Raw genomic sequence first — 72,089 nt, 5'->3', positions numbered from 1 at the left:
TTTTACAACACCATTTTATTTTAGGCACCACATCTCATTTGAAGTCATTTTGAGGGGTCTATATGATAGAAAATACCCAAGTGTGACACCATTCTAAAAGCTGCACCCCTCAAGGTTCTCAAAACCACATTCAAGAAGTTTATTAACCCTTCAGGTGTTTCACAGGAATTTTTGGAATGTTTAAATAAAAATTAACATTTAACTTTTTTTCCACAAAAAAATTTACTTCAGCTCCAATTTGTTTTATTTTGCCAAGAGTTACAGGAGAAAATGGACCCCAAACCTTGTTGTACAATTTGTCCTGAGTACGCCGATACCCCATAAGTGGAGGTAAACCACTGTTTGGGCGCATGACAGAGCTTGGAAGCGAAGGAGCGCCATTTGACTTTTTAATGCAAAATTGACTGGAATTGAGATGGGACGCCATGTTGCGTTCGGAGAGCCACTGATGTGCCTAAACATTGAAACCCCCCACAAGTGACACCATTTTGGAAAGTAGACCCCCTAAGGAACTTATCTAGAGGTGTGGTGAGCACTTTGACCCACCAAGTGCTTCACAGAAGTTTATAATGCAGAACCGTAAAAATAAAAAATATTTTTTTTTCACAAAAATTATCTTTTCGCCCCCAATTTTTTATTTTCCCAATGGTAAGAGAAGAAATTGGAACCAAAAAGTTGTTGCACAATTTGTCCTGAGTACTCTGATACCCCATATGTGGGGGTAAACCACTGTTTGGGCGCATGGGAGACCTCGGAAGGGAAGGAGCGCCGTTTGACCTTTCAATGCAAAATTGATAGGAATTGAGATGGGACGCCATATTGCGTTTGAAGAGCCACTGATGTGCCTAAACATTGAAACCCCACCACAAGTGACACCATTTTGGAAAGTAGACCCCCTAAGGAACTTATCTAGAGGTGTGGTGAGCACTATGACCCATCAAGTGCTTCACAGAAGTTTATAATGCAGAACCGTAAAAATAAAAAATAATTTTTGTGAAAAAAAATGATCTTTTCGCCCCCGATTTTTTATTTTCCCAATGGTAAGAGAAGAAATTGGAACCAAAAAGTTGTTGTACAATTTGTCCTGAGTACGCTGATACCCCATATGTGGGGGTAAACCACTGTTTGGGCGCATGGGAGCGCTCGGAAGGGAAGGAGCGCCGTTTGACTTTTCAATGCAAAATTCACAGGAATTGAGATGAGACGCCATGTTGCGTTTGGAGAGCCACTGATGTGCCTAAATATTGAAACCCCCCACAAGTGACACCATTTTGGAAAGTAGACCCCCTAAGGAACTTATCTAGATGTGTGGTGAGCACTTTGACCCACCAAGAGCTTCACAGAAGTTTATAATGCAGAGCCGTAAAAATAAAACAAAAATTTTTTCCCACAAATATTATTTTTTAGCCCCCAGTTTTGTATTTTCCCAAGGGTAACAGGAGAAATTGGACCCCAAAATTTGTTGTGCAATTTGTCCTGAGTGCGCTGATACCCCATATGTGGGGGGAACCACCGTTTGGGCGCATGGGAAGGCTCGGAAGGGAAGGAGCGCCATTTGAAATACAGACTTAGATGGAATGGTCTGCAGGCGTCATATTGCGTTTGCAGAGCCCCTAATGTACGTAAACAGTAGAAACCCCCCACAAGTGACCCCATATTGGAAACTAGATCCCCAAAGGAACTTATCTAGATGTGTTGTGAGAACTTTGAGCCCCCAAGTGTTTCACTACAGTTTATAACGCAGAGCCGTGAAAATTAAAAAATCTTTTTTTTCCCCACAAAACTTATTTTTTAGCCCCCAGTTTTGTATTTTCCCAAGGGTAACAGGAGAAATTGGACCCCAAAAGTTGTTGTCCAATTTGTCCTGAGTACGCTGATACCCCATATGTTGGGGTAAACTCCTGTTTGGGCACACGGGAGAGCTCGGAAGGGAAGGAGCACTGTTTTACTTTTTCAACGCAAAATTGGCTGGAATTGAGTTCGGACGCCATGTCGTGTTTGGAGAGCCCCTGATGTGTCTAAACAGTGGAAACCCCCCAATTATAACTGAAACCCTAACCCAAACACACCCCTAACCCTAATTCCAACGGTAACCCTAACCACACCTCTAACCCAGACACACCCCTAATCCTAATCCCAACCGCAAATGTAATCCAAACCCTAACCCTAACTGTAGCCCCAACCCTAACTGTAGCCTTAACCATAACTGTAGCCTTAACCCTAACTGTAGCCTTAACCCTAACTGTAGCCTTAACCCTAGCCCTAGTCCTAACCCTAGCCCTAACCCTAGCCCTAACCCTACCCTTAACCCTAGCCCTAACCCTAGCCCTAACCCTAGCCCTAACCCTAGCCCTAACCCTAATGGGAAAATGGAAATAAATACATTTTTTAATTTTTTTTTTATTTTTCCCTAACTAAGGGGGTAATGAAGGGGGGTTTGATTTACTTTTATAGCGGGTTTTTTAGCGGATTTTTATGATTGGCAGCCGTCACTAACTGAAAGACGCTCTTTATTGCAAAAAATATTTTTTGCGTTACCACATTTTGAGAGCTATAATTTTTCCATATTTGAGTCCACAGAGTCATGTGAGGTCTTGTTTTTTGCGGGACGAGTTGACGTTTTTATTGGTAACACTTTCGGGCACGTGACGTTTTTTGATCGCTTTTTATTCCGATTTTTGTGAGGCAGAATTAGCAAAAACCAGCTATTCATGAATTTCTTTTGGGGGATGCGTTTATACCGTTCCGCCTTTGGTAAAATTGATAAAGCAGTTTTATTCTTCGGGTCAGTACGATTACAGCGACACCTCATTTATATCTTTTTTTATGTTTTTGCGCTTTTATACGATAAAAACTATTTTATAGAAAAAATAATTATTTTTGCATCGCTTTATTCTGAGGACTATAACTTTTTTATTTTTTCGCTGATGATGCTGTATGGCGGCTCATTTTTTGCGGGACAAGATGTCGCTTTCAGCGGTACCATGGTTATATATGTCTGCCTTTTTGATCGCGTGTTATTCCACTTTTTGTTCGGCGGTATGATAATAAAGCGTTGTTTTTTGCCTCGTTTTTTTTTTTTTTCTTACGGTGTTTACTGAAGGGGTTAACTAGTGGGCCAGTTTTATAGGTCGGGTCGTTACGGACGCGGCGATACTAAATATGTGTACTTTTATTGTTTGTTTTTTTTTTTATTTAGATAAAGAAATGTATTTATGGGAATAATATATATATATTTTTTTTCATTATTTAGGATTTTTTTTTTTTTACTTTTTTTACACACTTGTAAAAATTTTTTTTTACTTTGTCCCAGGGGATGACAATACAGATCGGTGATCTGCCAGTTTGCACAGCACTCTGACAGATCACCGATCTGTCAAACAGCGCTGCAGCGTTACCAAGTGCCTGCTCTGAGCAGGCACTTGGTAAGCCACCTCCCTCCCTGCAGGACCCGGATCCGCGGCCATCTTGGATCCGGGACTTTCTGCAGGGAGGAGGTGAGAGACCCCCGGAGCAACGCGATCACATCGCGTTGCTGCGGGGGTCTCAGGGAAGCCCCCTCCCTGCGGGAAGCTTCCCTGCACCGCCGGCACATCGCGATGTTTGATCGCGGTGTGCCGGGGGTTAATGTGCCGGGGGCGGTCCGTGACCGCTCCTGGCACATAGTGCCGGATGTCAGCTGCGATAAGCAGCTGACACCCGGCCGCGATCGGCGGCGCTCCCCCCGTGAGCGCGGCCGATCGCCTATGACGTACTATTCCGTCCGTGGGAAGTAAAGCCCACCCCACATGGACGGAATAGTACGTCTGATGGCAGAAAGGGGTTAAATCTTCGGGGGGCGCCGACCCCCCTTCCTGCCGCAAACCCCCACGGCGCCGGCGCTAATACTCACCTCTCCTGGTTCCTGCGGCTGCGCGGCAGCTGCCGTGTCTTCAGCGCCCTCTGACTCTGCGACGTCTCAGGGCAGAGGGTGCGATGACGTCATCACTGCGTGCTCAGCCTCTCTGTCCTGAGCGTTGCAGAGCCGGAGAGACGCACCGGACCTGCGCTGGGAACGGGAGAGGTGAGGATTTTACTTTTTTTTTTTTTTTTCTTTATGTCTCACTCTCTGTCTGGGGGCAATGCTGGACACACTGGGGCAGATTTCTGGACACACTGGGGCAGATTTCTTGGCACACTGGGGCAGATTTCTTGGCACACTTTGGCAGATTTCTTGGCACACTGGGGCAGATTTCTGGACACACTGGGGCAGATTTCTGGACATACTGGGGCAATGCTGGAGACCCTGGGGCAGATTTCTGGACACTGGGGCAATGCTGGACACTGGGGCAGATTTCTGGACACACTGGGGCAGATTTCGGGACATACTGGGGCAATGCTGGAGACCCTGGGGCAGATTTCTGGACATACTGGGGCAATGCTGGAGACCCTGGGGCAGATTTCTGGACATACTGGGGCAATGCTGGAGACCCTGGGGCAGATTTCTGGACATACTGGGGCAATACTGGAGACCCTGGGGCAGATTTCTGGACACTGGGGCAGATTGCTGGACACACTGGGGGCAATGCTGGACACACTGGGGCAATGCTGGACACTGGGGCAGATTGCTGGACACACTGGGGGCAGTGCTGGACATACTGGGGCAGATTGCTGGACACACTGGGGGTAATATGCTGGAGACACTGGAGCAGATTGCTGGACAACCTGGGGGTAATATGCTGGACACACTGGGGGTAATATGCTGGACACACTGGGGCAGATTGCTGGACACACTGGGGCAATATGCTGGACATACTGGGGCAGGTTGCTGGACACACTGGGGGTAATATGCTGGACACACTGGGGCAGGTTGCTGGACATACTGGGGCAGGTTGCCGGACACACTGGGGCAATATGCTGGACACACTGGGGCAATATGCTGGATACACTGGGGGTAATATGCTGGACACACTAGGGGTAATATGCTGGACACACTGGGGCAGATTGCTGGACACACTGGGACAGAACTGGAGGCATGGGCAGAATGTAGATACGGGGCATGATTGGAGACACGGACAGAATGAAAGACATGAGGCAGGATTGGATCATGGGGCAGGAGGGATACGATGGAGACAGATGGGGCAGGATGGGAAGATCATATGGTGTAGAATGGATACTCATGAGGGCAGGATGCGAGAACATATGGCTGGAGCCAGGAATAAGATACACGGGGTCAGGATGGGGATATTATTATTACCATAGGGGCTAATTAAGGGATATTATTACTGCAGTCATGTATTTATTTTATTTTTTGAGTATACTGTTTTAAATGGGGGGGCGGTCCTGTTAATGTGCAGAGTGACACTATATCACCTTTTTTTCTTCATGTGGTGTAATGTAGAAGTTGTTAAAAATTAAGTAATGTGTTCTGCAAGCGGAGCTCGAGATAACTGTGTTATTTCCTGCAGAAACGAGTCCTGGCTGGAAGAAATGGCGGTCTGTGCTGGATGAAAGATGAAGGACTTTATCTAGAGACGTCACTGGTGAGTCAGTGTTACCTATACACTGACACCAATCACTATATACTATATACAGCGGTCCTGTGTACAATGTCACCAGTGATCACTGTATTACCTATACATTATATACAGAGCTCCTGTGTATAATACCACCAGTGATCTTTGTATTACCTCTACACAGACACTGCATACTAAGTACAGATCTCCTGTGAATACTGGCACTTATGGTGATAGTATTGTGTTTTTTTTTATTACTGATCAGTATTGTAGTATTCAGTAACTATGTGGTGGTAATATGTGGTCTGGAAATGGTGTTGTGGTATTTGTCCCTTGTATGTGCTATTTGGTCACCAAGTGGTGGTAATATGTGATCTGGTCATGGTGTGGCGGTATTTTTCCCTTGTATATAGTATTATTCAGTCACTATGTGGTCTGGTCATGGTGTGGTGGTGTTTCTTCCTGTATGTGATATTATTGGTCTTGGTAGAGTGGATTGTGTTGTGTATGGCGGTCACTTGTTCTCTCTGATATTAATTAATTAAAAGTCACAGGTTTGGCATGTGGGGGTGACACCATTAGGCCCAGTTTAAGTTCTACAAAACAGGAAAACTATTTTTGGTAACCTTTGTGTGTATTGAGCCGGGGGGGGGGGGGGTGGGGGGAGCCAAACTCGGGAATAGCCCCGGGCGGCAAAAGCTCTAGCTACGCCTCTGGGCCTGCCACTGTAAAGACATCCAGCTCCAGCCGGAGGACTGATGGCCTTTTGTGTGTGTGTGTGTGCGTATGCGTTTCGTGTTTGGGTCCGCCTGTGTGCTTTTGTGCATCTGTGTGTATTTGCATAAGCCCTATGTGCTCGTGTGTGTGTATTTTTGTACGGCTGTGTGCTTTTGTATGTATGTCTTCACGTGCCTGCACCTTATTATTCCTTCGCCAATCTGATGCCTGTTCATGTGTTATGCTTGTGTTATGACTGCGCCTGTGTGCTTGCAGGCATGTTTGTGTGCGTCTTGTTGATTGCATGTGCATTTGTCCATGCCATATTGGTTAATGGCCTTTTTCTGATGTATTTACTAAGTAGAGTGGTCTGTGCAGACTGTGGTTTAAAAGTGTTTTTTTTTTTTTCTCTTAAAATTTAAAAATAAAAAAAAAACGGATGTATTTTTGCAAAGTCTAGTGGTCTGCAGCTTGTGGTTAGAATGTGTTTTTTTTTTTTTTTTTAAAGTGTTGATTTTTTTTATTGTTGAAACCATTCCCAGTTGATGTACTTGTATTTAAAATAAAGAGCATTTCAGCTCCTAATTGTGATGTAAAAAAACAAACAAACAAAAAAAAATATTAATAAAATGTTTATTAAAAAAATGTCCGTAGTATAATTTCAGAAAGGTAAATTTAAAACTGGTGTATGTACCAATGGTTACACATGGAATACAGAGTTGGTTGAGGGCTCATTTTTTAATAAAGGTTATCCTTTAAAGGTTTTTTGGGGGAGCAATGACATAAAAAAAAAACAGTGGAATGGCCTCAAACAATAAAAAAATTACATGCTGCAGAAAATGGTACGCAATGTGTCAGCGCAGTATTGTCTGCAGCATGTAATCTAACATTCAATATGAGCAATGACATAAAAAAAGAGGCTTACCGCAGTGTCACCAGGAGCCGCTCCGCCGGTGTGATGGCAAGCCTCATCCTTGTGTCCTGCCTTTGGATGACATCCTCTAGGTTTTCAACCAAATAGTCAAAATGTTCCATCCTCATCCGTACGTAGTTGAAGAATTTGTGTGGGTTGTGCGGCAACTCCAGGTAGAGAGTGGACTGGACACCCCTGGTCATCCGCAGTTCATTGATCGGATGTATCCAGAGTCGTCTCACTCTCCGTTGCTGCAGAAGCATCCCCGTCTTTCTGCTGCCGCCTCCTTCTCCCGCACTATAATATCCAGGCGATTCGTCTCAAATATAACGTCAGTTACCAAACTTGCAATCCTACCAAGTACACCTTCCATCTCTGCCACTAAACTAAAACCCTCAAAGATGGGCTGTAAATCCAGTCAGCATATAGTTTTCCTTATTTTCCAGTAGCCAATCAAATTTGGGTGCCTCCCATTTTAAAAACGGATCCGTCGTAAAAACGGATGCAATGGATGGTAAAAAACGGATGCAACGGATGCAACGCATCCAGTATTTCGACGGAACCGTTTAGCGGATTTGCGACGGATCCGTCGAAATGCTGTATGCGTTGCATACGTTTTCCACTTTTTTTGACGCATCCGTTTTTTCTGAAAAAAGACGATTTGTGACCTATTGCAGTTAACGCTAGTGTGAAAGTAGCCTAAGTTGTAAATCCCAACAGCTTTTATTAGCGATGGATGACCACTGCCACTAGATGTCCAATACCATGTAAATGGGGGCTGGTACAACCCCCATCAAATAGTGAATTACACCCGCGTATACAAGATATATATGAAGCATGGAACACTTTACAACTTTATTAAATAATACAGTGGAGCAAAGCAGTCTGGACTCCTTGGAACAGATATTGGGTACAAAGAGATTGTTCACAGTTATGCTCATGAAAAGTAGTTCTTGCAAGCTATGCTGAGTTAGAAGCATCCTCTATTTCCTTCCAATCAACCTTTGTGTGTCATTGTTCTTGTCTAAATAGGATTGTAAGATGTGGATTCTTCAGTGTTGCATCTATTCTTTATTGATGGTAGAATGCCAAGTTATACTGCTACGTATTATATGCTACTATCCTAAGTTTTTTGTTTTCTTATTCTATACCATTATTTTGAAAATTCAATAAAATGCAGTTATTAATAAAAAGCTTAGCAGCTCACTACTGTTGGCTGTTTTATCATTTATGCAGCTAGGAGTTGGTTACACCATCTGTATAAAAGATGGCAGAGATCAGATTAGTAAGCACACACCTTACTTCCTGTAATTTGTCCTGCTTGTCTGTAAGTATAGAGGGATCAGTCCTCACAACTGGCAGTCAACACCAAGTAACAAGAAAGGGAGATGATTAGTGGCCATTATTTTAGAGAAGTTTTTCGCCTAAAAACACTGTATTTGGTTAAAAAAAGTATCTTACACTTTTTATGTCATTAGGCTACATTAACAATCTAATCTGAATAGGTGAGAGGAGACATCGCTGGAGCTGGGTGTCGGTGAGTATTTCCTGGCAAGCGGGGGGGCGCACTGGGGATGGGAGGCGGGAGGGGACACACAAACTTTATTTTTAAGGGGAAAGAAAAAAAAGATTATTCATTCCTTCTTTCCAGCGAACGCTGCTGGGAAGAAGGGATAAATTCTGGCTTCAGCACCACACGCGGGGGGGACAGCCCTTACTGTAGCGCTGTCTCCTGCACGGCACACGGACTGCACACGGACAGCATCCGTGTGCGGTACGTGTTTTACACGGACCCATTGACTTTAATGGGTCCGTGTGATCCGTGCATTCCCACAAACACTGACATGTCTCCGTGTTTTCCAAACGGACACACGGTGACATGTGCAGAGACACATTGATTTTAATGTGTCTACGTGAGTCAGTGTCTCCGGTATGTGAGGAAACTGTCACCTCACGTACCGGAGCCACTGACGTGTGAAACCGGCCTAAAAAGAAGAAAAATCTATTGTGTACAAGGCTCAACGTGATTATCATAAAAAAAAACCTCATTAAAGATAGATAAAAATTGTTTCCTTTATTAATAAATCACAAAGAGGAGACAAACAACACATAATAACACATATCTTTTTTCATCACTCTGCATTACAGGTCACTATCCCTGACCATATATTTATCCTTTTTTCTCCCCTTTTTTCGCTGTCCCTTTAGAAACCAGTGTGACTGTGTCTGTCCTCTTTGGACATCTTGGGTGTATATTGTAAGGAGGGACGCACAGGACATTAGGGTCCGCCATCGTTGAGGGGGGGCGACATTCTCGTAATTTTCTAGGGGTGCCCACCTCCGCTGATAGGTAGGGGTTGGTTTCAGGGATCATTGTTAGGGTGTACCTAGTATGCACTTTTTGTATGGTGGGTGTTATTATGTGTTGTTTGTCTCCTCTTTATGATTTATTAATAAAGGAAAAAATTTTATCTGTCTTTAATGAGATTTTTTTAAGGATAAATCTACCAAGATAGTACTGAGCAGTAATGCCTTTTTTAAAATCATAAAAAAGTATGGAAAGTCTAGCTGCTTATGTGGCCGGATGTGTTAATTCCTTAGGACATTTCCTACGTTTTCCTTTTTAATAGGATAAGTATTGAAAATAGGCTGTGTGTGACTATACTTATAATTTATCTTAATGTTCTACCTTTACTTTCAGACTGAATCGTGCTTCTTCCCTTCCTGATTTATTGACCCCTGATGACACTTTTGATCAGCATTCTGAAATGTTAACACTCCGCCTCTCATTTTACACTTAGTGACACTGCAGCCATTAGCACAGCAGATTCCACTATCCACACAACGTGCTTGGTGTAATCATATGGCAATCTGTTTCAGTAACCATTAATGGAATTAGCTAAATGATTTATGTGTCTGCTGTATCTAATTTTGGTGATCTACAGAAGGTATATTATTAAGCATTTAGATATGTGACAGCCCCGTATTACAAGCCCGTTGTCCCCAACCACTGGCTAGGAGTAACTTTCTTTAAATTGAATCTGTCAGTAAGATTAAGGCCCCTTTCACACATCAGTTTTTAGCTGTCAGGCACAATCCGGCTAATTTTGAAAAAAAAAAATGGTTCCGTTGCAAATTGTGAAAAACTGATGCGACAGATCCGTTTTTCCGCTGGATCCATTTTTTTTTTTACCCGGGAATAGAGTTTGGACTTCCTGTTTCGGAGAGACAGAGAGAGAAATTCGGCGCTAATACAAGTCTATGAGAAAAAATGGATCCGGCGGCAACTTCCAGAGCCTGGAAGAAATCATTATTATGAAGAATAACTATAAACAAATACCCCGAAACAGCTGTCTGTGGATGGATACCATGTTTTGGCATAGGTGGTTTTCCTTTTTGGATGCTGCCCTTCCCGTGGTTGTTCCTTTCCGGTGAAAGACCTGGCTATTTATTGCTTGCGTTGAGAAACACGTCATGGTGTCTCCGCGGCTTTTCTACATGCACTGAAGGTTCACTGACCTGTCATTTACGCCCATAAGTATGAATATGAGAACAGAGAACCACATAACCCCCCACAGGCCGCCCCGGAGCACGAGAATCTCATTAACTGAAAACTGAAAATAAAGATTAAACAACAACCACAAGATGGATTTCATCAACCAAGGTGTCATTATAATCAGTAGAATGGAGCCAACCTGACACTGTCTGTAGTTCACTTTAAAAACAATAAAAAACATATCATTCATACTATTATATAGACAAAAAGGACAAGCTGTAAGGTTATACAAATTGAGGAAGTAGCAGGTGCCACCAAGATCTGCAAATGATCACATTTTCAACCACCTAGCTCAAATCCGTGGCATGTAGGAGGAGTAAAAATGTCAGATTGAAAGCAATTTTCTTAAGCCACATGAAACCTCACAAATCTTGTATCATGTCTTGTTGGAGTATTGTGTGATGCCTTCTGTTTGTTGACATGCCACACCTCTGCGATATATGAATTATCAGATTAGAAGAATGGTGTGTAGTGATACATTGTGTACTGTATGTGAAGTTGGATGTCACATACAAATCCTAAGACGTCAATCAGTATTTACACAAACCAACAGAAGGCATTTACAAGATATTGGGCTTAAAGGGAAGGTGCCATAAAAAAATAAATTCCAGCGATTAAAAAAATGTAAAGAATTAATGTTTACATTTTCTTAAAAAATATTATAATTTCTTTATAATTTAGTAAAATATGAAAAATAATTTTAAAAGGTTTAGCATTTCCACTTTTAAACACTAGGGGGAGCAGCTAATGAAATTTGACAAAAAACTAGTGTACAACTAGCTCACATTACTGCACTGCAGTAATTATGGGCGGAGTCTGCTGACATGGCTGTGAACACAGTGAGAAGCCATTTTGTTGGTGACTACAAAGTTAAACTGACAAGTAGACAGTCACCGAGGATGGCAGGCAGCAAAGATTCTGGGAGATATATGGTGGAGGGAACAGGGTGACAGCAGCACAGAGTATTTAAGGAGAGCAGTGTGCAGGACTATGGGGGCCACCCTGTTTGGTGCACGGAGCAGCCAGGGATTGTACATAGAGCGATGTATTTTATACACATGGATGGACAGTCTGCTCCACAGAAACCCAGGAAACATTTCTGTGGATTGATGGCCTGTTCTGATCCAGACATTGCATGCAAAGACCCCATTCCCCTCCTCAGATCCTGTCCTGGCGATGTGTGAAAGCGAGGTGACAGGCGCAGTCCAGGGTGACGCTGGGGGTAAATGTAGCCATATAGTAACGATAAAAATGAGACGCCTCTCTTCAGCTGCCTCACCAGCCTTCCCTTGACTGCACCTAACTGGAGATCATGCTGCCCCCTCTATTACCCCAGACCCGTGTGCAGCTGCTCAGCCAGACCCACCCCAGAATGGGTCCCCTTTCTGAAGATAATACTGCTATAGTGTTCTCACATAATACCTCCATATAGATCACACATAATACTGTCCTATAGTTCTCACATAATATCATCATATAGATCGCAAATAACAGTCCCATAGTGTTCTCACATAATACCGCCATATAGATCACACATAATTGTTAGGACTGGCGGAACGCACCAAGAAAGATGTAATAGATGCGTTCGCAGTCCCGGGTCCACCGTGCAGGTGAAAACCTGCTGCTAGTAAATGGCAGCGTAATATGGCGGTGGAAGCGAACCCGGTAAAGCCACAGGTCCGCAATACCGCACTAAAGAGTGCAAGCAAGGAGTCAGCGAACACAACCCCAAGACTCAGGATTGAAGTCCGATTAGACCACTTGCTGACACAACACTGCAACTGGGTGTGTTAGGTAACTATTATAATTAGAGCACCGAAGTGCGAACTGTGCCGTGCTGGCAGACACCACTAAGCACCCAGACGTGGGTCAGGAAGCGCACTACTGGCGCGTGGCGCCGCACTGGCGGACACAGCAATAGACGCTGATACGTGTGTGACACGTTGAGTGGTTAGTCGGGCGCTAGATAGCAGCCATACTCCATACGCGAACAGTCATACAATAGGGTAGGGGTATTTAATGAACGACTTGCACTCACAACAAACACACGTATACAAATGTACACTAGCGCATGGCCGTGCGGTCATACGAAGCTTATATAGCTGTAGTACTTTCAGGACCTTCCAATAAAGGACCAATGGGCAGCTGCCACAGAAGTTAGCCCTTTCAGGACCTGCCAGGAGGACCAATGGGAACCACTGCAGCATCTGAGCATGTGACCCTTGATCTCCAACAGGAGATCTCACCCTGGGCAAGCTCAGAAGGGAAAAAGGAGGACTTAGTCCCAAAAGCGTCCGCTCGCTGCTGCCCAGCACTGGCTTTAATGGCAAAAGCTGGAGAAGCAACAGCAAGCCTAAGCACAGAGTGAGACTGAGCCAGACGCAAGGACCGACGTCTCCGCTGAGCAGGTTTAGCTGCGGCAGGAGAAGAATGGGAGTGTCATAGGCTACGTTGTGAGGCAAAATTTTAACTCCGCGCTTTCCAATTCACCAAACAATTTTGCCCCTATCTACATAATGGGGAAAAAGTGAAAGGAAAAGTGTTGGAGGCAAATTGACAGCTGCCAGATGTGAACAAGGGGGACTTAAAGAATGAGAGCGATGGCGCCAAAGAGTATATACCGTACAGTTGCTAAGGTGGGGCCCCGACATGGGATACTCACCACACACGGGGATATGAACACACACACAAAATGCACCACACACTACCACCTGCTTGAACACATATACCACCCTCAGGACACATTTCACCACACATATACCAACCTTGCCACATAAAAGTCGAAACACAAAAGTCACTGCTCAAAACTCGCCACGCGCAAAATTCGCCACATGCAAAACTAGGCTCACGCAAAACTAGCAACACGTGCAAATCTTACCTCATGGAAAACTCACCACACACAAAACTTGCACACGCGGAAAAATTTCCACATGCACAAAAGTTGCAACACATGCAAAAGTTGCCTCACACAAAACTTGCACATACTCAAAACGCACCACACATAAAACTCGCCATGCACAAAACTTGCACACAACTTGCTACACTAACCCGTCAGATGCAACTCGACACACAAAAAGTTGCTACACACATGTCGCCACACAAAACATCTCACAAAAGTCGCTACATGCATGTCGCCACACGCATCTCAACACACACAACTTGACACATGAAACTCGCCCTAAAACACACACAAGTCTGGTATTATCTTTCAAAAATAAAAATCTGATTAATAAGCAGACAAACTACAAGAGCAACAAATGTACCATATAGGAAATATGAAAGCTGTCAGTCACATGACCTGTCTATTATGTGTATGTGTGAGCTAATATATACTGCCAGGGGGAGGGCTTCCTGTTGGCTGGGGATTTATCAGGCTGCCAATTTAGCTTACAAATACTGAGGTAAAAATACTGACCAAATAATGTGTGAACGAGGTCTAATACAGGAGGAGATGACATACAGGTATACTATATACAGGGGAGATGACACACTGGTATATACTATATACAGGAGCAGATGACACACAGGTATATACTACTAGATGGTGGCCTGATTGTAACGCATCGGGTATTCTAGAATATGTATGTAGTTTATTTATGAAGATTTTAGAATATATTGAATACGCAGGATTCAGTCAGCCGCGACCAATTAGCGAAGCGTGGTTCAAATCCCACGCCAATTCACGGCCAGACTGCGCCTGTTGCTGATTGTTCGCGGCCGGCCACGTAGTATATAGCACAGCCACGTAGTATATAACAGCCCATGTAGTAAATAGCACAGCCACGTAGTATATAGCACAGCCATGTAGTATATAGCACAGCCCACGGAGTGTATAACAGCCCACATAGCATATAACAGAGCCACGTAGTGTATAACACAGGCCACGCAGTGTATAACGCAGCCCACAAAGTATATAGCACAGCCACGTAGTATACTGCACAGCCCACGCAGTATATTGCACAGCCCACGCAGTATATTGCACAGCCCACGTAGTACATTGCAGCCCATGTAGTACATTGCACAGCCCACGCAGTATAATGCACAGCCCACGCAGTACATTACATAGCCCACGCAGTACATTGCATAGCCCACGCAGTACATTGCACAGCCCACGTAGTACATTGCACAGCCCACGTAGTACATTGCAAAGGCGGCGTAGTATATAGCACAGCCCACGTAGTATATAGCACAGCCCACGTAGTATATTGCACAGTCCATGCAGTAAATTGTACAGCCCATGTAGTACATTGCACAGCCCACGTAGTACATTGTACAGCCCACGTAGTGCATTGCACAGCCCACGTAGTACATTGCACAGCCCACGCTGTTCATTGCACAGCCCACATAGTATATTGCACAGCCCACGCAGTATATTGCACAGCCCACGCAGTATATTGCACAGCCCACGTAGAACATTGCAGCCCACGTAGTACATTGCACAGCCCACGTAGTACATTGCACAGCCCACGTAGTACATTGCACAGCCCACATAGTACATTGCACATCCCACGTAGTACATTGCACAGCCCACGTAGTATATAGCACAGCCCACATAGTATATTGCACAGCCCACATAGTATATTGCACAGCCCACGCAGTACATTGCACAGCCCATGTAGTACATTGCACAGCCCACGTAGAACATTGTACAGCCCACATAGTGCATTGCACAGCCCACGTAGTACATTGCACAGCCCACGCAGTACATTGCACAGCCCACGTAGTATATTGCACAGCCCACGTAGTACATTGCACAGCCCACGCAGTACATTGCACAGCCCACGCAATACATTGCACAGCCCACGTAGTACATTGCACAGCCCACGTAGTATATTGCACAGCCCACGTAGTTTATTGCACAGCCCACGCAGTATATAGCACAGCCCACATAGTATATTGAACAGCCCACGCAGTATATTGCACAGCCCACGCAGTATATTGCACAGCCCACGTAGTATATAGCAATGTGCGCATCATATCCCTGTTAAAAAAAAGAATTAAAATAAAAAATAGTTATATACTCACCTTCCGTCGGCCCCCGGATCCAAGTGAAGCGTTTACCGATGCTCCTCGCGCGCTCCAGTCTCAAAAGTGCACTGCGGTCTCGCGAGATGATGACGTGGCGGTCTCGCGAGATGATGACGTAGTGGTCTCGCGAGACCGCTACGTCATCATCTTGCGAGACCGCTACGTCATCATCTCGCGAGACCGCAATGCATGGACCGGCCACCGGAGCGTTGCGAGGAGTGGGAAAGGCCTGGGCTGGATCCGGAAGGTGAGTATATAATGATTTTTTATTATTTTTAACATTAAATCCCACCCAATGTCGCTCATTGGTCGCGCCGGCTGGGCGCAAGCAATCAGCGAAGAGGGATTTAAATCCCGCGGCAATGTCGCTGATTGGTCACGCCGGTTGGGCCCGTCGCTCCCAAGAGTGCATTGCGGTCTCGCGAGATGTTGACTTGCGGTCTCGCGAGACCGCTACGTCATCATCTCGCGAGACCGCAAAGCATGGACCGGTCACCGGAGCGTCGCGAGGAGCGGGAAAGGCCTGGGCTGGATCCGGAAGGTGAGTATATAATGATTTTTTTAAATTATTTTTAACATTAGATCTTTTTACTATTGATGTTGCATAGGCAGCATCAATAGTAAAAAGTTGGTCACACAGGGTTAATAGCAGCGTCGAGATTTCTCGAGCATGCTTGGGTGTCCTCCGAGTATTTTTTAGTGCTTGGAAATTTAATTTTTATTGCCGTAGCTGAATGCTTTACATCTGCTAGCCAGCATAAGTACATGTGGGTATTCCCTAGCAACCATGAATACATGTACATGAATACATGTACTTATGCTGGCTAACAGATGTAAATCATTCAGCTGCTGCAGTAAAAACTAAATTTCCGAGCACTAAAAAATACTTGGAGGACACCCGAGCATGCTCGGGAAATCTGGAGTAGCGAGTATATTCGCTCATCACTATTTCACATACATCTTGCATTGCGAGCCTAACACTTGTATTGTTCATGCTTGCATGGTGGAATTAAAGTTGAACTTTGGGATTCTCAGATATGCATCAAGAAAGTAGCAAACAAGCCAGCAAGAACTGCATTTTGTCTTCAGCTTTTTTACTATCAAGATATCAGGTTTTGGCTGCAGAAGAAAAGCAGCAAAAAGCAATGTGTGAACGTAGCCTAACTCTTTTGTACTCCTCATTCTGTACCTCTGACAACTGGAAGTGTTAAATAGAGTCATTAAGCTTAGTTTGAACATGTATAGTTACAGCATGTTCCTGGAAAAGCTTGTATTCATTCTCATCACTATTTACATATCATTATCCCATCATTTTCTATAGATTTCCATAATGAATATTTGATAAACATCATGTTTGCAAAATAATGTTCTAGGTTACAGAGCACATAGGTCTTTATTTTGGACTGCATGTTGTTTTCTGTGGAGCAGGTTGTGTTCTGACAACTGTGCCAACACATTTTTGTTTATCTTTTTTCAGTATTGGCAAAGGCTGTTTGTGCCCTTTCTGTTTATCTCATCTTGCTCTCTACACTAATGCTATGCTCTGGGCAGTCCTGCTCTCTAGGAATTGCTGAAATCTCTACACTTATTTATTCTACTTGTATATATTGCGCCATGATATCCCATAGTACTTTACAGACATTATCATCACTGTCTCCTTGGGTCATGGGGACAACCTGTGCAGGGGCTCAAAGAATAAGGAGGCCCACTTCCACCTACAGAGCAGGAGGAATTGTGCATTATGAAGAGCTATTAAAATGCACATTGATCGTAAATAGCACAGGGGATCTCTTCTGTCTATGTTCACCCCTACTGTCTCTATTATGGCTCACAAACAAAAATCCCTATCAGTGTGTCTTTGGAGTGTAGAAGGAAACCATTGAACCCAGAGGCGTAGCTAGGGTTTTGATTCTGGGGGGTGAAACTTCTGAGTGGGCCCCTAACCAAGTAACTTTGATTACAACTGGATGACGCACCCTAATAGTGGAGGAGAACCTCAGCAGATGACCGCGCTGTTACTGAAAATAATGTCTATACAAAGACCAACAGTGACATTACCACCACATGGTCAGCGGTAGATACCAGTCTTCCCGACCATATAAGAGATTACAGCACAGTTATAGATGGTGACTTATAGAGGATGTTGGAATCATTCACTTTTTCTATCTTTTCCATCTGGCCCAGACCAACATGACAACTTCCAGCCACGACTCTGCTTCAGACATTACAACAAAGACAAATTTCATGTCTCATATTTTCAGCACTGTCCTCAATGGGACTATTCTCAACCTGCACAAACTCCTCATCCTCCTAATACCCCAATGCTGAGCTGCTGCCTTATATGTCCCTATTACTGCACCTGTTGTGTGGTTCTAATTGCCCTCTAAATCCTAAAGCAACCCTCTAGAATATACTAATGCCAAGTGCAAGTGCCCAAGAAAATAGTGCCCACATTTTGCCCTCTAGAAAGTAATAATGCCTTCTGTGTGCCCCTTTGATAGTCACAGTAACCTGAGTTCGGAGTTCCCTTATAACAATAAGTGCCCACTTTGCATATAATAATGTCCCGAGTCTCCCCCCTGTACAGCTCCTCTATACACAGTATGATGCTCAATCATACACAGCATAATTCCCCCTCACTGTGTATATGCTGACCTCTTAGTATCCCCCAAACTGTTTGATGGTTCCAGCACTGTATGATGGCCCTGTCACTGTAATCTCCACACTGTATGATGGCCCCCTAGATAGCCTCCATATAGTATAATGCACCAGATAGTCCTCAATATAGTATAATGCACTCCCCATAGGCCTCCATATAATATAATGTACTCCCCATTGGCCTCCATATATTATAATGTACTCCCTGTCTGTGCTAGCATCCCTATATAGGTTCTGCACCTATCACCGAGCAGGATACCTAAAGCCTGAGACTAAGAGCACTTGTGTGTTCAAAACGCGTACAGTTTATACAGGCACTCTCCTTCCGGTATATCCGTTTTTTGTATGTCTTATAGCCTATTTCTATTTTAAATGAATACTATTAAAGTTAAGTGATTTTATCTCTTGGAGCTGGATACCTTTTTTTCCACTTGTGCATACCTAAACCCTGCCTGACCCTAGCAGTAAGCCCTGCATAGGGAAGGACAGGATCAGCACCAGTAAATCCCCACTACAACTAAATACTGATGGGATACACAAGCAAGGGGAACACTTTGCTTGAGTAGACTCAGAAAGAAACAAATACGTCCTCCAAAGACCAAGGAGGATAACTGACTGTTATAGCTCCAAGCCTCAACAGGGAAATGGAAATCTCATTGGCAACTTCCAGCAGCAAGCTGGGAGTTATAAACACACTTTCCCAGGTGTGTCCATTAGAGTAGAAGGGAGGTTGCCAATGGGTTGTAGAGTCAGAAGGAAAAGGAAGAAGTCTTCAAAGCAAACTCCTGGACCTTTTGCAGTCAGATGTAGTGTGACGGGCTGCAGCCTCTGATATACCTCTGACAATAATGCACTCCCCATAGGCAGACTCTATATTGTATAATGCACTCCCCATAGGCAGACCCTATATAGTACAAATGTCATGCAGAGTGTAGGAAAGACTAAGTGCAACAAGTAAGGGATAAGGGGAAGGGAACCTAACACTAGGAAAGTGGGGAGTGAAGACCCCTAGGCAGATATAACGCAACCCTGTCTGCCCTAACGTCCCTATATAGGTTCTGCACCTATAACCAAGCAGGATGCCTAAACCCTGCCTGACCCTAGCAGTAAGCCCTGCATAGGGAAGGACAGGATAAGCACTAGTCAATCCTCACTACAACTAAATACAGATGGGATACACAAGCAGGGGAACACTTAGCTTGAGTAGACTCAGAGAGAAATACAGACGTCCTCCAAACACCAAGGAGGAAGATACCTGACTGCTATAACTCCAAGCCTCAACAGTGAAATGGAAATCTCATCGGCAACTTCCAGCAGCAAGCTGGGAGTTATAAACACCGGTTCCCAGATGTTTCCATTAGAGTAGAATGTAGGTTGCCGCTGGGTCCTAGAGTCAGAAGGAAAAGGAAGAAGTCTGCAAAGCAAACTGCTAAGACCTTCTGCAGTCAGATGTAGTGCGATGGTCTGCAGCCTCTGACATACTTCTGACAATAATGCATTCCCCATAGGCAGACTCTATATAGTATAATGCACCCCCCATAGGTAGACTCTATGTAGTATAATGCACCCCCATAGGTAGACTCTATATAATATAATGCCCCCCCATAGGCAGACTCTATAAAATATAATGCACCCCCATAGGCAGACTCTTCATTGCATAATGCACCCACCATAGGCAGATTCTATATAATATAATGCAGCCTCCTATAGGCAGACTCTATAGTAAAATGCAGCTCTCATAGGCAGAATCTGTAGTATACCATATATACTCGAGTATAAGCTGACCCGAGTATAAGCAGAGGCACCTAATTTTGCCACGAAATACTGGGTAAGCATATTGACTCGATTATAAGCCGAGTATGCATTGTCCCCTCATCCCTGTACAGCTATGCGTGGCTCCCCCTATCACTGTCCTGCTATGTGTGGCTTCCCTTCCTGTCCTGGTATGCATGGCTCACCCCCTGTCCTGGTATGTGTGGCTCTCTTCCTGTCCTGGTATGTGTGGCTCCCCCGTCCCATCGTTGTATGCATGGCTCCCTCAGTCCCGTCATTGTATGCATGGCTCCCCCGTCCCTTCATTGTATGCATGGCTCCTCCCCGTCCCAGTATGCATGCTTCCTATTACAAAAAACCCCAACACACACACCCTCCTCTGCGCCGTTGCAACATCTCGTTGGTCCCGGCACCTACAGCTCTTCCTTTGCTGAGCGATCACGTGGCACCGCTCAGTAAGGTAATGAATATGTGTTCCACACCTATGGGAGTGGAGACGTGTGCATATTCATTACCTTAATGAGTGATGCCATGAGATCGCTCAGCACAGGAAGAGCTGCAGGCGCCGGGTCTAACGATATGCTGTGACGGCATGGAGGAAGGTGAGTATGATGTCTTCTAGCAGCTGTATCTGTCACTGTGCATTATAAGGGAAATTAATATTCATTTCTCTTTAGCAGCTGCACAGTTACAGCCACAGCCACCGGCTCCTGCCGCTGCTCCGCCGCTCCCCCGCCGGCTTTGTGGACAATGACTTGTGTATAAGCCGAGGGGGGACTTTTCAGCACAAAAAAGGTGCTGAAAACTCAGCTTATACACAATTATATACGGTAATACATTCCCCATAGGCAGACTCTATAGTATAATGCACCCCCATAGGCAGACTCTATAGAATAATGCAGCCCCCCATAGGCAGACTCCATAGAATCATGCAGCCCCCATAGGCAGACTCTATAGCAGGGGTCGTCAAACTTTTTAAACAGGGGGCCAGTTCACGGTCCCTCAGACCATTGGAGGGTCGGAATATAGTTGAAAAAAAACTATAAACAAATTCCTATGCACACTGCACATATCTTATTTTGAAGTAAAAAAACAAAACAGGATCAAATACAATATTTAAAATGAAGAACAAGTAAAGTTAAATCAACAAACTTACCGGTATTTCAATGGGAACTATGGGCCTGCTTTTGGCTAATGAAATGGTCAATGTCCGGTTCCATATTTGTCACTGCTAGTCGTAACAAATGAAGCAATTGTTCTCTTCCTTGATGTCATGGTTTCCTAGGGATTCCAAATTGCTATTAGTAAAATACCAATATATATATACAGCGCTACAAAAAGAATATACCAGCAATAAAATTGCCCACACAGAGACATACAGACTGCACTGCCCATCAATGCAGCATAGTCCCCATCAAGGCAGCATAGTCCCCATCAAGGCAGGCAAATGTCCCCAATAGGCAGCATGGGTCCCCAATAAGTAGCATAGTCCCCAATAGGCAGGTAAGTATCCCCAAAAGGCAGGTAAATGTCCCCAATAGGCTGTATAGGTCCACAATAGGCAGGTAAATGTCCCCAACGGTCAGGTCAATGTCCCAAATAGGCAGCTTGGTCCCCATTTGGCATGATAGACCGGACCTGGTGCTAAAAAAAGAAAGAAAAAAAATACCAGTACTCACCTATGTCCCCCGCTGATCTGAAGAGGCGCCCGCTCGACTCCATCTTCTTCTGGCACAGGAGGCGTGCCGTCATCAGGCTGCGCAGGCGGCGTGATGACAATCACGTGGTATGTGCTGCATAGGGAGGGCCGTGCATCGCCTTTCTTCAACACCTCGTCATTCTGCCCGCGATTACAGGACCCACCAGCATTGAACTGTAGTGAAGTTCAATGTCGGCTGGGCCCAGGTGGCTGCATGTGGCCTGCGGGCAGTAGTTTGAGGACCCCTGCTCTTGAATATAATGCATCCCCATAGGCAGACTCTATATTGTATAATGCACCCCCCATAGGGAGACTCTATAGTATAATGCAGCCTCCCATAGGCAGACTCTATAATATAATGCACCCCCAAGGCAGACTCTATAGTATAATGCAGCCCCCCATAGGCAGACTCTATAGTATAATGCACCCCCATAGGCAGACTCTATTTGGTGAATATTTGGATAGCTATATTTATAATGGGTCAATGCATGTTTCATTCTAAGGTTTAACTCTAACTGTATACAGTCCGTCCTTAATATATATCTTTATCCTTTTATATATCTCTTGTCTCCAAGTACAGGCACAGTGTTAGTGCCATTGCCATATATATTTAAATAAAGGCATTTTTTAATATACTATCTTGTCCTTACTACTAGATCATTATTATTTTATTTTTCCCTCTATCCTTGGTTCTCTTTTGTTGTTGGTTGCTACCTATCCCGAGTGGTTTGCCACTCATTCCTTTGTGTATTGGCCAAATTCCACTTTTACATATTGTTATTATTTTATTATATATATTTTTTCTTAAGGTATTTGTGGGTTGGTACTGTACACTTTTTCAATTGTTCACTACTGTGTTTTGCACAGGTCTTCTTTCTCTTCAAATAGAACCTGGATATGGATTTCAAATCCAGGGAAGCTTCCTGGAAAGGACAAATTAATGAAGTCTTTGGTAATAATAGTACTAACACATCGATAATTAATGGTTAACAATTTGATGATATTTTTAAATCTATCAAAAATCTGACATATAAACGTACCCGGGCTTGGTGGAGCCAAGCGTTTCTGGAAAACTACATTCAAAAACAATTAATTCCTAGGGGATTGAGAGTCCAGGTTACCCCAGCTTTCCTTGTCAATGACAAATTCATCAAGGACTGGGAATGTATCTGTAATGATACCTCCAAAAGACTTATGGAACTCTTAATTATATTCCATGCGAATTCCACACTGGAAATTGACAAATCGCTTGATGTAGCGTATAATAATGCAAAATCGTGTCTTTCTCTGGAGCAGTTGAAAATGTTGGATACACAACTGGATAAATTGATCAATTAATGGGTCAAAGATATCCAATTTGATCAGTCCAAAAAACTAACTAGAGACCACAAAGATTTCAGTCAAGGGAGAATATACAAGTGGCGTAAACCACAAGTGGAAACTAATACACAGGACTCCACTAGAATTCGTACACCATCAATGTCCTCTAATCCACCCGCGAGTGATGTCTCCGGAACCTCCTCTATATTTACAGCAGCTGGTTCAACTCCCAAACGGAAAAGGGATCTACGTTTTTTACCTTCAAAACGGTCTTTTAGATATTCACCAGAGAACTACAGAAGTGGCCTTAAGGTAATAAATCTAAGTCCTCACTTACTCTCATCTGCTGAAAATGCGCTACTATGTAAAGGTCTTATGTTTTGCCCAACGGCACAGTTTGATAGTTTTATGGCCATTAAAGATCTACACCTGTTCGCTAGAAAGTTGATATTTAAGCGTCATTTTCACGATGAGACGATTTCTAAATTATTCCCTACAGAGACGGAACAAGAAGCGCTATCAATCCTAGAGGAGTTGAGTCGTGAGCATGAAACTCCATCTGGAGGTAAGATTCCTTTATCAATCAAACCTCGATCAAAGAAATTCCCTCCTCTCTCTTCTTGCTCTACAGTGGAAATTTTTGTTAATACAGTGAGCAAGGATTTTGAGAAAATACCACGGTATCCTCAGTTGAATAATTTGACTAAGGAGGAGGAACTGGCTCTAAAAAAACTTCAGGGCCTCCAAGATGTGGTGTTCAAACCGGCAGATAAGGGTGGGAATGTGGGGATCTGGACTAAATCATTATACGAATCAGAAGCTTTTCGTCAATTAAAAAATGGTACCTGCTATAGAAAATTAACATTTAATCCTTTAATCAAATTTCAGACGGAACTAAATCTTATTCTACAAACAGCTAAGGAGGAAGGTACTATTAGTAAAGAATTATTTGACGCTTTAAAGGTTCATGAGCCATCCATTCCAACCCTTTATCTGCTACCAAAAATTCATAAAAATCAAGTGGCCCCCCCGGGTCGACCAATCATATCCGGATGTGGTAGCTAACTGGAAAATGTAAACAAATTTGTGGACTCTGAACTCCAACCTGTGGTGGAAACTTTGCCATCCTTCATCAAAGACACAAACGATTTCCTTAAAAAAATCGATGGCTTGTACGTTGGTACGGACACCTTATTGGTGACATGTGACGTTGAGTCATTATATACGAATATACGCCATGAGGACGGCATACGAGCTACACAATTTTTTCTGAGGTCATCTGTTACATCCACGCATAAATGCTCTTTTGTGGATCAATTGTTGTCCTTCTCTTTGACACATAATTTTTTTCTTTTTAAGGGGTCCTTCTACCTACAGCTCCAGGGAACAACCATGGGTGCGGCCTTTGCGCCCGCCTATGCTAACCTGTTCCTGGGGCTGTGGGAGAGGGACCTCTTCCTGTCTGATCGCTCGTCGTCGATGGACCGCATCCTCTTCTGGGCGCGGTACATCGACGACGTGTTTTTGATCTGGCAGGGTTCAGCCGAATCACTTGATGAGTTTATGTTGTTTTTCAATCAGAATCCATATAACATTCATTTAACTTATCAGTCAAGCAATGATCGGATCGAGTTTTTGGATGTCATGGTCCTTAGAGGGATGGATAACTGCTTACAAACAGACCTTTACTGGAAATCTACAGCGGTCAATTCTTTTTTACACGCTTCCTCTTCACACCCACCAGCTATGATACGGGCCATTCCTATAAGTCAGTTTCTGTGCCTCCGCAGAATTTGCTCTACTGAAGATGACTTTGAAAAACAGGCTGTGGACCTCAAATTGAGGTTTGCTGATAGAGGGTATAGCCGTCGTTCTATTAAAAAAGCATACAATCGAGCTAAGAACACTACAAGACACCAAGCACTATACTCTTCCAAACCTATGTCATCTAGTAAACAGGTAAGGTATATTACACAATATAATGGGCAAATCGATATGCTACGTTATTACTTGGAGAAATCGTGGCCTATCCTGCAAGCGGACCCCATTATCTCTCAGTACATCGGGACGACACCAAGTATGACCTTTAGAAGGTCTAGCTACCTGGGTGACTAATTAGTTAGGAGCTATTACACGGGAGAGGCTAAACCTTCTTTTCTCTCTACCTCCAAACCAGCAAGTGGTTGCCGGCCTTGCGGCCTGTCCTAATGTCGAAAGAGCTCAGACGTTTGTCAGTTCTGATGGACTGAAAACATTCAAGATTTCTCAACTTATAACATGTACTACCAGGGCAGTGGTATATTATGCCACTTGCCCATGCTCACTAATATACGTAGGCTTGACCACCCGCCAATTAAAGGTTAGAATTCGAGAGCATGTTCTGGGGATCCTGGCTGCTAAAGATATTAAAGATATATCATTACTTAAGACTCTCCCGAAACATTTTAAAGTATGTCATAACTCAGATGCTTCATTACGTGTCATCGGGATCGATACGGTTAGATCCACCCCTAGAGCAGGCAAGATTAGCACGCCATTGGCCTGGTTGGAATCCAAATGGATCTGGACTCTAAAAACAGTTTCACCCCTAGGTTTAAATGAAAATTTTAATTTTGCCTCTTTTTTGTGAACCATTTCTCTTTTATCCACACTGGAACCGTTTTTATCCTTTTTTATGCATACTGTTATATATGTTTTTAACTCTTTTATTTTGGTTGCTGAATATTTGGTAATTTGTTGTTATTAACTTGAATACAGTTTTTTTATATAACATTTTTTTTTTTACCTTTATGTGCGACTTTTTTATCGCATATTGTTAGTGTATTGACATATGATTACCAATGTATTCTTGCACCACATGTATTATGTTGTGTATACATTTTTTATTTTGAGAGTGTTAATAATTTTACTCTATTTTATTTTAGTTACCGGTACTTACCTTGTTGTCCTTTTCTGGGTGTTTTTCCTCTTGGACATCATGCATGTGGGGTAAATTGAGGTGGACTCTTCAGCTGAACCTGTGTGCCAACTCCCCTTTGGATCACCCCTGAAAAATCAAAGATCTGCTTAGCTTCCCAGTTTATTCCATACTATATTTTTACATTGTTATTATCATGTATTATGGCCTTTCTCTGACTATTTGTTATATGAAGTGGACACTTCTCTTCATACATGTATATGTGTACTTATACTGTATGTGTATATGAATATGCACACCTGTATGCTATTCCTTAGGATATATATGTGCATATGAATTATTTAATTATTTCTCTCTTTTTTTTGTATGGTTTTGCGCATGTACTTGTGCGGATCTGTGTATATACTATGCATTTACACATACATTCTTATATTTTTCCATGATACATACTCCATACACTTATATGCTATTTCTTAGGGTATATATGTACATATGAACCATTCACCGTTTTCTTGCATGTTTTGCGCATGTATTTGTGCGCATCTTTGTATATATTATGCATCTACACATATACTTATATATTTTTCCATAACGCATACTCCACATATCTACCCTTGCTTTATCCTTCACTTCCCTTATATATTATGCATCTACACATATACTCTTATATTTTTCCATTACACATACTCCTTTTTTTGCGTACACTCATTCACTTATTCATTGCTCCCGTTCTTTTTCACCATACACACTCTCCCTTACTTATCCGCCTATTGGAGGTTAGCTGGGGCGGTGCGCCTGCGTAGTCTGTGTCCCAGTGGTTGTACATCTCGCGTCAGTGCTGCCATGACAGCGGCTTTGCTGTGTCTTGGTGTGTGACGCGGGCGCTGTCGACTTGCGGGTCCTCCTGACGGCGCATGCGCCGCCAGCGCTCCCACTTCCTCTCATCGGCGCTTGTTATCAGGTATTTAAACCCCTCCGGTTCCATTGATACATCACCCCCTGACGAAGGATTAGCATCCGAAACGCGCGTCGGGGTGCTCTGTGTCTTGGAGGGACAGACTACTACAGGTATTATTATTTTTTCCTTATTTTCCGCATACCCCTCTACATGTTGGGTTTACCTTCCTGTGACACATCAGCCCCATATATTGATGCACTGCTTCTGAGACCTTCTGTGGTGTTTAACGCACTTAGGCATATCCAGCTACCCTGTGCACTTTACATGCCATAATCTCCTATTATTGCCTTGGCCATTTTATCATATTATCATTTGCAGATCCCATCACACTGCAGATTATTATCCTGCCCCTATTTTTTTCACACATTACATTACCCTTTGTTTTATACATTTTCTTGTCTCCTGTTTTTATAGTGTTACTTTCCATACTCACTATTTTTGTATCTCTGTATATTTACATACATTTGGTATTTTTTGGTATTGTTTTGCAAAGGTTTGCACATTTTTTTCTGTATCTGATTGCAGTGTTTATTACTATGGAGATGTGATTATTTTTACGTCCATATTTTGCTTGGCACTATGCACTTTTTTCTGTGTGGTTGCACATACTTAATTATTACCCTTTGTATGTATTCTGGTGAATATTTGGATAGCTATATTTATAATGGGTCAATGCATGTTTCATTCTAAGGTTTAACTCTAACTGTATACAGTCCGTCCTTAATATATATCTTTATCCTTTTATATATCTCTTGTCTCCAAGTACAGGCACAGTGTTAGTGCCATTGCCATATATATTTAAATAAAGGCATTTTTTTATATACTATCTTGTCCTTACTACTAGATCATTATTATTTTATTTTTCCCTCTATCCTTGGTTCTCTTTTGTTGTTGGTTGCTACCTATCCCGAATGGTTTGCCACTCATTCCTTTGTGTATTGGCCATATTACACTTTTACATATTGTTATTATTTTATTATATATATATTTTTTTTAGGTATTTGTGGTTTGGTACTGTACACTTTTTCTATAGTATAATGCAACCCTCAGAGGCAGACTCCAGGGCTGGACTGGCCATCTGTCAATTCTGGCAAATGCCAGAAGGGCCTGTCTGGGTGTGGGGTGCCTTGTCTGCTATGTTGTTAACAGAATTGGTGTTCTCAAACCACCCATACTGTTTAGAGCTGTGAGGAAGCACAGACTCGCTGACTTCGTCACTTACCACAGCAGGCCACTGGTATCATTATTGGTCTTGTAGGAAATCTTGTGTTCCTCCATCCAGGGTAATATTAGTAATATATCCCATCTGGTACTTGGGGACAGTGACAGCATGGGCCTGTGTGATTTCAAATGCTAGGGCTGAATTTCAGTCCCAGTCCATACGTGGCAGACTCTAAAGTATAATGCACCCCCCATAGGGAGACTCTATAGTATATTGCAGCCCCGCATAGGCAGACTCTATATAATATAAAGCACCCCCAGAATAAAATAAATCCAATACTCACCTCTCCTCCTATTTCCTCCGCTGCTCCGAACGCCCACACATCTCCAAACAGTGGGCGCCGAGTAGTGACGTAATCACGTCCGCTGTCTGTATCTGTGATGTGAGATGCTGAGGGGGGGGGATGATAGGAGGAGAGCGTGACACCGATACAGTTATAGTGGCGTAGCTCTGGGTAGGCCCCCTCAGAGCACGGGACTCGGGGTGGCGGCCCCCTCTGCCTCCCCAGTAGCTACACTGATTAAACCTGAAGAAATCCACACAGAGAAAAACATATATATTCCTTGTAGATGTTTAGAGACATTGTCACCCTGAAATTGCAGCAAAGCACTGCTTTGTGACCAGTGGCGTATCTAGAGTCCGATGGGCCCCGATGCAAGATTTGAACCAGAGACCCCCCCATCCTGACATATATGTCCCTCATCCTGGCCCTATCCTGGTATATACATATGCTCTCCATGCTGGTTTAAATGTCCCTCATCCTGGTCAGGGCCAAAGGGACACCGGCATTTGACATATGGGGCCTGTGAGTTGGACCCCGTCCACATCGTACTTTCAACTGTTTCAGCCTACTGGATGCTGATACAGTTGAAATTAATGATGGGAGAGAGAGCGTCAGCTGATGCTCCCTCGCTCATCAATCTCCCTCTGAGTGTGAGCATTATTACGTCTCAGGACAGAGGACGCAATAACATCACTACAGCACGCCCTCTGTGCTTAGCAGTGCAAAGTCAGAAGACGCTGAGGTGACCAGAACAGCGGGGAATGGGGAGAGGTGAGTATTTGATTTTTTATATATGGAGGAATATAAGGGGCCCATTATACTATATGGAGCAATATATTGGTCCCAATATACTGTATGGATCAATATATGAGGCCCATTATATCGTATGGACAAATATATACGGCCCATTATACTGTATGGAGCAATATATGGGGCCTATTATATGGTGTGGAGCAATATAGGGGGGCCAATTATACTGTATAGAACAATATAGGGGGCCCATTATACTGTATGGCGCAATACAGAGGGACCACTATACTGTGTGGATCAATATATGAGGCCCATCATACTGTATGGAGAAATATATGGGGCACATTATACTGTATGGATCAATGTATGCAATATATGCGTTGTATATAACGCAGCCCACGCAGTATCTAACACTGCCCACGTAGTATATAGCAGCCATGTAGTATATAGTACTGCCCACGTAGTATATAGCAGCCATGTAGTATATAGTACTGCCGACGTAGTATATAGCAGCCATGTAGTATATAGTACTGTCCACGTAGTATATAGCATCCATGTAGTATATAGTACTGCCCACGTAGTATATAGCAGCCATGTAGTATACAGTACTGTCCACGTAGTATATAGCAGCCATGTAGTATATAGTACTGCCCACGTAGTATATAGCAGCCATGTAGTATATAGTACTACCCACGTAGTATATAGCAGCCATGTAGTATATAGTACTACCCACGTAGTATATAGCAGCCATGTAGTATATAGTACTACCCACGTAGTATATAGCAGCCATGTAGTATATAGTACTACCCACGTAGTATATAGCAGCCATGTAGTATATAGTACTGCTCACGTAGTATATAGCAGCCATGTAGTATATAGTACTGTCAACGTAGTATATAGCAGCCATGTAGTATATAGTATTGCCCACGTAGTATATAGCAGCCATGTAGTATATAGTACTACCCACGTAGTATATAGCAGCCATGTAGTATATAGTACTGCCCACGTAGTATATAGCAGCCATGTAGTATATAGTACTGCCCACGTAGTATATAGCAGCCATGTAGTATATAGTACTGCCCACGTAGTATATAGCGGCCATGTAGTATATAGTACTGCCCACGTAGTATATAGCAGCCATGTAGTATATAGTACTGTCCACGTAGTATATAGCAGCCATGTAGTATATAGTACTGCCCACGTAGTATATAGCAGCCATGTAGTATATAGTACTACCCACGTAGTATATAGCAACCATGTAATATATAGTACTGCCCACGTAGTATATAGCAGCCATGTAGTATATAGTACTGCCCACGTAGTATATAGCAGCCATGTAGTATATAGTACTGCCCACGTAGTATATAGCAGCCATGTAGTATATAGTACTGCCCACGTAGTATATAGCAGCCATGTAGTATATAGTACTGTCCACGTAGTATATAGCAGCCATGTAGTATATAGTACTGCCCACGTAGTATATAGCAGCCATGTAGTATATAGAAGGAAAAAAAAAAAATGGAGAGAAACCAGCTCACCTACTAGGCATTTGTTGTGGGGGAAGCCCGGATGCCGTGCAGTCTTCACGTGAAACAATAGAACAAAATAGAAGAGAAAATCCAGCTTCCAAAAATATCCAATTTATTAAAGTTAAAATCCAAGGTCCAAAAACATGGTTCACAGGAGAGGAGATAGCAGCATGCTACGCGTTTCGAACACTAGGTTCTTTTTCAAAGCTGCCTACTATGCACCAGAATGAGGTTTAAATAGCAACTGTGACCAATCACAGTGAATTAATCCACACCTGATACATCAGTAATTATATACAATAAAAACGCAATAATATTGCAAAAGAGAAAAACAAAGAAAATATATAATACAGACATATAAAAAACATATAATATAACTAAACAGCATTGATCTCTCAGTAATGAAACATGATTTCCTTGCGAGCATTTAAACCCATGGGATAGCAAGTGTTAAGGCAAAACATCCAGTAGGCTTCACGCGTCATTAAGCGTCTTTTCAGATCTCCTCCTCTGGCTGTTATCAGAAGCTTTTCAATGCCGACAACCCGAAGGAATGCAGTATCTCTTTGATGACTGATAATAAAATGCTTAGAGGCGTGAGACATAGAGCGATTATTATTAGTAGAAACAACAATGTCAGTGATATGTTCAGAAATACGCGTCTTTAACATGCGAGTAGTGCAACCTATATAACTTAAATTACATTTAATGCATGTTATCATATAAACTACATTCTTACTATTGCAGTTAATAAATTGCTGAGTTTTGTGTTCTTGTCTGTTACTACTATCAGTAAAGGAATGCATAACAATGGAATGCACACATGTGCGACATTTAGAAGCACCACAATGATAAAAGCCTTTATGATGTAACCATGTGTGGGAGACCTTGCTAGATTTAAATAGGCTGGGTGAAAGAGTATCAGACAAAGTGGTAGCCTTTTTTGCAATCACCTGACAGCCTGAAGACAGAATTTTGGAGAGAATCTCATCCTCATAAAGAATAGGAATGTTTTTCAAAATAAGAGATTTGATGTTATTGTATTGAGGACTGTATTTAATGGAGCAGAAATTTTTTTGGTTTTGATGCAATTTACTCTTATTTTTAGATAACAGCATGTCACTGCGTTTTTTATGTTGTACTATATTTTTGGCTCTATCCAGAGACCAATTAGAGTAGCCTCTTTTTTCTAATTTTTTACAACACAAATCAGTCTCTTGCTTTAAAATGCTAGCATCACTACAATTTCTGGTTATTCTAGTCAGCTCACCCACTGGTATAGACTTTATTGTATGTCCAGGATGACTGCTGGACGCATGTAAAATACTATTACCAGATAAAGGTTTATGAAATGTGGAAGTGGCAATACCAGAGCCAACAGTACTATGCAGCATCAAGTCCAAAAAGGAAATCATGTGTGAATTATGGCTGCATGTAAAACAAAGATTAAATTCATTAGAATTGAGATAACTGAGGAACTCCGGTATGGTAGATTCATCGCCACTCCATATGAGGAGCAAATCATCGATATATCTACCATACCAGAATATGTCCATCAAAAATGGATTACGATCCGAATAAAGAAATAATTCCTCCCAATATGACATTACCAAATTAGCAACGGATGGTGAATGTTTGCCTCCCATAGAAACTCCTTTACATTGGAGAAAAAACTGCTGATCAAAGAAAAAATAATTGTGAGTCATTAAAAAAACAATAACCTGCAAGATATAATTGCACAAATCAATGGTGTAATTACTGTACTTATGCAAATGAAATTCAAGTGCTTGAATAACAATATTTTGTGGAATGCAGGTGTACAGAGAGATGACATCACAACTTATCCATTGAAATCCATCACACCATACAATATTAGAGAGCTGATGTAAAACATCTCTCGAATCTCTCAAGAATCCTGGAACTCTCGTAACCAATGGCTGTAAGAGGGAATCTACCCATTGACTAAGATGTTCTGTTAGAGAGCCCATCCCTGATAATATAGGGCGCATTGGTGGAGGTGTAACACCTTTATGTACCTTGGGTAAGCCATATATTGTAGGTATAATGGGGCAATCAACCTTTAGGTATTCAGCATGTGTTCTAGTAAGAACACCCAGAGCTGCACCATCATCAATCAAACTGAACAATTCCTTTTTGTAAGAAGATGTAGGATCTGAGAGTAATTTTCTATACGTGGTGCTGTCATTTAGGAGATCATTCATTTGTTCTTTGTAGACCAATGTGTCCATCACCACAATTAGGCCACCTTTGTCTGCCTTTTTTATAGTGATCTCGTCCATTTTTTTAATTTCATGGAGAGCTCTGCGCTGCTTCCAATTTAAATTACCTTTGTGAGTTTCTTGCTGGACATATGTATCCAAAGATCTTAAATCTCGTTCCATGACAGCCTGGAATCTGTCCATGCAGTCTACCCTCGAATGAATGGGGTAGAATGATGGATTTTTTGTTATGAATTGATCAGCTTGATTTACATCGCGATTCAAAGATACATTAGAACCATTCAATTCATTCAAGTTCATCAAAAGACATTGTTCATTAAATGTGAGATCACAGAATTCATTTATAACAACAGAAGTGTCCGCAGTGACAGTTGATTCCTGTTTAAAAAAATGTCTTTTAACTGTCAAATTGCGAATAAATCTATTAATGTCCATCAATGTATGAAATAAATCAAATCGTTGATCCGGTGCATATTTAAGTCCCAAAGACAACACTTGCAATTGTTCAACTGAAAGATCACAGCTGGAAATATTTAAAATATTAGAAAAATCACCTGAAAAAGATGTTACTTTCTGTTGCGGGTAGCCATGCGGAAGTTTCCTGCGGTGTTTACGGCCCCCGCGCCTCTTGCGTTTTTTGAATTAATTCTTCTTGGTCTACGGTAGTAAGTGTTGATGTTGTCCATACTTTGATTGATGTTTGCGTCACCACCAGTTTCAATAGACCCATTATCCATAGAATCCATGTCTGAGGAACTGAAAGAGACTCGGCGCTCAGATGTATCAGAGGAATTAGTACGTTTCAGGATAGGGCGAGGGCTTTTATATGCTTTCTGCCACCTGCCCCATTCATATACCTGATTATTTTGATAGTCACTTAAGTCACGTTGAAATTTATTTTTCTTGCGGCTCATAATTAAATCCTCTGATTTCAATAGAGACGTTTTAATATTTTTTAATTCCTCATTATATTTATTGATATCTTTCTTTTCAAGACTAGTTTTAATGTCATTAATTTCTGACTGAATGTTTTTCAGCTTAATGTCCTCATATTTCATAATTAATTGCATTAATTTAGTCGAGCAATTACTTAGGATCATATTCCATTCATCCACAAACTGCTGTGAATATATGGTGGTGGGAATTTTTTTAATGCGCAATCCTCTTGGGATCATGTCTTTTTGCACATAATTGTCCAATGTAGTAAAATCCCACCACACTTTCATTTCATTTATCATGAGTTTTTCCAGTTTGTTAACGTCTGTGCTGAAGAGGTCTGACTCAGACCTATCAGTTGTGGAAGAAAGATCCATTGAAAACAGCTGAGCAGCCTTACGAGCTCTTTCTGGACTTTCATTCATTTTAAAAATATATATCAAAAAACCCACAAACAAAAAGGAAGAAAAAATTGAATGCCTTTAGAGCACAAACGTATTTAGACAAAGCTAGCACTTGTATATACAGGCTCTAGGTGTGCACGGTTTCAAAACTGGACTAACACAAAAGGAAAAAAAAAAAAATGGAGAGAAACCAGCTCACCTACTAGGCATTTGTTGTGGGGGAAGCCCGGATGCCGTGCAGTCTTCACGTGAAACAATAGAACAAAATAGAAGAGAAAATCCAGCTTCCAAAAATATCCAATTTATTAAAGTTAAAATCCAAGGTCCAAAAACATGGTTCACAGGAGAGGAGATAGCAGCATGCTACGCGTTTCGAACACTAGGTTCTTTTTCAAAGCTGCCTACTATGCACCAGAATGAGGTTTAAATAGCAACTGTGACCAATCACAGTGAATTAATCCACACCTGATACATCAGTAATTATATACAATAAAAACGCAATAATATTGCAAAAGAGAAAAACAAAGAAAATATATAATACAGACATATAAAAAACATATAATATAACTAAACAGCATTCCCACCACCATATATTCACAGCAGTTTGTGGATGAATGGAATATGATCCTAAGTAATTGCTCGACTAAATTAATGCAATTAATTATGAAATATGAGGACATTAAGCTGAAAAACATTCAGTCAGAAATTAATGACATTAAAACTAGTCTTGAAAAGAAAGATATCAATAAATATAATGAGGAATTAAAAAATATTAAAACGTCTCTATTGAAATCAGAGGATTTAATTATGAGCCGCAAGAAAAATAAATTTCAACGTGACTTAAGTGACTATCAAAATAATCAGGTATATGAATGGGGCAGGTGGCAGAAAGCATATAAAAGCCCTCGCCCTATCCTGAAACGTACTAATTCCTCTGATACATCTGAGCGCCGAGTCTCTTTCAGTTCCTCAGACATGGATTCTATGGATAATGGGTCTATTGAAACTGGTGGTGACGCAAACATCAATCAAAGTATGGACAACATCAACACTTACTACCGTAGACCAAGAAGAATTAATTCAAAAAACGCAAGAGGCGCGGGGGCCTTTCCATGTGGAGATTGCAACATCTGCCAGTATATGCATCCAGTCAGGGACTGTTTCTGCAATCCTACTGACGGCATTAAGCATGGACTAAGGTCATACATAAATTGTAAGACCACGAATGTGATATATGCAATTGTTTGCCCATGCCCACTCATTTATGTGGGACAAACATCTCAAGAGCTGCGCCGCCGTATGCAGAAACATCTTTCCACCATCAGTACTGCGATGGCGGATGCCCGTAGGGAGAAGCCTCTTACTTCAGTGGCTTCTCACTTTCTAGCACACCACACAGGTAGGCATACGGGCATTAGGTTTGTGGGTCTTGAACATATTAGGAGTTCGGGCAGAGGGGAATCCCTCGAACGAAAACTTTTACAAGCTGAGGCCCGCTGGATTTTTTTACTACACTCCACTGCACCTCGAGGTATTAATGAGGATCTCCTCTTCACGGGCTTTCTAGGCTAAACAACCCTGTTACCATATGTTTTTATGTCCCCTTTTAGATCGATCTGGCATTACTTGGTCATCTATGTGCCTTTTTGACAATTCACAGCAGTTCTGAATTTGGGATTCAAGCATGATTGAGTTTTCATCACATGTTTTAACATCTATCTCTGCCAGCATTGAGAGGGGACTGACTGTGAGGAAGAATCTCGGAATATTTGGACATTATCATAACGCCGATAAATTGCGAATGGATAGATCAACTGGACCACGCATTACCATACGATGTGGCCTCTATATACGATCTTCAACATCTTTCTTCTCCAATTCGGCAAGTGGGCCAGTTGGGATTTTGAAAATATGGACTAAGCATCGGGGTCCGTACGTTGCAAATGGAGGCATTTATTGGTCTATATATGTATGCTTTATGTAGGGTCTCAGCAGCCAGGGGACATACTTTCACTTCATTGGATTTTATATTGATGTATGTGTATTATAAGTGGTATAGAATTGTCTTTCTGATTTCAATCATCTCTACTATTTGTAGCTCTATTGTTGGAACCCTGTAAGGTAGTCTTCGTTTTACAATTATCGTACTGTTACAAGATCGCGGCCTTTTTTCCTTTACAGTGGCACTCTTGCTACAAATGTCGGTCTATTCATTGTCTCTATTGATCATCACTATTTGTTCTCTGGTATCATCTATGGTCCATAAGCCCTGTTGTTGTTGGGTTAATACCTGTATGTTATAGCCTGAGTCCATTTGCTTAGCATCTGGAGCTGTGAAACTGCCTCCTGGATTTGCTTCCTTTATGGCTCTGTTTGGGTGAGTATATTTTCTACCACCACCTCTCTTTCTTTATATATTCCTTTGTTCATTGAACCTTTTGGGTTCAGTTATTTTCAATAAATATATGGTCCAGTGGGTATGGTGGTTGTGTGTTTTTTTGTTTATTTATGTTGTCTCATTTTTTGGTTTACTTTATTCATATATATAGTATTATCCCAATATTTGTCTTTTTATTTTTACTTATTTTTCTCTGTTTGTTTGTGTGTCATACTCCTTTGGTGTCCTTCTATGTTGTCTATGTCTGTTCGTTGCTCTCTTGTACTCATTTAGGTTCCCCTGCAGTGACTGTGAGTGGGGTACATCCCTTTTCTATATCTTTTATGTGATACTCATGTCCCCGTACTCTGGGTGGTTCCTTTACTGTGCACAATGCGCTGCGCTGGAGATCTTCAGCGCACGCGCATTGTGCAGGTTTGGCAGAGACGTCTGCCATGTATACGCTTCCGCCCTCACCGAGCGTCATTTCCGGTTCCGGTTTCCGGCGTTCCTTATCCAATTCCGGCCATTATCATAAGGTATATAAACTGATTCTGATGATCGTCTGGCACCCTTCCCCTGACGAAGCCGTCCTTGTAACGGCGATACGCGTGGGGTCTCTCCCCGCTCCGATCCTTGCCTCCCTGTGCAGTGTACTCCTGGCGGTTTTGCTTGGTTTGCTCCATATGGCTGGACCTAGGACCTTCACATATACTGTGGGTATGTGGCCACTGTAGCCCCATACATATGGCACTTGATGTATTTGCCTTCTTCTTTGGCACCTTGCTCTTTGATTGCCATCTGGCACAAGCTGTTCAGGGCTACTTTATTACGTGCTGGCATACAGGTGTTTATTATTTCTGCCAACTTTTTGTCCATATTCTTTGACAGGGTCCGTGTTCTTATCTGAACATTCACTATATATATTTTTCTTCCGCTCAGGGTACCTTGCATTTATTTAGGAGGCATAGACATACAGGGCCATCTCTATACGTTATACCTGTGTTATACCTAGTGTATGTTTTCTATATTGATGTACTATTTTGACATGTATATTGCTTAGGTATATGATACTTCACTTTGCATCATTTATAGGGTACATACCCCTGTTGGGCTACTGTAACATTTATGGATGATTGCGGGGACTTTTGGTGTGTTCACTTGTTTTTAATGTTTTTATCTTTGCGTCAATAAAGTTTGCCTTTTTATATTAATCAATACTTATTGTGGTGTGCAGTACTGTATAGTGGTTCTTCTTTTTTCTTGTTTTCTCATATTGAAACTGGTGGTGATGCAAACATCAATCAAAGTATGGACAACATCAACACTTACTACCGTAGACCAAGAAGAATTAATTCAAAAAACGCAAGAGGCGCGGGGGCCGTAAACACCGCAGGAAACTTCCGCATGGCTACCCGCAACAGAAAGTAACATCTTTTTCAGGTGATTTTTCTAATATTTTAAATATTTCCAGCTGTGATCTTTCAGTTGAACAATTGCAAGTGTTGTCTTTGGGACTTAAATATGCACCGGATCAACGATTTGATTTATTTCATACATTGATGGACATTAATAGATTTATTCGCAATTTGACAGTTAAAAGACATTTTTTTAAACAGGAATCAACTGTCACTGCGGACACTTCTGTTGTTATAAATGAATTCTGTGATCTCACATTTAATGAACAATGTCTTTTGATGAACTTGAATGAATTGAATGGTTCTAATGTATCTTTGAATCGCGATGTAAATCAAGCTGATCAATTCATAACAAAAAATCCATCATTCTACCCCATTCATTCGAGGGTAGACTGCATGGACAGATTCCAGGCTGTCATGGAACGAGATTTAAGATCTTTGGATACATATGTCCAGCAAGAAACTCACAAAGGTAATTTAAATTGGAAGCAGCGCAGAGCTCTCCATGAAATTAAAAAAATGGACGAGATCACTATAAAAAAGGCAGACAAAGGTGGCCTAATTGTGGTGATGGACACATTGGTCTACAAAGAACAAATGAATGATCTCCTAAATGACAGCACCACGTATAGAAAATTACTCTCAGATCCTACATCTTCTTACAAAAAGGAATTGTTCAGTTTGATTGATGATGGTGCAGCTCTGGGTGTTCTTACTAGAACACATGCTGAATACCTAAAGGTTGATTGCCCCATTATACCTACAATATATGGCTTACCCAAGGTACATAAAGGTGTTACACCTCCACCAATGCGCCCTATATTATCAGGGATGGGCTCTCTAACAGAACATCTTAGTCAATGGGTAGATTCCCTCTTACAGCCATTGGTTACGAGAGTTCCAGGATTCTTGAGAGATTCGAGAGATGTTTTACATCAGCTCTCTAATATTGTATGGTGTGATGGATTTCAATGGATAAGTTGTGATGTCATCTCTCTGTACACCTGCATTCCACAAAATATTGTTATTCAAGCACTTGAATTTCATTTGCATAAGTACAGTAATTACACCATTGATTTGTGCAATTATATCTTGCAGGTTATTGTTTTTTTAATGACTCACAATTATTTTTTCTTTGATCAGCAGTTTTTTCTCCAATGTAAAGGAGTTTCTATGGGAGGCAAACATTCACCATCCGTTGCTAATTTGGTAATGTCATATTGGGAGGAATTATTTCTTTATTCGGATCGTAATCCATTTTTGATGGACATATTCTGGTATGGTAGATATATCGATGATTTGCTCCTCATATGGAGTGGCGATGAATCTACCATACCGGAGTTCCTCAGTTATCTCAATTCTAATGAATTTAATCTTTGTTTTACATGCAGCCATAATTCACACATGATTTCCTTTTTGGACTTGATGCTGCATAGTACTGTTGGCTCTGGTATTGCCACTTCCACATTTCATAAACCTTTATCTGGTAATAGTATTTTACATGCGTCCAGTAGTCATCCTGGACATACAATAAAGTCTATACCAGTGGGTGAGCTGACTAGAATAACCAGAAATTGTAGTGATGCTAGCATTTTAAAGCAAGAGACTGATTTGTGTTGTAAAAAATTAGAAAAAAGAGGCTACTCTAATTGGTCTCTGGATAGAGCCAAAAATATAGTACAACATAAAAAACGCAGTGACATGCTGTTATCTAAAAATAAGAGTAAATTGCATCAAAACCAAAAAAATTTCTGCTCCATTAAATACAGTCCTCAATACAATAACATCAAATCTCTTATTTTGAAAAACATTCCTATTCTTTATGAGGATGAGATTCTCTCCAAAATTCTGTCTTCAGGCTGTCAGGTGATTGCAAAAAAGGCTACCACTTTGTCTGATATTCTTTCACCCAGCCTATTTAAATCTAGCAAGGTCTCCCACACATGGTTACATCATAAAGGCTTTTATCATTGTGGTGCTTCTAAATGTCGCACATGTGTGCATTCCATTGTTATGCATTCCTTTACTGATAGTAGTAACAGACAAGAACACAAAATTCAGCAATTTATTAACTGCAATAGTAAGAATGTAGTTTATATGATAACATGCATTAAATGTAATTTAAGTTATATAGGTTGCACTACTCGCATGTTAAAGACGCGTATTTCTGAACATATCACTGACATTGTTGTTTCTACTAATAATAATCGCTCTATGTCTCACGCCTCTAAGCATTTTATTATCAGTCATCAAAGAGATACTGCATTCCTTCGGGTTGTCGGCATTGAAAAGCTTCTGATAACAGCCAGAGGAGGAGATCTGAAAAGACGCTTAATGACGCGTGAAGCCTACTGGATGTTTTGCCTTAACACTTGCTATCCCATGGGTTTAAATGCTCGCAAGGAAATCATGTTTCATTACTGAGAGATCAATGCTGTTTAGTTATATTATATGTTTTTTATATGTCTGTATTATATATTTTCTTTGTTTTTCTCTTTTGCAATATTATTGCGTTTTTATTGTATATAATTACTGATGTATCAGGTGTGGATTAATTCACTGTGATTGGTCACAGTTGCTATTTAAACCTCATTCTGGTGCATAGTAGGCAGCTTTGAAAAAGAACCTAGTGTTCGAAACACGTAGCATGCTGCTATCTCCTCTCCTGTGAACCATGTTTTTGGACCTTGGATTTTAACTTTAATAAATTGGATATTTTTGGAAGCTGGATTTTCTCTTCTATTTTGTTCTATTGTTTCACGTGAAGACTGCACGGCATCCGGGCTTCCCCCACAACAAATGCCTAGTAGGTGAGCTGGTTTCTCTCCATTTTTTTTTTTTTCCTTTTGTGTTAGTCCAGTTTTGAAACCGTGCACACCTAGAGCCTGTATATACAAGTGCTAGCTTTGTCTAAATACGTTTGTGCTCTAAAGGCATTCAATTTTTTCTTCCTTTTTGTTTGTGGGTTTTTTGATATATATTTTTAAAATGAATGAAAGTCCAGAAAGAGCTCGTAAGGCTGCTCAGCTGTTTTCAATGGATCTTTCTTCCACAACTGATAGGTCTGAGTCAGACCTCTTCAGCACAGACGTTAACAAACTGGAAAAACTCATGATAAATGAAATGAAAGTGTGGTGGGATTTTACTACATTGGACAATTATGTGCAAAAAGACATGATCCCAAGAGGATTGCGCATTAAAAAAATTCCCACCACCATATATTCACAGCAGTTTGTGGATGAATGGAATATGATCCTAAGTAATTGCTCGACTAAATTAATGCAATTAATTATGAAATATGAGGACATTAAGCTGAAAAACATTCAGTCAGAAATTAATGACATTAAAACTAGTCTTGAAAAGAAAGATATCAATAAATATAATGAGGAATTAAAAAATATTAAAACGTCTCTATTGAAATCAGAGGATTTAATTATGAGCCGCAAGAAAAATAAATTTCAACGTGACTTAAGTGACTATCAAAATAATCAGGTATATGAATGGGGCAGGTGGCAGAAAGCATATAAAAGCCCTCGCCCTATCCTGAAACGTACTAATTCCTCTGATACATCTGAGCGCCGAGTCTCTTTCAGTTCCTCAGACATGGATTCTATGGATAATGGGTCTATTGAAACTGGTGGTGACGCAAACATCAATCAAAGTATGGACAACATCAACACTTACTACCGTAGACCAAGAAGAATTAATTCAAAAAACGCAAGAGGCGCGGGGGCCGTAAACACCGCAGGAAACTTCCGCATGGCTACCCGCAACAGAAAGTAACATCTTTTTCAGGTGATTTTTCTAATATTTTAAATATTTCCAGCTGTGATCTTTCAGTTGAACAATTGCAAGTGTTGTCTTTGGGACTTAAATATGCACCGGATCAACGATTTGATTTATTTCATACATTGATGGACATTAATAGATTTATTCGCAATTTGACAGTTAAAAGACATTTTTTTAAACAGGAATCAACTGTCACTGCGGACACTTCTGTTGTTATAAATGAATTCTGTGATCTCACATTTAATGAACAATGTCTTTTGATGAACTTGAATGAATTGAATGGTTCTAATGTATCTTTGAATCGCGATGTAAATCAAGCTGATCAATTCATAACAAAAAATCCATCATTCTACCCCATTCATTCGAGGGTAGACTGCATGGACAGATTCCAGGCTGTCATGGAACGAGATTTAAGATCTTTGGATACATATGTCCAGCAAGAAACTCACAAAGGTAATTTAAATTGGAAGCAGCGCAGAGCTCTCCATGAAATTAAAAAAATGGACGAGATCACTATAAAAAAGGCAGACAAAGGTGGCCTAATTGTGGTGATGGACACATTGGTCTACAAAGAACAAATGAATGATCTCCTAAATGACAGCACCACGTATAGAAAATTACTCTCAGATCCTACATCTTCTTACAAAAAGGAATTGTTCAGTTTGATTGATGATGGTGCAGCTCTGGGTGTTCTTACTAGAACACATGCTGAATACCTAAAGGTTGATTGCCCCATTATACCTACAATATATGGCTTACCCAAGGTACATAAAGGTGTTACACCTCCACCAATGCGCCCTATATTATCAGGGATGGGCTCTCTAACAGAACATCTTAGTCAATGGGTAGATTCCCTCTTACAGCCATTGGTTACGAGAGTTCCAGGATTCTTGAGAGATTCGAGAGATGTTTTACATCAGCTCTCTAATATTGTATGGTGTGATGGATTTCAATGGATAAGTTGTGATGTCATCTCTCTGTACACCTGCATTCCACAAAATATTGTTATTCAAGCACTTGAATTTCATTTGCATAAGTACAGTAATTACACCATTGATTTGTGCAATTATATCTTGCAGGTTATTGTTTTTTTTAATGACTCACAATTATTTTTTCTTTGATCAGCAGTTTTTTCTCCAATGTAAAGGAGTTTCTATGGGAGGCAAACATTCACCATCCGTTGCTAATTTGGTAATGTCATATTGGGAGGAATTATTTCTTTATTCGGATCGTAATCCATTTTTGATGGACATATTCTGGTATGGTAGATATATCGATGATTTGCTCCTCATATGGAGTGGCGATGAATCTACCATACCGGAGTTCCTCAGTTATCTCAATTCTAATGAATTTAATCTTTGTTTTACATGCAGCCATAATTCACACATGATTTCCTTTTTGGACTTGATGCTGCATAGTACTGTTGGCTCTGGTATTGCCACTTCCACATTTCATAAACCTTTATCTGGTAATAGTATTTTACATGCGTCCAGCAGTCATCCTGGACATACAATAAAGTCTATACCAGTGGGTGAGCTGACTAGAATAACCAGAAATTGTAGTGATGCTAGCATTTTAAAGCAAGAGACTGATTTGTGTTGTAAAAAATTAGAAAAAAGAGGCTACTCTAATTGGTCTCTGGATAGAGCCAAAAATATAGTACAACATAAAAAACGCAGTGACATGCTGTTATCTAAAAATAAGAGTAAATTGCATCAAAACCAAAAAAATTTCTGCTCCATTAAATACAGTCCTCAATACAATAACATCAAATCTCTTATTTTGAAAAACATTCCTATTCTTTATGAGGATGAGATTCTCTCCAAAATTCTGTCTTCAGGCTGTCAGGTGATTGCAAAAAAGGCTACCACTTTGTCTGATACTCTTTCACCCAGCCTATTTAAATCTAGCAAGGTCTCCCACACATGGTTACATCATAAAGGCTTTTATCATTGTGGTGCTTCTAAATGTCGCACATGTGTGCATTCCATTGTTATGCATTCCTTTACTGATAGTAGTAACAGACAAGAACACAAAATTCAGCAATTTATTAACTGCAATAGTAAGAATGTAGTTTATATGATAACATGCATTAAATGTAATTTAAGTTATATAGGTTGCACTACTCGCATGTACGCGTATTTCTGAACATATCACTGACATTGTTGTTTCTACTAATAATAATCGCTCTATGTCTCACGCCTCTAAGCATTTTATTATCAGTCATCAAAGAGATACTGCATTCCTTCGGGTTGTCGGCATTGAAAAGCTTCTGATAACAGCCAGAGGAGGAGATCTGAAAAGACGCTTAATGACGCGTGAAGCCTACTGGATGTTTTGCCTTAACACTTGCTATCCCATGGGTTTAAATGCTCGCAAGGAAATCATGTTTCATTACTGAGAGATCAATGCTGTTTAGTTATATTATATGTTTTTTATATGTCTGTATTATATATTTTCTTTGTTTTTCTCTTTTGCAATATTATTGCGTTTTTATTGTATATAATTACTGATGTATCAGGTGTGGATTAATTCACTGTGATTGTTCACAGTTGCTATTTAAACCTCATTCTGGTGCATAGTAGGCAGCTTTGAAAAAGAACCTAGTGTTCGAAACGCGTAGCATGCTGCTATCTCCTCTCCTGTGAACCATGTTTTTGGACCTTGGATTTTAACTTTAATAAATTGGATATTTTTGGAAGCTGGATTTTCTCTTCTATTTTGTTCTATTGTTTCACGTGAAGACTGCACGGCATCCGGGCTTCCCCCACAACAAATGCCTAGTAGGTGAGCTGGTTTCTCTCCATTTTTTTTTTTTTTCCTTTTGTGTTAGTCCAGTTTTGAAACCGTGCACACCTAGAGCCTGTATATACAAGTGCTAGCTTTGTCTAAATACGTTTGTGCTCTAAAGGCATTCAATTTTTTCTTCCTTTTTGTTTGTGGGTTTTTTGATATATATTTTTAAAATGAATGAAAGTCCAGAAAGAGCTCGTAAGGCTGCTCAGCTGTTTTCAATGGATCTTTCTTCCACAACTGATAGGTCTGAGTCAGACCTCTTCAGCACAGACGTTAACAAACTGGAAAAACTCATGATAAATGAAATGAAAGTGTGGTGGGATTTTACTACATTGGACAATTATGTGCAAAAAGACATGATCCCAAGAGGATTGCGCATTAAAAAAATTCCCACCACCATATATTCACAGCAGTTTGTGGATGAATGGAATATGATCCTAAGTAATTGCTCGACTAAATTAATGCAATTAATTATGAAATATGAGGACATTAAGCTGAAAAACATTCAGTCAGAAATTAATGACATTAAAACTAGTCTTGAAAAGAAAGATATCAATAAATATAATGAGGAATTAAAAAATATTAAAACGTCTCTATTGAAATCAGAGGATTTAATTATGAGCCGCAAGAAAAATAAATTTCAACGTGACTTAAGTGACTATCAAAATAATCAGGTATATGAATGGGGCAGGTGGCAGAAAGCATATAAAAGCCCTCGCCCTATCCTGAAACGTACTAATTCCTCTGATACATCTGAGCGCCGAGTCTCTTTCAGTTCCTCAGACATGGATTCTATGGATAATGGGTCTATTGAAACTGGTGGTGACGCAAACATCAATCAAAGTATGGACAACATCAACACTTACTACCGTAGACCAAGAAGAATTAATTCAAAAAACGCAAGAGGCGCGGGGGCCGTAAACACCGCAGGAAACTTCCGCATGGCTACCCGCAACAGAAAGTAACATCTTTTTCAGGTGATTTTTCTAATATTTTAAATATTTCCAGCTCTGATCTTTCAGTTGAACAATTGCAAGTGTTGTCTTTGGGACTTAAATATGCACCGGATCAACGATTTGATTTATTTCATACATTGATGGACATTAATAGATTTATTCGCAATTTGACAGTTAAAAGACATTTTTTTAAACAGGAATCAACTGTCACTGCGGACACTTCTGTTGTTATAAATGAATTCTGTGATCTCACATTTAATGAACAATGTCTTTTGATGAACTTGAATGAATTGAATGGTTCTAATGTATCTTTGAATCGCGATGTAAATCAAGCTGATCAATTCATAACAAAAAATCCATCATTCTACCCCATTCATTCGAGGGTAGACTGCATGGACAGATTCCAGGCTGTCATGGAACGAGATTTAAGATCTTTGGATACATATGTCCAGCAAGAAACTCACAAAGGTAATTTAAATTGGAAGCAGCGCAGAGCTCTCCATGAAATTAAAAAAATGGACGAGATCACTATAAAAAAGGCAGACAAAGGTGGCCTAATTGTGGTGATGGACACATTGGTCTACAAAGAACAAATGAATGATCTCCTAAATGACAGCACCACGTATAGAAAATTACTCTCAGATCCTACATCTTCTTACAAAAAGGAATTGTTCAGTTTGATTGATGATGGTGCAGCTCTGGGTGTTCTTACTAGAACACATGCTGAATACCTAAAGGTTGATTGCCCCATTATACCTACAATATATGGCTTACCCAAGGTACATAAAGGTGTTACACCTCCACCAATGCGCCCTATATTATCAGGGATGGGCTCTCTAACAGAACATCTTAGTCAATGGGTAGATTCCCTCTTACAGCCATTGGTTACGAGAGTTCCAGGATTCTTGAGAGATTCGAGAGATGTTTTACATCAGCTCTCTAATATTGTATGGTGTGATGGATTTCAATGGATAAGTTGTGATGTCATCTCTCTGTACACCTGCATTCCACAAAATATTGTTATTCAAGCACTTGAATTTCATTTGCATAAGTACAGTAATTACACCATTGATTTGTGCAATTATATCTTGCAGGTTATTGTTTTTTTAATGACTCACAATTATTTTTTCTTTGATCAGCAGTTTTTTCTCCAATGTAAAGGAGTTTCTATGGGAGGCAAACATTCACCATCCGTTGCTAATTTGGTAATGTCATATTGGGAGGAATTATTTCTTTATTCGGATCGTAATCCATTTTTGATGGACATATTCTGGTATGGTAGATATATCGATGATTTGCTCCTCATATGGAGTGGCGATGAATCTACCATACCGGAGTTCCTCAGTTATCTCAATTCTAATGAATTTAATCTTTGTTTTACATGCAGCCATAATTCACACATGATTTCCTTTTTGGACTTGATGCTGCATAGTACTGTTGGCTCTGGTATTGCCACTTCCACATTTCATAAACCTTTATCTGGTAATAGTATTTTACATGCGTCCAGCAGTCATCCTGGACATACAATAAAGTCTATACCAGTGGGTGAGCTGACTAGAATAACCAGAAATTGTAGTGATGCTAGCATTTTAAAGCAAGAGACTGATTTGTGTTGTAAAAAATTAGAAAAAAGAGGCTACTCTAATTGGTCTCTGGATAGAGCCAAAAATATAGTACAACATAAAAAACGCAGTGACATGCTGTTATCTAAAAATAAGAGTAAATTGCATCAAAACCAAAAAAATTTCTGCTCCATTAAATACAGTCCTCAATACAATAACATCAAATCTCTTATTTTGAAAAACATTCCTATTCTTTATGAGGATGAGATTCTCTCCAAAATTCTGTCTTCAGGCTCTCAGGTGATTGCAAAAAAGGCTACCACTTTGTCTGATATTCTTTCACCCAGCCTATTTAAATCTAGCAAGGTCTCCCACACATGGTTACATCATAAAGGCTTTTATCATTGTGGTGCTTCTAAATGTCGCACATGTGTGCATTCCATTGTTATGCATTCCTTTACTGATAGTAGTAACAGACAAGAACACAAAACTCAGCAATTTATTAACTGCAATAGTAAGAATGTAGTTTATATGATAACATGCATTAAATGTAATTTAAGTTATATAGGTTGCACTACTCGCATGTTAAAGACGCGTATTTCTGAACATATCACTGACATTGTTGTTTCTACTAATAATAATCGCTCTATGTCTCACGCCTCTAAGCATTTTATTATCAGTCATCAAAGAGATACTGCATTCCTTCGGGTTGTCGGCATTGAAAAGCTTCTGATAACAGCCAGAGGAGGAGATCTGAAAAGACGCTTAATGACGCGTGAAGCCTACTGGATGTTTTGCCTTAACACTTGCTATCCCATGGGTTTAAATGCTCGCAAGGAAATCATGTTTCATTACTGAGAGATCAATGCTGTTTAGTTATATTATATGTTTTTTATATGTCTGTATTATATATTTTCTTTGTTTTTCTCTTTTGCAATATTATTGCGTTTTTATTGTATATAATTACTGATGTATCAGGTGTGGATTAATTCACTGTGATTGTTCACAGTTGCTATTTAAACCTCATTCTGGTGCATAGTAGGCAGCTTTGAAAAAGAACCTAGTGTTCGAAACGCGTAGCATGCTGCTATCTCCTCTCCTGTGAACCATGTTTTTGGACCTTGGATTTTAACTTTAATAAATTGGATATTTTTGGAAGCTGGATTTTCTCTTCTATTTTGTTATGTAGTATATAGTACTGCCCACGTAGTATATAGCAGCCATGTAGTATATAGTACTGCCCACGTAGTATATACAGTAGCAGTCATGTAGTATATAGTACTGCCCACGTAGTATATAGCAGCCATGTAGTATATAGTATTGCCCACGTAGTATAAAGCAGCCATGTAGTATATATTACTGTCCACGTAGTATATAGCAGCCATGTAGTATATAGTACTGCCCATGTAGTATATATCAGCCATGAAGTATATAGTACTGCCCATGTAGTATATAGTACTGTCCACGTAGTATATAGCAGCCATGTAGTATATAGTACTGTCCACGTAGTATATAGCAGCCATGTAGTTTATACTACTGCCCACGTAGTATATAGCAGCCATGTAGTATATAGTACTGCCCACGTAGTATATAGCAGCCATGTAGTATATAGTACTGCCCACGTAGTATATAGCAGCCATGTAGCCCACGCAGTATTTAGCAGTGTGGGCACATATCCCTGTTAAAAAAAAAAGAATTAAAATAAAAAATAGTTACATACTCACCCCCTGGGATCCAACGGCGCTGTGGCGATGGGCGCGCGGCTGCCGCCACCTTCCGTTCCCAGGATGCATTGCGAAATTACCCAGAAGACTTAGAGGTCTCGTGAGACCGCTAAGTCTTCTGGGTAATTTCACAATACATCGCTAGGAACGGAAGATGGCGGCAGGCGCGAGCGGCTCGGTGGAGCACGGAGGGTGAGCATAGCAGGTTTTTTGTTTTTTTTATTATTTTTAACATTACATTTTTTTTACTATTGATGCCGCACAGGCAGCATCAATAGTAAATAGTTGGGGACACACAGGGTTAATAGCAGCGGTAACGGAGTGTGTTACCCGTGGCATAACGCGGTCCGTTACCGCCGGCATTAACCCTATGTGAGCGGTGACTGGAGGGGAGTATACGGGCGCCGGGCAGTGATTGCGGGGAGGAAGGAGTGGCCATTTTCTTCCGGACTGTGCCCGTCGCTGATTGGTCGTGGCTGTTTTGCCGCGACCAATCAGTGACTTGGATTCCATGACAGACAGAGGCCGCGACCAATGAATATCCATGACAGACAGATGGACAGAAAGACGGAAGTGACCCTTAGACAATTATATAGTAGATGGAGAACTATGTGATGCCCATAATACTCTAAGGAGCAAAATATGGGGCACATTATACTGTATGGAGGACTATGTGGTGCCTATAATACTGTATATAGGACTATGTGGTGCTCATAATACTATATGGAAAGCTATGTGGTGCCCATAATACTGTATGGATAACTAAATGGTGCTTATAATAATGTATGGAGAACTATGTGGCGCACATAGTTCTGTATGGAGGACTATGTAGTACCTATAATAATGTCTGGAGGACTTTGTATTGCTCATAATAACTAAAGTTGCCCGCTGGGACTCTTTTACCCGGGGCTCAGGAAAACCTTGAGCCTGCCCTGATCCTGATATATATGTTATCTATCCTGTTATATGTTCACATCCCTGGCCCCATCCTGGTATACATGTTGCTTATCCTGGGCCACATCCTTGTATATTTGTGTTATCCTGGGACACAACCTGGCATTTATTTCCCTTATCCGTAGCCCCATCCTGGTATATATAGCACCCATCCTGCTATATATGTTCCTTATCCTGCCTTGGCTACATCCTGGTATATATATATAAACCTTACTGGTATTTGTCCCTTATTGTGGGCCCCATCTTGGTATCCATATCCCCCATCTTCATATATGTCCCTTATCTTGGGCATCATCCTGATACATATATATCCCCCATCCTGGTATATGTTCCCCATTCTGCTGCAGTTCTTTAATGCAAAGAAAAAAAAAGAAACCATTATACTCACTTTCCCTCCACTTCCGTTTTTCCTCTTTTGAAGCTGGCAACTGACTTCAGCGTGCAAGTGATGGGTCTCTGCTCCAAAATACACTTCAACTGAATGTGCGTCCGAGGATAAGTACTGGACTTTGAGTTGGATAATGATGACAACTTATTATGGAATACCATGGTTAAATTCACAACTCAAAAAGTGCATGTGACAAATTACTCCCTTCAGGACTCAATGGGGTCACTTGCCAGTTTAGATTAGAGTCAGAGCAAGAAGGCATCTTTACAGGCACTCACCAACTTGCAAACATAAGAATACACTATGTAGAGCAATGATTAGTGATGATTGAATAGTGAAATATTCGTATTCAGGAAAATCAGCACAAATAATTTTTAATATCCGTGTATTGGTACCGAATAACAAATCCAATGCAAGTCAATGGGAAAGCCAAATATTTTTCTTCTGGACCCAACAAACAGGTCTTGGGGCATGAGAAAAAGCTGAAATGGATGGGAAAGAGCTAAAACTAAATGGGAACAGCATGGAGAAGATGTCTGCATACCTTTCTGACTCACATATGGTATCTGGGAATAAAGTTGGCAGACTATTGCGCCGGTTTTATGGATTTTTAAAAAGATCTACCAAACCCCAAAACATTTTTAAAGGGAAAAATGCTAAGAAACATTATATCCATCATAATTACATGTATGTAATGCAACTTTAAAAAAAATAAATTACATCTCCCCTTTAGCATATGTTCATACGGAGCATTTTGGCTCTATTTTTTACTTTCACATTTGTGAGGACTCTCACTCCTACATTTGGGAGGACACTCCCTCATACCAAATAATTAGCAAGATAGTAGAATACATATTCCCCATTCCTTTACAATGCCATTTCAAACATGCTCATTAGAATTTTGGGCTTTGCCTGCCACCACCACCGTGTCCACCGCTATGTCATTATGCGGCCCTCGCTGACAATAAGCAGAGTGCCAGCAGGTGCCATGAAATTTGAGTTTGGTAAGGGCCCTCAGTTGGCCCTGTATCAAACATTTGGGAGAGCTCTCACTTCTACATTCAGGAGGTCCCTCCCTCATGCCAAATAGTTAGCCAGAGAGTGGAATACATATTCCCCATCAATTAACAATGCCATCTAAAACATGCCCATTTGAATTTTTGGCTTTGCCTGCCACCACTACCATGTCCACCGCCATGTCATTATGCGGCCCTCGGTGACAACTAGCAGAGGGCCAGCAAGTGCTGTGAAACCTGCGTTTTGTAAGCTACCCAGTTCATTTTTTCCACCGGATCCCAATGGAACAACTGCCATAGCGACTGAAGCCATTGTAAGGTGAATATACATAGTAACATAGTTAGTAACATAGTAACATAGTTAGTAAGGCCGAAAAAAGACATTTGTCCATCCAGTTCAGCCTATATTCCGTCATAATAAATCCCCAGATCTACGTCCTTTTACAGAACCTAATAATTGTATGATACAATATTGTTCTGCTCCAGGAAGACATCCAGGCCTCTCTTGAACCCCTCGACTGAGTTCGCCATCACCACCTCCTCAGGCAAGCAATTCCAGATTCTCACTGCCCTAACAGTAAAGAATCCTCTTCTATGTTGGTGGAAAAACCTTCTCTCCTCCAGACGCAAAGAATGCCCCCTTGTGCCCGTCACCTTCCTTGGTATAAACAGATCCTCAGCGAGATATTTGTATTGTCCCCTTATATACTTATACATGGTTATTAGATCGCCCCTCAGTCGTCTTTTTTCTAGACTAAATAATCCTAATTTCGCTAATCTATCTGGGTATTGTAGTTCTCCCATCCCCTTTATTAATTTTGTTGCCCTCCTTTGTACTCTCTCTAGTTCCATTATATCCTTCCTGAGCACCGGTGCCCAAAACTGGACACAGTACTCCATGTGCGGTCTAACTAGGGATTTGTACAGAGGCAGTATAATGCTCTCATCATGTGTATCCAGACCTCTTTTAATGCACCCCATGATCCTGTTTGCCTTGGCAGCTGCTGCCTGGCACTGGCTGCTCCAGGTAAGTTTATCATTAACTAGGATCCCCAAGTCCTTCTCCCTGTCAGATTTACCCAGTGGTTTCCCGTTCAGTGTGTAATGGTGATATTGATTCCTTCTTCCCATGTGTATAACCTTACATTTATCATTGTTAAACCTCATCTGCCACCTTTCAGCACAAGTTTCCAACTTATCCAGATCCATCTGTAGCAGAATACTATCTTCTCTTGTATTAACTGCTTTACATAGTTTTGTATCATCTGCAAATATCGATATTTTACTGTGTAAACCTTCTACCAGATCATTAATGAATATGTTGAAGAGAACAGGTCCCAATACTGACCCCTGCGTTACCCCACTGGTCACAGCGACCCAGTTAGAGACTATACCATTTATAACCACCCTCTGCTTTCTATCACTAAGCCAGTTACTAACCCATTTACACACATTTTCCCCCAGACCAAGCATTCTCATTTTGTGTACCAACCTCTTGGTTGGTATAATAAAGAAGTTGGAGGAGCTGTATGATCAAAGTCAGTAAATTGGATTCTACCAGACACCAAAAGCATTAGAATTACATTCTGAATACAGTGTATGCAAGCGAGGGCTTGTATTGTAGTCAGTCTGCCGGGCCTGAAACCCATGTCAGGAAAACATACAAGCCTCATTTACTTGGAAGCAGCCTCCTCAAGGCGAAAGAGACAGGAGTGCCATTGACCAATCGGCACAATCCTATGCATTTTCTATTGGTTTAATAAATAGCGTATCTTTATCTAGCAGTTGTGTAACTGGCGCAATGCCTGCAGAGATAAACGTGACTATTTATCTCTAATTTTCGTGAGTCTGCTGTTGCTGTATGTAATAAAGCTGTTATCTTAAAAAAATTGGTACACATTGTTAGATATATTGAATTTGTACATAACACCTCTGTGAGGGTACTTGTCAAAAATAAAGAAAATAATTTTTTTTCATAAGCATAAAGCATTCAATATGAGAAAGGTTGACGTTAAGGGACGTGGATGTGGTGGTGCCCGCTGTTAGGGCTAGCGGAACGCACCAAATAATTAGAGAAAAGGAATAAGGTACGTTCGCAGCCCGGGGTCCACCGTGGAGATGGAACCTGCTGCTAAGCAATGATGGACTATATGGCGGTACAATGAGGATACACACATGGGTTAGCTTCACCCTGTGTGAAAGAAGCGAACCCTGTTGCATCACAGGGCCGCAGTACCGCACGTAACAGAAATAATAATTAAGTAACACGAGAGTGTATGCGGTGCCGCACTGGCGGACGCCACTAACCACCCAGACTTGGGTTTGGAAAGCGCGGTGACAGCGCACGGTGCCGCACTGGCGGTCACAGTAATAGACGCTGTTTGTGTACCAGTGTTGGTAACAAGTCGTGTGCTAGATTACAATCATCCTCCTTACGCGAGCATTCAAACACAAGGAAGGGGATGATTAAAGAGCGACTTTCACTCACAACACACACACATAAACAAGTGTATACAAGGATTGCGGCCAGTGGCGTATCTAGGGGGGGGGCAGCCGGGGCATTTGCCTCGGGCACAGCCGGCAGGGGGGCGCAGTCGGGCCACCTAATTCGGCGGTCCGCAGTGTCTCCCTCGGTGGCTGCATTCTGCCGCCCCCCGCACTGGGAGTCAGCTGTTCTCTGTGCCGACTGTCAAGCTGACAGCCGGCACAGAGAAGCTGCAGAGTGCCGGCTCCCAGTGTGTGCAGAGGGGGAGGGGAGCCCCTGCAGAGTGGCTGCGTCAGGCAGGGAGAAATCCCTGCAGCTCCACTGCCCAGCCGCACGATCTGTCTTCTTCCTGCTTCCTCTCACACAGACGCGCCGCTGGATGACGTCATCATTCAGCGGCCGGCTGTGTCAGAGGAAGGCGATGGAGCTGCTGCGCAGAGCGCGAGGAGAGGTGAGAGGAGTGTGTGTATGTGTGTGTGTATGTGTGTGAATGTGTATGTGTGTGTGTGAATGTATGTGTGTGTGTGAATGTGTATGAATGTGTGTGTGAATGTGTGTGTGTGTGAATGTGTATGTGTGTGAGTGTGTGTGTGTCTCAGTATTGTGTGTGTGTGTGTATCGCGCTGCAGGGGAATGTGCAGAGAAGTGAATGGTGTGTGTGGGGGGGAGGGGAATGATGGGGCTGACAGGGGGCATATGCCCTTGGAGGGGGGGGGGGGGGCGCCAAAATGAATTCTTGCCCCGGGTGCCAGAAACGCTAGATACACCTCTGATTGCGGCCATGCAAACCTTTTATAGCTGCAGCAAGTTCAGGACCTTCCTAGAGGACCAATGAGAACTGCTACAGTAACTGAGCAACTTCAGGACCTTCCTAGAGGACCAATAGGAGCTACTTCAGTACCTGAGCATGTGACCCCAGACCTCCACTAAGAGGTCTTCCCTTGGGCATGCTCAGAAGGGGAAAAGCAGGACTAAGTCCCAGAGACGTCTGCTCGCCACTGATCAGTACAGGCTACAATGGCAAAGCCTGGAAAGGCAGCAGTAACCCTTTGCACAGAATCAGACTGAGCGAGACGCTGGGACCGACGTCTCTTATGAGCAGGCTCCACTGCGGCTGATGCAGAATGAGAGACCGCAGCAGACATGGTTCGAGATTCCCCCTGTGCAGCGGTGGGAACTCAACTCCTAACACCCGCCAAGGTCGTGTTGCAGTTCAAAAGGTGACTGGATCTCGTTCTAGCTTCTTGTCAAAATGTGGTCAGCGCGATACACCACTGACGAACCCAGACAATTGTCAGGATGTTGTGGGTTGCATGGCAAACAAAGGCTCCAGTGTGTTGACAAGCAGCACCACAAAGTCTTCCACACGGTCCAGTCTCCGTAGCCAAGAGGCTGGACCTCTGAATCCTCAATCTGGTCCTCCTTCCTCCTACCATCAACAGTCCCAGGAGACATATGACCCCAACGCTGGCCACTCTGAGGAACTGTTTATGTTCCCTTGTAATTTGTCAGGCCTCTCAACGTGCACCATTTAAGAGGGTCATGAGGAGGTGGAGTGCATTGATGTCCAAACATTTGAGCACCCACGGCCAGGAGAAAGCCACGTTGGGGAAGGTCAATTCATGTCTGAAGAAGTGAAGGATAATCATGATGCACAGTTGCCATAAGGTCAGCCTAAAATCGCAACTCAGAAAGAGGATTAGATGGAGGAATTGGAAAAAGACGTGGTCGATGATGAGACCACGGAACCAACCTGGCACGCCTAGTGAGCACAGCAGTGCAGACAGGGATTGGTCCGTAGCACAAAAACAGGCAAGAAGAGGTAGTGGTTTGACCAGATGGAGAACTCTGTCAACTGTTCCACAGAGCCTCCCACACTCGGCTAGATAAAAGGCCAATGGTGCATTGTTCCCCTGTATGGCAGTTTTTTTTCTGAAATTCCTTCAGACAAAACAACTGTAATTTGCATTATTGGCCAAACCAAACTAAGAAGAGGCAAGAACACTGCCAACCTGATCACCACCAGCATGCAAAAGCACATGGCAGCCAAGCACCCCAGTAGATCGGCAGAATGCCTGGGTACAAAATCTGTGTTTGATGATGAAACCACTGCTCCTTCCGCTATGTTATGGCCTTCCCAATCTGCTGTCCATGAAGCAGGTGCTGATGCCTCCTGCCTACAACCTGCAATTGCACAGACACAACAGTCAGCAACCATGTAGAGTTCGTTGTCCCAGCGCAGCATTCACTTGTCCCTTCCACAGACGTTTAGCAGAAAGAAGAAATATTGACCCAGCCACCCACAGGCCAAAACGCTAAACACTCACATAGCCAGATAGGTAGCCCTTGAAATGTTGCCGTTTCGACTTGTGTTAATTGAGTCTTTCCGCGACCTCTTGGCGGTAGCAACCCCACGGTACTTGATTTCCATCCGACACTATTTTTACCGGTGTGCTGTCAATGTGTTACATAAGCAGTCATGTTACACAATATCAGCCATGCTGTGGCTAACGCAGTGACAGGGAAGATCTACTTTACCACACGTGGACAAGTTCTTGTGGACAGGGATGCTACGTTTCCCTTATGGCAGACTGGCTGCACCTGGTGGAGTCTGGGACAGAGTCAGAGGTTGGGACATCACACATCTTACCCACATCAAGAATAGCGGTCCCAACTTCCATCAGGGTTTCAGTCTCCTCATATTACAGTTCCCGTCTCTCCTCCTCCTCCTCACTGAAAGTAGCCTCCCCATCTCTCCAGCTGGGAGGTCTGCAACACTGTCTAGGCAAAGCGGCAGCACGCTCTGCTAAAGCTCATCTGTTTAGGTGATAAAGCTCACAACACAGCCGAGGTGTTGAAGGTGATAATAGAACAGACCAATCAGTGGCTCTCCCCAGCTGAAACTGTGCGATAATGGGTGTAACTTAGTGGCAGCTTTAAAGCTCGGCAAGCTGGTAAACACGTTCCATGCATGGCCCACGTGATGAACTTGGTTGTACAGTGTTTTTTAAAAACACACCCTGACTGGCTGGGCCTACTTGCCAAGGTACAGTGTGTCAGCGCATATTTCCAAAACTCATCTCAGGCTCTTGGCAGAGTAGCTTTGCTGCAGCAGCTCTTTAATTTGCTTTTCCACTGACTGATCTGTTACCTGCCCACAGGCTACAATTCGATCTTTAATAATAATAAAAAATATTTTAATTTCTATAGCGCCAACATATTCCGCAGCACTTTACATTTTAGAGGGGACTTGTACAGACAATAAAAGACATTACAGAATAACAATAATCACATGAACAACAGATACCAAGAGGAATGATGGCCCTGCTTGCAAGCTTACGCTCTATGAGGAAACAGGGGAGACACGAAATGTGGATGGTAACAATTGCTTTCATTGTTCTGACCAGCCATAATTTAAGAAACTGGGTGTTCATGTAATGCTGCATGAACCAGTTACCAACCAGTATGTGTAAATGTACAGACACAGAGGGCTATTAAATGCATAAAGCATATGAGAACAAGATGCAATGATCCTGGTCATGAAGAAAATTTGGAATGGGCAACACAGGGATAGTTAGATAAAAGTGTTGAGGCAGTAGACGGTTCATATGTTGGCAAGGCTTAGTGAGCAGCAGAGAGCAGTGTCTGAATTCCAGCTTCTCAATGCCTGTCAGAGTAACACTCAATCCCCACACATAACAACTGTCAAGTGGGTGTGGATTGATAACATTTCTGAGGTTCTTCAAAACTTTGAGTACTGCACCAAGATGGTGAGCGCGGATGACTTTATTATCAGCGTAACCATCCAGCTGCTCTGTCTATTAAAACGTTTGCTGCAGAATCTCAAAGAGGAAGCAGTGAATGCCGAGCAGGTGGCTATGGAGCAAGATTTTACAGTGGCTGATACCACACAGTCCAGCCTCACACAAGTCTCTCAAGTCACATTGGGTGATGATGAGGAACAAGAGGATGAGGATGAGGTGGAACAGGAGTTTTTGGTCTGCGCTACAGAGGGGACTCCCAATCTCAGCTTCTTGCCTGTCCAGAATGGATGGCCTGAAGAGGAGAAGGAGGAAGAGGCTATGCATCCAGAGGAGGAGAGGATGGTTAGTGTTCTTCCTGGTGAGGACTCTATGTAGTCTACCACACATGGCAGTGTTCATGTCCAGATGCCTTTCCCAAGACTCATGTGTGAAACACATTTTCTCCAACATGAAATACTGGCTGTGCACCTTTCTTGACCCACGGTACAAGGAGAAATTTGCTTCTCTCATGTCGGAGGCAGACAAGCCATTTTCAGTGCATGTATGCCAGAGGGTCGTTTTGGAAGACTTGCTAAAAAGATTACCCTTAGACAACGCTGCTGGCAGAGGTACTGACTTTTTTCACCCACAAGGATTACAGGGGAGGGCCACACACACCAAGTGCAACTCTGGGGAAGCGGAATGTTTACCTACTGACACATTTTCATGAGACCGTCACATCAGCAAGGGCTATCTGTGGGTGTAACTATGATGTGGAGGGAGAAGTTGATCAAGATGGAGTAGGACTACTTAAGTGACCATACTGGCATCCATCCTTATTCTTCAGTGTCCTTTAACTATTGGTTGTTCAAGCCCCACATTTGGCCCAACCTCTCCTTCTACACCTTGGAGGTGCTGCCATGCCCTGCTGCAATGTGCAGTCTGAGCGGGTTTTTAGTTTGGCTGGTGCAATTATAACGGATAGGCGCACACGCCTGTCAATGGAAAATGCAGACAGGCTGATTCTTCTAAAATTGAACAAGGGCTGGATTTCTGGCAATTTGTTAAGTCCTACGGATGACAGCAACGTAGCGTAAAAGCAGCCCAAATGTTTTTTTTAGAAGTTGTCTTAACATCCATCCCTTCCATCCAAACCCGATTATGTTCAGGAAATCATCTCCTCCTCCTCCTGCAACAAGTACTTAGTGGTCATCTATGTTTACCCCATGTGGCTAATACTTTGTGAAAAATTGGCCCATTGTGCAATGGTGAAACTTGTACTCTCTATCGATTCCCTTGCTGACACACTGCAACAGTGGAGTAATGAAGATTATTGTCCCTGCTAAATTGTCACGTAAGTTTATCTGTAACCGGATTGCACCAGTCGCACAACTGCTAGATAAAGACACGCTATTTTTTAAACCAATAGAAAATTTTGATTTTTTTTTTTCAATCGTCTTGCTGACACATTCCAGATGCGGACGATTGAAGATTATTGCCCCTGCTAAATTGTCACATACAATTATCTCTACCCAGATTGTACCAGTCGCACAACTGCTAAACAAGTATTAGTTATTTTAAGTGGTAAATAGCAGAGAGCTGAAGCATGTACTTGCAGTGATCAGAACACCCAGATGCCTGCCTGCCTTTCATCCACCCTCCCTCCCTCCCTGCTATTAAATCTCTCCCTACTAAATGCCCACTTTACAAACAAAAACAAGTAATGTTACAGTCTTCATCTCTTAAAAGAGCTTTTTGGAATGGATAAACGCTCAGTATAAACTCCTATCACTCTCCCTACGCTCTTTTCACTGTCCCTACGCTGAAAATACACCCTCCCTAGGGTGTTTCTGGCTGCAATGTGCGCAAGATGGTGCCGACAGCCTGTAAATAGTCCTTATGAAGCTGGAAGGCCTACCAGTCACAGTAATGCCACACCAAAGATGGCATCGGCATTACTGTGATTGGTAAGCCAGCCCAGCATGTTCATTGGCTGCCGATAAAGCGTCATGCTGGACAGATCACTCGAATATATGGAGGCGAATATCTAATTATTCTCCAAGTAACGAATAGCCCGAATACTGTACTATTCTTGTGAGTAACGAATAGTGCCGAATGTATTCGCTCATCACTAGCAATTATAATTGCAACATAACTACAATAAAATCAGTTACCCGTTGTCGAAAAACTTTGCACAAACTAGTCGTATAAAAAACAACGTTATGCAATTTGTTGTGTATGTCCATAAGAGAAAAAAATTACAGGATTGACATTGAACCACAAACTAGGCTTCTTCAATATGAAAAGAGCTGAGTGTGAGTTTTCTTTGCAAGGTCATACAGAGTTGAAGGGATAAAAAATAAAATAGGACCTCTTTTTGGAGACAGATATCACTACCACCCCTAATCATATGGGAGTGGAGAACGTGGTGCACATGTTGTTATCGTTGATTCTATGCATGGTGCGCCGTTGGATATTTGTAGAAACAACTTACACATCAGTTCTCTTTATCACAAAAAGTATTTCAGCCTCCTAAAAGTAAGACATTGGGTAGAACTTGAGCATTTGAGAATACCAATAATAACAGTAATTGGTTAAACTACCCAACGCAGCATCTAATGTTCAACTCACTGATTACCAAATTGTGATTAAAACCCTGCATCATCAAAAGCAACTATGTCTCGCTCACACAAGATGAATAGCACTTAACTAACTGAAAGTTATCCAAAAAAAGAAAAAAAAGATAGAATGAGGAACAAATTGAAAGATACTAGATTCCATGGAAACATCTTACAAAACCCAAACATTTTTGGGTAGGCATTTACATTTGAAAAATCTCAACAAATGTCTTTCAGAGCACAATAATCGTAATTAATCTCAGATGCTTATAACCATGCATCAGTGGAGCTAAACCTACAAGAGGTTCCAAGCATCTTGAATTTGATGGTTAGTTCAATGTATACATTATTCTCGAAGTGCCGCAGGTGGTAAAATGGTGATTAAAAAGCATAGCAGATGTGCCTAGCATCGCTGCCATCTCAGTGCTTCATACTTTTGCAGCATTTGTGAAAAAATAGTACTTTATTATTAAAAGAGTGCCATCTGGCACCAGATTTAATGGATAAGAAAACATGCTAAGCTCTTATAAATTTGTGGTATAGTGGAAATTTATCATTTCATTTCACATTGCTCCAGAATCTGCATAACTGAAATTGTGTAAAAATTCCCCCTATAGTTCAGCTTTTTCTCTGCACATCCTTCAATGTCTTAGCATTCAAATCAATTCCATGTGTGAATCAAACGTGATATGCTATAGGGCTGCAGCACTGTTCTCTTTCTCAGCCTGCAAACCTATGCGATTACATCAGCAGGTTCCCTGGGCTATATTACTTTCTCCCCGTCCCCATCATGTCATTATCTGTCAGTGGGTGCTGTTTCTATACAGTAATTTTTCTTAGCAGTTGGACAAAGTACAGCCACACTGGAGACTCACATTGTGGTATGAAAACTTGGCCCCCTGAGGAAGCCCACGCGAAACGTGCATTGGGGCTGCGTTCAACCTCGTATACGGACCTACTCGGGTGAGATATAATCTTAGCTATACTGATATACATCACACTGGGTTCTGGATACTGAACATTGGGCCACAGTTGTGGTGATTTATGCGGTTTTTTACCCTGGATCTCTCCTTATAGCCAGTGTTAGATGGTGATATACACATTATGCTATACACCCATGGTCCTTTTTACACTATGTAAACTTGGTTGTTTTCTGTCTGTGTCCTTCACATTTTTTAACTTGTTTGTCCTTGGTATATTCTTGTATATTATATTGTACTTTTATGTCACATGCTTTTATATTTACTACTAATAAATAGTTGACTTTATTTATGGGTGGTTTGGTACTCCTGTTTCTCTTTTGTTTATATCCTTGTTGGAGTATGTTGCATACTTGGTTTTGACAGTACGTATTTTATCATTTTTCTGGGTATTTTTACTCATTGTATGAAAACTTGCAGTAGAACTTTTCTGTAATAGCCATTCTGATCAGAAATATGTTGGCAACTACAAGAACCATTTTGGTTCCAATTGTTGAAGGAGTGTATTTTTATTGTCAACACAGAAAGTTGTTATTTGGAGAGATAGCTGTAAACCAGGAAAAGTGCTGGGACTTCGGCTTACCGGCTTGGAGAGAATGAGATACCCAGTGGTCAGTATTGGCACCAGTCAGTGCAGTTACATTTCAGGTCCCCAGTCAACATGTAGGAGACACGCCATAGACTCAGTCGCCCCTCTCATGCATGGCAAAGTGTGACGAATCAATAGGCAATCCTGGCACAACAATCTCACCAAAAAACTTTGACAAGCATCCAGAGTCGCGGAGCGGCGTTGGAAGAAAACACACCTGCCAGATGACTTCACTGCTTTCAAACAAGCTACACTTGCCTTCAAATTAGCCCTCACCTCTGCTAAACAGACCTATTTCACAAACTTTGTATCTTCATTATCCTACAAACCAAAACAGTTGTTCAGCACATTTAACTCTCTCCTTCACCCGCCACTGCCACCACCAACTTCGACCAAACAAGGCAAACCTTTACTGCTCCACCCCAACCACTCCATATACCAGACCTCTGCCCTTCCCTAATAACCTCCATCTCCAACATCACTGAAGGAGAGCTTACTCACCTCCTTTCCAAATCACACCTCACCACCTGTGCACTTGACCGCATCCCTTCCCAACTGCTCCTCAACCTCACTAACACGCTCATTCCAGCCCTAACCCATCTCTTCAACCTATCTCTTTATTCTGGTACCTTCTCCTATGCCTTCAAACATGCCACCATCACACTCATCCTCAAAAAAACAAACCTTGACCCAACTGCTATGCCCAGCTATCGCCCCATATCACTGCTCCCATTTACTTCAAAACCCCTTGAGCAGCATGCTCAACTTTTCTCCCACCTCTCATCTAACTCTCTCCTTGACAACCTCCAATCTGGCTTCTGACCCCACGACTCCATCGAAACTGCCCTGACCAAAATTACTAATGACTTACAGCCAAAGCTAACAAACAGTTCTCCATCCTCCTCCTTCTCGACCTGTCCTCTGCCTTCGACACAGTCAACCACTGCCTACTGCTGCAGATTCTCTCTTCCCTTGGCATCAAAGACCTTGCCCTGTCCTGGATTGCCTCATACCTTTCCAACCGCACATTTAGCATTTCCCACTCCCACACTACCTCCTCATCCCGCCATCTCTCGGTCAATGTCCCTCAAGGCTCTGTCCTGGGGCCCCTACTTTTTTCCATCTATACCCTTGGCCTAGGACAACTCATAAAATCCCATGGCTTCCAGTACCACGTGTATGCTGATGACACTCAGATCTACCTCTCTGGCCCAGATGTCACCTCTCTGCTGTCCAGAATCTCAGAGTGTCTATCAGCCATATCCTCCTTCTTCAACTCTCACTTCTTAAAACTCAATGTAGACAAAACTGAACTCATCATCTTTCCTCCATCTCGCGCATCTCCCCTACCCGATCTATCTATTATGATAAATGGCATCACGCTCTCTCCCGCACCTGAAATCCGCTGCCTCAGAGTAACTCTCGACTCTGCCCTGCCCTTCAAACCACAGGTCCAAACTCTTGCCACCTCCTGTTGCCCCCAATTCAAAAATATTGCTAGAATCCATCCCTTTCTTAGCCCTCAATCTACTTAAACTCTTGTGCATGCCCTCATCATCTCTCGCCTCGATTACTGCAACACCCTCCTCTGTGGCCTCCCCTCTAACTCTCTTGCACCACTGCAGTCTGTCCTCAACTCTGCTGCCCCAATAATCCACCTCTCTCCTCACTACTCCCCTGTTTCTCACCTCTGCAAATCCCTCCACTGGCTCCCAATTCCCCAACGAATCCAGTTCAAACTACTAACACTGACCTACAAAGCCATCCACAACCTGTCCCCTCCCTATATCATTGAAATAATCTCCCAATATCTTCCCTCACGTAATCTTCGATCCTCCCATGACCTCCTTCTCTCCTCAACACTTATTCGCTCCTCACACAAACGCCTCCAAGATTTCTCCCGAATATCCCCCATCCTCTGGAATTCCATGCCCCAACATGTCCGATTATCCACCACCCTCAGATCCTTCAGATGGAACCTGAAAACCCATCCCTTCAGGAAAGCCTGTATCCTGTGATAATCATTCTGCCGCCTCACCACCACCAGAGCTGCTGCACCCCCGGCCTTCTGTCTCTTCCCCATTATCCCGTAGAACGGAAGTCCGCAAGGACCAGGTCCTATCCCCTCTGCACCAGTCTGTCATTGTAAATTTGTTTACTGTAAACAATATCTATAATTCTGTATGTAACTCCTTCTCATGCACAGCACCATGGAATTCATGGTGCTATATAAATAAGTAATAATAATAATAGGAGACAAGGATCTTAAAACCAGCAAACTTATCTATACCATTTAACAACTTCCTTCATGCCATTATTCCTACACATGATCATAAACACGACTTATCTTGTACATTCCATCTGTTCTGGAACTCCCTCATTAAACTTAGTTCTTCCCATGAACATATAACCCAGCCTAAAGTATCCCAAAACCAAAATTCCAACGCTGCCTATACCAGAGATATTTAAAGAAGCAAAGTCAGCAGAATACAGTATTTGACCCCTAATTAAAGATATAAGTGCAAAGCGCTTTTAATGCTTATTACTTCATACATTTCTAGTAGGATTTTGTTGGAGCATTTTTCAAAAACTCTGGGCAATGACAGCTTCTGCGCAGGGGAGATAGCTCACTGAGAGAAGAATGACTTGTCAATCAACTTAGGCAGAGAAATATAGAAGCTCTGGTGAGTGAAGTCACACCCTGATGCACTTGAGAATAAAACTTAAAAAATAGATTTCTCAATGAAAATTATTCTACTAGAAAAGCATAAATGCAATAAGCGTAAAAAGAGCTTTACACTGATACCTTTAGTTAGGGATTGAATATCTTGCTTGCAGATTTTCTTTAACCCTTTAAGCTTCCAAACCTATGGTATTTTCACCTTCATGACCAGGCCAAATGCTACAATTCTTACCAGTGTCACTTTATATGGTAATAAATATGGAACACTTCATGGACGGATCCCACTGGTTCTTTTTCGTGACATATTACACTTCATGATGGAGATAAAATTTGTTCGATATGACTTGCGTTTATTTGTGAAACAATCGGAAATTTGAAGAAAATTTTCACAATTTTCAAACTGTTAAGGTAATTTTAAGCCCTTAAACCACAGTTATGACACACAAAAAGTTAAATAAAAGTTAATAAATAGCATTTACCATAGTCTACTTTATACGAGCACATTTTTTTAAATATAATTTTCCTCTGTGAGAAAGTTAGGAGTGTGAAAAGTTGACCAGCGATTTCTAATTTTTGCAACAAAATTTACAAAACTATTTTTTTAGGGACCACATCACATCTGAAATGACTTTGAGGGGGCTATATGACAGAAAACACCCAAAAGTAAGACCATTCCAAAAAATGCACCCATCAAAGTACTCAAAACCACATTCAAGAAGTTTATTTACCCTTCAGGTTCTTGACAGGAATTAATAGAATGTGGAAGGAAAAAATTAACATTTAGCTTTTTTTTCACAAAAAAATTACTTTAGACCCATTTTTTTTATTTTCACAAGGATAGACCCATCAAGGAATGTATCTAGATGTGTGGTGAGCATCTTAAACCCCCAGGTGCTTCACAGAAGTTTATACTGTAGAGCCGTCAAAATAAAAAAATCAAATTTTTTCCAACAAAAATATTCCTTTAGCCCAACATTTTTTTGGATAAAATGGACCCCAAAATATGTTGTGCAATTTCTCCTAAGTATGCCAATACCCCATTTGTGGGGAAAAAATACTGTTTGGTGCATGGCAGGGTTCAGAACTAATGCCTTTTGTCCTTTGGAGCACAAAATTGGATGGAGTCATTACTAGATGCCATGTCGTGTTTGGAGAGCCCCTGATGTGTCTAAACAGTGGAAAACACCCACAAGTGACACCATTTTAGAAACTAGACCTCTCAAGGAATGTATCTAAATGTTCGGTGAAAACTTTGAACCCCCAGTTACGTCACAGAAATTTATAACGTAGAGCCGTAAAAATAAAAAAAATATTTTTTCCCCACAAAAATGTTCTTTTAGCCCTAAGTTATTTAATTTAATAAGGGTAAGAAGGGAAAACAAACCCCAAAATACATTGTGCACTTTCTCCTGCGTATGCCGATACCCCATATGTATGGGAAAACTACTGTTTGGGTGCACGGCAGGGCTCCTAAAAGAAGTAGTAAGGTTTTCTGTTGCGTTTTAAGAGCAACTGATTTTCCTACACAGTAGAAACCCCCCACAAGTGACCCCATTTTGGAAACTAGACCCCTCAAGGAATTTATCTAGACATGTGGTGAGCACCTCGCACCAGAATTTTACAAGGTTTATCTGTGAAAATGAAAAAAAAAATATTTTTTTCTGACAAAAATATTGTTTTAACACCAAAATTTCTTCATTTTCTCCTGATTTCACCGATACACCATATGTGGTCAAAAGGGAAGAAGCGCCATATTGAAGTTCAGATTTTGCTGGAATGGTTTGAGGGTACTATGTCACATTGACAGAGACCCTGAGATGCCATAACAGAAAACTCTGATAAGTGACTCCATTATACAAACTACACCCACAATAAATTAATCAAGGCGTGCAGTGATCATATTGACACCACATGTGCCTCATAGAGTTTTATACCATTGTGCGGTCACGAAAGAATAATTACATTTTTACCACTATAATGTTTTAGCCCCAAGTTTTTTATTTTTCTAAAGGCAAATGGGAAAAAAATGGACCTCAGTTTGTTGTTATTTTCAACTGAGTGCACCAATACCCTACGAGTAATCGGGAAAATTTTCTGGCACAGTGCAAAAAGAAGCCATTTTATAGTGCAAATTGTACGGTTATGGTTTGCTGGTGCCATGACTCACTGGGGGAGTCCTTGAGGTGCCAGAACAGCAGAACCCCCCATAAGTGACCTAATTTTACAAACTACACCTGTCAATGAATTCACATAGAGGTGCAGTGATCATACTGACACCACAGGTGTGTCACAGAATTTTATACCATTGGGCAGTGAAGAAAAAATAATTGCATCTTTACCATCAAATTTTAGTTTTACATTAATTATACACTTTCACAAGGGGAAATGGCACCAAAATTTGTACTGAATGTAGAAATACCCCATATGTGTCTGTAGAGTACTGCTTAGCCATACGGCAAGACTCGTGAGGGAGGTTTGCGGACTCCATATACAGAGCCCCTAAGTACTGGAAGAGCAGAATCCCTTCTCAAGTGACCTTATTTTGGAAATTATACCCTTTTGGGAATTTATCTACAGTTGTAGTGACTATTGTGACTCCAACTGTGTTTTCCAGAAACATGCAGCAGTGGATGTTGCTCAGTGAAAATTGCAAATTGCCATTGCAGTGCCCAGTTTGTTGTAGTTCCCAGTACATTATGCCAAGCTCATGCTGCTGGTGACACACACCTGTAAATTAAGCGGCCTCTAATTGCTACAGAGCCTTTGTACTACCGGTAACCTGGAAGCCCAATATATTTCCATTAACAAATGACGGACCTGAGTGGTGACTTGCTTTTTTTGTGGATTGATTTGAAGCCTTTGTTGAGAAGATTTTACATAACATTTTGGATCAAATTTATCCTGCGCTCAGCACTTACTGTTGGGTTTCCATCTAAGTCTCCAAGTGACGTAATTAAAATAAAACCCCGGAGGGATCCATTCACTATACTGAGGCAGAAGAGTTACTCTGGACTTCATGTGGCCTACGTTCAGCAGTGTCCTTCTTTTCAGAAGTGCATAAAACTGTGGTGCACGGCGCTTTTATGCACGCCTAAAGAGACGGACCCCGCCGGTTCATAGGCCAGATGGTGTCCACAGTGCCTCCATCTGCCTCAGTATAGAGAATCTTCCACCGGGGGTTCCATCTGAATCACATATTTCAGAGATTTACACGGAAGCCCAGATGTAAGCGCTCAGCGTAGAGTGCAGGATTAATGTGCGCCAAGCCTTACTGCGATCTTTGGGAGAATTTAAAAAAAATCAACAGCAGGTGAAGAATTAAAAAAAAAATGTTTTTTACGCCGTTCCGCGTGCAGTATAAGTGATAAAACAACGTCATTCTTCAGGTCGATACCAGATTTATATATGGGTTTTATGTTTGGCTTCTGTCACACACTAAAAACGCTTTTTATTGCAAAAACATTGCCATATTTTAAGAGCTACAATTTGTACATATTTCAGCATACAGAGTCATGTGATGGCTTTTTTGCGTGACAAGTTGACGTTTTATTGGTACCATTTTCGGGCACATGACATGTTTTGATCGCTTTCTATTTTAATTTTTGGCAGACAGAATGAACAAAAAACAGCAATTCAGGAATTGTTTTTTTTAATTTTTTTTATGTGGCTTTGCTTGTTGTAAAATTGGTAAGGCACCTTTATTCTTTGGGTCAGTACGATTACAGCATTACCACATTGATATTTTTTCTATGTTTTGGCGCTTTTACACAATATCTTATTGAAAAAATTATTATTTTTGCATCGCTTCATTCTGAGAGCTATAACTTTTTTGTTTTTCCATGCAGCTGTATGGCGGCTTGTTTTCAGAACAAGATGACATTTTCAGGGGTAGCATTTCTATTTAAATGTGTCTTTTTCAGAGTGTTTTACTCCACTTTTTCTTGTATTGGATATGTCCAAGATTGTAAAGCAGCATTCTGAAAGCTCATGTATCTATTCCCTGTAACATAAATATATAACATTATAAATGCTGCATGCTAACAACATGTATTTGATAAAGAATGTTTCATTTGTCCATAGCACACTGTCTTTTGCACTTGTTGGGTTTTGACCCAATATCTTTATGTAAAGCACTACAGCTGATAATGCCATATAATTAATAAGAACAGAAAACAAAGTGAAACATTCACAAAGATAACAGGCAAGTCAAACATATATATCAGGCTTTTCGTAGTGTTTTCAAATTACAAGTTTCTTAAGACTAATAAGAATAGGAAATGCTGTAAAATGCTTGATAAAGACAACTCATGACATTGTGAAACAGTCTTTTTATATAGTAGGGACATCTAGTGGTTGAAAACTAAAATAGATCCAACATGAAAATTGTGATTTATTCGCAAAATATTCCACCATTGTTTTTTAAACATTATTGCAAAGAAACTCATTATGTGTTGTCTACACAAAACAGGTCACATAAATAAAGTTGATAGGCACATCCCAAAAAAATAGCTGAAATCTTCAAATTTTATTCCATATTTGTCAAATAATTAAAATCCAAGTTGGTGATAGAAAAACACTATTATGCGTTTCTGATGCTATGTGTGTCCTTAGTCATAGAGAATGACTAAGCAACGATTATTTGGACATCACTGCATCACACGCCCCACTGGATGAGAAGATGGAGGCTGAGGTAGATTGAGAGCCAAGATTAGGTGAGAATAAGTTTTTTTTATAAATATACAGCCCGCAAATCAGGAGGACTGTGGTAGCATCATACATTATATGGGATAATGTGATGTGGAGACCACCATACTGTATATATTGAGGAAAGCCAATTTGACAAAAAGAGACCCAACTCACCTAATATCAATTCAGATTGTGGACATAACCTTTGACGGTGCACGTAATGCTATTTTGGCAGCAGGCAAAATAGAAAAGAGTATATCCAGCATCAAGTCCGTGAGCTAGGTGAAAAATACTTCTTAGATCATGTTAAAAATGACAATGGATAAAATTCTGTCACACTGTGACGGTCTTAAGTAAGGGAGAAGGGCCTCAAACTCTCCCTGGAACTGGGACCCTATCTTTCCCTGTCCTAGGGGTACTCTTGAAGGTAGAGAAGGCCCGAGTCTCTGTCCTTACTATGCTCCTGTTAAACCCTAATCTGTCCTCTCCCCCAAACCACGAGGCATGGGACAGAAAAGTAAGGTAAACAAGACACAAAGAAAGAACAGGTATAACAAAAAACCTCTATCATATAAAAACACTAACAAACAATAGGGAGGAAAATAGGGACAGGGAGGAATAAACTAAATGGGAATAGGGACCAGGAGTTAAACACTCACATACTACAGCAAACTACAAGTCACTACAACTACAACTCCCACTAGAACTACTCAGCTTAGCAAAGGAAGAAGAATCTTACACCGACAACAGAAGAGATGTCCATAGCTGGTATATGTAGGGAATAGAGAGATGATTAGCAGAAGCAACAGCTAAGTGCACAAAAGCTGAATGTTCCCAGCCAGCATGGAAAGAGTCCTTAACCCCTTCAGCGCTGAAGGAAAATAAATTTATTTAAAATAGGACACGAATCAGACTGTCTCTAAAGAGCCACAAAAAAACAAAAGATAGTCAGCTCACCTGAATATCGGCTATTCCACACCTGTTCCTGCACAGAAAAGTTGAGCACTCAGTCCACAGAAAAATCGATGAATCCAGCAGGAATGTAGTAAAATCACGAAATTTATTTCTTCATTTTTTTTTTTAAAAAAGGAAAGGGTTGTATCCTATGGTACACCACTTGTAAATAAGTATAATTTCTTACAGCATTATGCACACATGGCAGCGTTCTTCCGGCGCATTTCGACTAATGTCTTAATCATGGTGAGTCCATAGTGAGACTAAACCGTTCTTATAATTTTTTTTTGTGTCATCGCAGCTGATTTAAGTTGAAATTGATTGTCTCACCAGAGGCACTCCAAGTTTGCTGTAGTAGGATTGTTGTGAAAGAAAGAAAATAAAAAATTATTAAAGGCAAAAAAATAAAAAGTTTTTTGCCCTTCTCCATATATATACAGTGGGGCAAAAAAGTATTTAGTCAGTCAGCAATAGTGCAAGTTCCACCGCTTAAAAAGATGAGAGGCGTCTGTAATTTACATCATAGGTAGACCTCAACTATGGGAGACAAACTGAGAAAAAAAAATCCAGAAAATCACATTGTCTGTTTTTTTTAACATTTTATTTGCATACTATGGTGGAAAATAAGTATTTGGTCAGAAACAAACAATCAAGATTTCTGGCTCTCACAGACCTGTAACTTCTTCTTTAAGAGTCTCCTCTTTCCTCCACTCATTACCTGTAGTAATGGCACCTGTTTAAACTTGTTATCAGTATAAAAAGACACCTGTGCACACCCTCAAACAGTCTGACTCCAAACTCCACTATGGTGAAGACCAAAGAGCTGTCAAAGGACACCAGAAACAAAATTGTAGCCCTGCACCAGGCTGGGAAGACTGAATCTGCAATAGCCAACCAGCTTGGAGTGAAGAAATCAACAGTGGGAGCAATAATTAGAAAATGGAAGACATACAAGACCACTGATAATCTCCCTCGATCTGGGGCGCCACGCAAAATCCCACCCCGTGGGGTCAGAATGATCACAAGAACGGTGAGCAAAAATCCCAGAACCACGCGGGGGGACCTAGTGAATGAACTGCAGAGAGCTGGGACCAATGTAACAAGGCCTACCATAAGTAACACACTATGCCACCATGGACTCAGATCCTGCAGTGCCAGACGTGTCCCACTGCTTAAGCCAGTACATGTCCGGGCCCGTCTGAAGTTTGCTAGAGAGCATTTGGATGATCCAGAGGAGTTTTGGGAGAATGTCCTATGGTCTGATGAAACCAAACTGGAACTGTTTGGTAGAAACACAACTTGTCGTGTTTGGAAGAAAAAGAATACTGAGTTGCAGTCATCAAACACCATACCTACTGTAAAGCATGGTGGTGGAAACATCATGCTTTGGGGCTGTTTCTCTGCAAAGGGGCCAGGACGACTGATCCGGGTACATGAAAGAATGAATGGGGCCATGTATCGTGAGATTTTGAGTGCAAACCTCCTTCCATCAGCAAGGGCATTGAAGATGAAACGTGGCTGGGTCTTTCAACATGACAATGATCCAAAGCACACCGCCAGGGCAACGAAGGAGTGGCTTCGTAAGAAGCATTTCAAGGTCCTGGAGTGGCCTAGCCAGTCTCCAGATCTCAACCCTATAGAAAACCTTTGGAGGGAGTTGAAAGTCCGTGTTGCCAAGCGAAAAGCCAAAAACATCACTGCTCTAGAGGAGATCTGCATGGAGGAATGGGCCAACATACCAACAACAGTGTGTGGCAACCTTGTGAAGACTTACAGAAAACGTTTGACCTCTCTCATTGCCAACAAAGGATATATTACAAAGTATTGAGATGAAATTTTGTTTCTGACCAAATACTTATTTTCCACCATAATATGCAAATAAAATGTTAAAAAAACAGACAATGTTATTTTCTGGATTTTTTTTTCTCAGTTTGTCTCCCATAGTTGAGGTCTACCTATGATGTAAATTACAG

General features: G+C 41.5%; 3 protein-coding genes across 6 annotated transcripts; 2 read left to right on the top strand and 1 right to left on the bottom strand.

Moving 5' to 3' along the window:
• Positions 1-30,913: 30,913 nt before the first annotated feature.
• On the bottom strand, positions 30,914-34,970 carry LOC138665535 (uncharacterized). The gene is made up of 2 exons (XM_069753117.1): positions 33,613-34,970; positions 30,914-31,391 (listed from the first exon to the last, which is right to left on the bottom strand). Exon 1 carries the CDS (start codon positions 34,417-34,419, stop codon positions 33,625-33,627), a length of 795 nt encoding a protein of 264 aa, XP_069609218.1. The 5' UTR covers positions 34,420-34,970; the 3' UTR covers positions 30,914-31,391; positions 33,613-33,624.
• Positions 34,971-40,848: 5,878 nt separating this feature from the next.
• Positions 40,849-44,683, top strand: LOC138665520 (uncharacterized). 3 transcript variants are annotated; one of them, XM_069753086.1, is made up of 2 exons: positions 40,849-41,988; positions 44,206-44,683. In XM_069753086.1, the coding sequence occupies exon 1, from the start codon at positions 41,182-41,184 to the stop codon at positions 41,974-41,976; it is 795 nt and encodes a 264-aa protein (XP_069609187.1). In that variant the 5' UTR covers positions 40,849-41,181; the 3' UTR covers positions 41,977-41,988; positions 44,206-44,683. The 3 variants fall into 3 exon arrangements, with proteins under 3 accessions (XP_069609187.1, XP_069609196.1, XP_069609205.1); XM_069753095.1 differs by lacking the exon at positions 44,206-44,683 and adding an exon at positions 43,111-43,942; XM_069753104.1 differs by lacking the exon at positions 44,206-44,683 and adding an exon at positions 43,108-43,942.
• Positions 44,684-44,803: 120 nt separating this feature from the next.
• LOC138665510 (uncharacterized) lies at positions 44,804-48,454 on the top strand. 2 transcript variants are annotated; one of them, XM_069753074.1, is made up of 2 exons: positions 44,804-45,755; positions 47,977-48,454. In XM_069753074.1, the coding sequence occupies exon 1, from the start codon at positions 44,949-44,951 to the stop codon at positions 45,741-45,743; it is 795 nt and encodes a 264-aa protein (XP_069609175.1). In that variant the 5' UTR covers positions 44,804-44,948; the 3' UTR covers positions 45,744-45,755; positions 47,977-48,454. The 2 variants fall into 2 exon arrangements, with proteins under 2 accessions (XP_069609175.1, XP_069609164.1); XM_069753063.1 differs by lacking the exon at positions 47,977-48,454 and adding an exon at positions 46,877-46,975.
• Positions 48,455-72,089: the final 23,635 nt, after the last annotated feature.

Source organism: Ranitomeya imitator, chromosome 1, assembly GCF_032444005.1.
Source record: "Ranitomeya imitator isolate aRanImi1 chromosome 1, aRanImi1.pri, whole genome shotgun sequence".
NCBI lineage: Eukaryota > Metazoa > Chordata > Amphibia > Anura > Dendrobatidae > Ranitomeya > Ranitomeya imitator.
The sequence above is the reverse complement of the archived record's forward strand: the minus strand, read 5'-3'. Positions and strand labels throughout refer to the sequence as shown.

What these genes read in the sequence shown, in the direction of transcription:
- LOC138665535 (XM_069753117.1), bottom strand. Translation starts at nt 34,419, where the DNA reads ATGAATGAAAGTCCAGAAAGAGCTCGTAAGGCTGCTCAGCTGTTTTCA.
- LOC138665520 (XM_069753086.1), top strand. Translation starts at nt 41,182, where the DNA reads ATGAATGAAAGTCCAGAAAGAGCTCGTAAGGCTGCTCAGCTGTTTTCA.
- LOC138665510 (XM_069753074.1), top strand. Translation starts at nt 44,949, where the DNA reads ATGAATGAAAGTCCAGAAAGAGCTCGTAAGGCTGCTCAGCTGTTTTCA.